The 71,680-nt window shown below is 39.9% G+C and overlaps 4 protein-coding genes and 2 non-coding genes across 7 annotated transcripts in view; 1 reads left to right on the top strand and 5 right to left on the bottom strand.

Annotated features, from left to right (window-relative positions):
* Positions 1 to 2,015, bottom strand: part of LOC111912426 (delta-1-pyrroline-5-carboxylate synthase) — a 5,006-nt gene extending 2,991 nt beyond the window's left edge. Inside the window, exons 1-7 of the mRNA XM_023908163.3 lie at positions 1,733 to 2,015; positions 1,209 to 1,280; positions 1,009 to 1,112; positions 794 to 896; positions 530 to 691; positions 164 to 441; positions 1 to 82 (exon numbers count right to left, since the gene is read on the bottom strand). The exon at positions 1 to 82 is cut by the window's left edge and continues 69 nt beyond it. Coding sequence (XP_023763931.1) covers positions 1 to 82; positions 164 to 441; positions 530 to 691; positions 794 to 896; positions 1,009 to 1,112; positions 1,209 to 1,280; positions 1,733 to 1,792 — 861 coding nt within the window. The 5' untranslated portion in view covers positions 1,793 to 2,015. The remainder of the gene's footprint in view (positions 83 to 163; positions 442 to 529; positions 692 to 793; positions 897 to 1,008; positions 1,113 to 1,208; positions 1,281 to 1,732) is intronic.
* Positions 2,016 to 2,754: 739 nt separating this feature from the next.
* TRNAV-CAC (transfer RNA valine (anticodon CAC)) lies at positions 2,755 to 2,828 on the bottom strand. The gene has a single exon. It is a non-coding gene; the product is annotated as a tRNA-Val (tRNA).
* Positions 2,829 to 17,948: 15,120 nt separating this feature from the next.
* LOC111912428 (uncharacterized) lies at positions 17,949 to 19,106 on the bottom strand. The gene has a single exon (XM_023908165.3). The coding sequence runs from the start codon at positions 18,967 to 18,969 to the stop codon at positions 18,031 to 18,033; it is 939 nt and encodes a 312-aa protein (XP_023763933.1). The 5' UTR covers positions 18,970 to 19,106; the 3' UTR covers positions 17,949 to 18,030.
* Positions 19,107 to 19,550: 444 nt separating this feature from the next.
* On the bottom strand, positions 19,551 to 19,624 carry TRNAV-CAC (transfer RNA valine (anticodon CAC)). Its single transcript has one exon. It is a non-coding gene; the product is annotated as a tRNA-Val (tRNA).
* A 3,476-nt stretch (positions 19,625 to 23,100) lies between these two features.
* LOC111912429 (folylpolyglutamate synthase) lies at positions 23,101 to 28,671 on the top strand. 2 transcript variants are annotated; one of them, XM_023908166.3, is made up of 16 exons: positions 23,101 to 23,366; positions 23,575 to 23,720; positions 23,827 to 23,892; positions 23,999 to 24,108; positions 24,239 to 24,299; positions 24,497 to 24,586; positions 24,702 to 24,758; positions 24,877 to 24,937; positions 25,020 to 25,066; positions 25,170 to 25,247; positions 25,328 to 25,492; positions 27,452 to 27,703; positions 27,777 to 27,855; positions 27,923 to 28,081; positions 28,164 to 28,309; positions 28,388 to 28,671. In XM_023908166.3, exons 1-16 carry the CDS (start codon positions 23,357 to 23,359, stop codon positions 28,445 to 28,447), a joined length of 1,587 nt encoding a protein of 528 aa, XP_023763934.1. In that variant the 5' UTR covers positions 23,101 to 23,356; the 3' UTR covers positions 28,448 to 28,671. The 2 variants fall into 2 exon arrangements, with proteins under 2 accessions (XP_023763934.1, XP_023763935.1); XM_023908167.3 differs by lacking the exons at positions 23,101 to 23,366; positions 23,575 to 23,720; positions 23,827 to 23,892 and having other exon boundaries at positions 24,091 to 24,108; positions 24,239 to 24,330.
* A 367-nt stretch (positions 28,672 to 29,038) lies between these two features.
* LOC111912430 (serine/threonine-protein phosphatase PP1 isozyme 3) lies at positions 29,039 to 31,078 on the bottom strand. The gene is made up of 4 exons (XM_023908168.3): positions 30,658 to 31,078; positions 29,898 to 30,457; positions 29,561 to 29,782; positions 29,039 to 29,333 (listed from the first exon to the last, which is right to left on the bottom strand). Exons 1-3 carry the CDS (start codon positions 30,833 to 30,835, stop codon positions 29,594 to 29,596), a joined length of 927 nt encoding a protein of 308 aa, XP_023763936.1. The 5' UTR covers positions 30,836 to 31,078; the 3' UTR covers positions 29,039 to 29,333; positions 29,561 to 29,593.
* Between the last annotated feature and the right edge of the window lie 40,602 nt (positions 31,079 to 71,680).

Raw genomic sequence — 71,680 nt, 5'->3', positions numbered from 1 at the left:
CCATGTATGAGCATCTTTATGGAAGAGTGTTCCAATTTTTTGTCCTCTTAGAACTCTAACAATATTATCTCCCGAAAACCCACTTCAAAGACATTATAATAATAAATTATATAAGGAATTAAATACTTTTTGGTTATAAATTTAAAACAAAACAAGAATAAACCTTGTTATAACAACAGGGATGCCACCATTGGAGGCATAGACAGCAGCTTTGACTTTAGCAATCATGCCACCTCTTCCCAACCTTGACTTATCACCAAATGTAATTGTGTTCTCAAGTTTCTCTTTAATGTATGTATGAATCAACTTTGACTTAGGGTCACTAGGGGGCCCACTATACAAACCATCCACATCACTTAACAACACAAGAAGATCGGCTTTTAGCTCCAAAGATAGTAGAGCTGCTAAACTATCATTATCCCAGAATATACCAGAAGAATCCTACAAGAAAATAATTTCACATACATAAAGAAAACTGTCACTGTCAGAGTTCATCAGGGTTTAGGGTTTAGGGTTTTGAACAATGTACCTCGTATGGAGCTTTTCTGGTGCTCACGGCATCGTTTTCATTAAATATAGGAATAACTTTTAAAGATAATAAAGAAATAACGGTTTCTGTAAGTTGATTTCTAAATTCTGGACTTTTAAAGTCGTTATCCGTCACAAGAAGCTGGGCTGGTGTCACATCTAGCTGTAAAAGTGTAAGTTCTTCTCAAGTTGTTGCATTGTATATAACATAAGTTAGTAATATAAGAAAATAAAATAGATAAACTGAATTTGAGTTTGAAATGACCTGGCTAAACAATGTATCATAAAGTGCCATGAGACCATTTTGTCCAACAGCTGCACATGCCTTTCCATCAATTTCAACGTGTGGTTTCTCAACCTCACCAAACCTTTAAGAAAGGAGAAATATAAACAGATCCAAAAGATTTACATATTGATAATACAATAATGTGATATATAGTAAAATAAATTAGTGAAAAATAATAAGATATATAAAAGTACATGCTGTTGACGAATTTTCTGTGTCTAAGGCGTTGTCTACCAGCTCCAACAGCACCTGATGAGACCAAAATAACCTCAAATCCTTGAGAGTTTAGTGCTTGAATCTGAAGTTAGGATTTGATAAATCACATGAGTATTTTCTAAGAGCTTTTAGAAAGAAAGTGGAAATTTTAAAGGAATATTGATTATAAGTTTATAACCTGCTCACAGAGTGACCCTAATCTTCCAAGTGCAAGTCTTCCATCATTTTGGGTGACAACAGCAGTCCCCACCTTAATTCCAAACCATAATCAGTTCATAATTTTCAAATTTCATCAAAAATATACATGAATATGTAAACACATTGATGTTAGAAGAATTACACACAATCAAAACCTGAAGCAAACGACAAAAAATAGGAAGAAGTTGAAGTTAAATCTATCAGAAAATTTCACGATTAACCCAATTTCAAGGTCTTATTTCACATCCCCATACTCATTTTCAGTAGATTCTTCATCTCAATTCAACACTAAACACGAGAACGAAAACTTCTTAACTTGAAATAAACCTATATCCGCTAATAGAAACTTACATTGCTATAGAATTCACACACACACACACACACACAAAATGAAATAAAACAGCCACAGGTAGCAAATTTGACGAACATTACGTGAAAAACTTATGTAATTTAAGAATCATGTATAAATTGATGCGAAAATGAATGTAATTAATTAATGGTGACCTTGATGACGATTCGCTTAACATCCTTAAGAAAAGCACGATTTGGATCAACTGCTTCCATAGTCAAGAGGTTAAGCTCGTATACAAGTAGCTCTTGTCGTAGGGTTTGTAGTTTCCCGCGTATAGTTACAGAGGCAGGTATTTATATATAGAGAGAGCAGAGAAGAAAACCATGAAAATGGGGGCAAACTCTGACTCTGAGTCGTGTGCTCAAATTATATGGGGAGTAGGAATACAACTGAAACGGATACAGCTGTCGGAGTTGACCCAGATGAGTCATCTCAGGAGATACCTGACGTGGACATGATATGGCATTGTGAAGGAAAAAGGAGGGATTTATTTTTGTTCTTTTTGTCGTTTATTTTTTGGTTCAACGTGCAGCGCAAGTTTATATTTTTTAGATCCGGGTTTTTTTTTTTTCTTTAAATCACTCAAAGTTATGTTTTTCTTTTTCTTTTTTTTTTTCCTTTTCCTTTTCTAATAAACAGGGTTTTTATTTATTTATTTTTATTTTTATGATGCAAAAACAGCTGAATTTTTTCGGTTAAAAGCAGTACAACTCTTTATGAATGTTGTACAAATCGAGATCGGTGCTCTTTTGCATGAGGGAGCACGCTGTTGTAGGTAGACATGGACTTGGTCGAGGAAAAAACTTTAAAGTAAAATTTTAAATTTATTTATTTTCCAGCAATTTGTTATTTTAATATTAACGATTTTGATTTTATTCTCAAATTTATTTCATTTTGTATTAAAATTAATTGGGAATTGTATGGTAGACTTTTTGATAGAAGACTTACGCAAACAATATGATGAAAGCAATTGTTGAAGCAGCTGAAAATATATATAAAATATATATATGATGAACTGTTAGCCTTAAATTTAAAAAAAAAAAAAAAAGATTTTAGTAATGTTAATGTTTTTATGGAAGAGCTTTATCTAGAAACTGAAAAGATATTTAAAAAAACACATATATAATTCGATAGTAAAACTAAATAAACAAAGAAACATATTTCGATAAAAAAATGTCTGAGCCCGGGTTCGAACCGGGGACCTCTAGTGTGTGAGACTAGCGTGATAACCGACTACACCACCCAGACAGTTTTGCTAACTCTAGCAACACGATAAACTCAACCTTACGTATGACATGTAACGCTTATTTTTACATGTATAGTAAATTCTAATGCAAAGCAATCATGGAAGTGTCTTAAAATCACTTACTTTGTTCGGTTTGGTCTTTTAGACTTTTATATAAATAAATTACATTATGATGGTTAATAAAATATTTCACTCCATTTAACATATCCGTTCGAATCAAAATTTAAAAGCCCATGGATACAGAGAATTGATATTGCAATTTAACTATTATCAAATTGTTTTCATATAACTTTTCTCCAAATAAAAATTGTTTTAGAGAATTTTTTTCGTGGCTTTAGAAAGCTCTACGGGTCATTCTTACTTTGTTTTTTTTTTTTTTTTTTTTAACCGGTAAATATAATATACTCCTAAACCCTCGACTTTAAAGAGAAAGAAATCACCTGATATCGCTAGACTATAAGCCTTTTGGTTTCAAAAGTTGCATAGATCGTCATTTTGCATCACACTGTTTTTTAAGCCGTTTACTCTAGCTAGGTTGTCATAGAGTCAAGTTCGACACTACTTTTTGACTATGTGTCGTCCTGAATCCCTAAAAACTAGCCCTCTCAGATACACATGCAAACTAATTTCATCATGCCATTTAGTCATTAGGGACAACACTAGCTTTCGATCAATTGTGTCTATCCCGCTACAATCCCCTTCAGTGTCAAGCTCTTCAGAGACTTGGTCACACAACATCGACTAGACTAATAAACTTCCTTGATCTAGTGCCCCCTTTTAAAGTCATTATTAACAAGCTAATCTCGCATGGGATTCATCTTATTGGTCTCGATGGTCACGTGATAATAGGCTTGTGACAAATCATGTGTGTGTAATTTAATCTTTCCTTTTTACAGGCACATTAATTTTGATTGGACAGGATTTCTCATAATCCATTCCTAAATTGTCTTTAATCAACATCCCCCTACCAAGAAACTCACTATTCATACTCTACCTTAATCTCTTCTCGATTAATATACACAACAAAGAAAAATCCCAACCAAGCACTTAAGGTTTTTAATCTTTAGTTATCATGACGCAATGGTTTTCATAGTATTGAATGTTAATGACTGAACTTATGACTTTTGGTTAAACACATAGACCATTTATGTAATTTTGTCTTTTATTTATCGTCTCTTTTGAAATTAAAAAGTAAGTTCATTAATGAAATTGATATTCATTTATTACTACTTTTATTGCAATTATTATATTAAAATATTATGTGTTTGCGAAAACTGTATGGGAATGGGTCTGGAAATGGTGCAACATGCCTCAAGTTCAACTTAACACGGTGGGAGAGCTGATCGAACATGCAGCAAAACAGGGCACATGTAAGAAGAAGAGGAAGGTCATAATCGGCATATGCTACGCTACACTGTGGGGGATTTGGAAGGCTAGGAACGAAAGGATATTCAAAAGACTTATCACTAACCCCATACGGGTAGCTGATAACATCCTGTAGCACCTGGTTCCTGGTATGTAAATTTTATTGAGTATTTTCCTTCTTTTTAGCCTTGGACTCGGCGATTCATAGGACCGACTTGCCGAGTAAGGACGGGACCCGGGACATGTTTAATTTGGCGACTCGGCGAGTCCATATTCTGGACTTGGCGAGTCACCGCTGTTGGATGAAACCCTAAGTTTCAGGGGTTGCACCCTATTTAAACGATGTTTTGTGCCTCATATCCGCCCCCATTGCGTCCAGAACACTCCCTCTCGAAGCTCTAACTCCTCTTTTGGTAATTTGGGTGATTTTGGTGCATTTCTTTGAAGTTTTGGAGAGAAGAAGAAGGTAGATCAAGAGGAGAGGAAGAAGATCCAGAATCTTTGTGCCATTTCAGAACTTCTAGAGGTATTGGACTCGAAACCCTCTTTGTCCCTTCATTATTATCTCATTGAGAGCTTGTGATAGCCATTTCAAGGTTTCTTCTAGTCTTGACCTTTGTGTAATAAGCTTATAGTGTTGAGGGACTTCGGATCTAGGCATGTTTGGACTCTAAGGGCTCGGATCTGTAGCCTTTATGGACCCTCATTGCTTGAAAACCTTGGATCTACCATTTTCAGTACATTTTGAACCCTAAAATCCATATTGGTGAATATCTACACGTAAAGTTGGAAACTTTACGTGTGATTCGTGTTCTAGGAGTCCAGATCTGTGAATGGCATGGACTGGAATCGAGCAGATCTGTGTATTTAGTGGGTGCATGGCAACGACTCGGCGAGTCGTTCATGTGACTCGGCGAGTCTGTTCGCGAGTCTCCGAGTTTGTCCCCTTTTCGTAGTGTCGAGTGAGCAGTGAGTCATGGGGTGTGACTCAGTGAGTCGGAAGCTGAACTCATCTATGGAGGAACTCGGCGAGTCAATGCCCTGACTCGGCGAGTTCAAGGCAATCTCCTTAGCTCAAGAACAGACTCGGCAAGTTGTTCATACAACTCGGTGAGTCGCAGCATAAGTGTTCTTCGGATGAAGATGGACTCGGCGAGCTGTTCATACAACTCGACGAGTCTTAGCATAAGTGGTCATCGGATGAAGATGAACTCGACGAGTTGTTCATACAACTCGGCGAGTAAGATAAAGGACTTGAATATTAGTTTAGAAGGAGAACTTGTCGAGTCGTCGCCTAACTCGACGAGTAGAAACGGGATTCAGGACAATCGTTTGGGTAGGGACTCGGCGAGTTGGAAAGCCAACTCGGCGAGTCGGGTCAACTGAAAGTTGACTCTGACTTTGACTTAGGGCATGATCAGGGGTAAAATGGTCATTTTACCCAAAGGACAGTTAGCAGTGTTTGATTGAGTATGTTGTGGGAATTACAGCCGGAGGATTTCCGGAGCAGCAGCAGCAGCAGTAGACAGTCAGTTCCCGATCAGATCAGCAGCTACTTCGAGGTGAGTTACCTTCCAGTAGCGGTGGGTCTACGACCATAATGCCGACCCACCAGTAGGAGTTGTTGTTAGATGATTGTCTTTGTGATATCATCTTGGTTTGCTACTACCTGATATGTTATGTGCTAGCGTGCCCTGTTTTATGTGATAGAATGAGGATCGGTTGTTAGGAGCGAAGGGTAGTGCAGACACCCCAGAATTTGTCTGACAGTATATGATGATATGTTTGCATGCTGGCTTGTTATGTTATATGCGATAGAGGTAGTAGGAGGGGACTAGTCCCCGAGGATCGGCTGTCAGGACCGACGGGTAGTCAGCACCCCAGAATGGCTTGACACGGGTAGGACGGCACCCCAGAATGGCCGCACGGGTAGTCGGCACCCCAGAATGGCCGTACCGGGTAGTCAGGCACCCCTAGAATAGCCTGGCAGTAATTGTGTTATGTGTTTGCATGGTATGTGGTAGGTTGGGGGAACTCACTAAGCTTTGTGCTTACGGTTTTCAGTTTTGGTTTCAGGTACCTCCTCAGCTAGGGGAAAGGAGCCGGCGTGGTAGCAGCATGTCACACACACACACACTCTCTTGTTTCCGCAGTTACGAGTTTATTCTGGGATTGATACTCTGATATTTGATTGATCAAATGTTGTGGTTTTCAATTTGGTTTTCGATGTGAAATGGTTTAATCAAACAATGTTTTAACTATTGATGCTTTTATGTAATGATTTATAACGAAATTTTTGGACGTGAAAATTGGGTCGCTACAAGTTGGTATCAGAGCCCTGGTTTGAGGGATTCGGACACACCTTCGGGGGTGTCTGAACTCAAATCGAGGGATTAAAAGATTTTCTAAAAGAAAATGTTTTCTAAAAACTGAGAAAAGAGTTTCGAGAAAGAACGAAGTGTGTGATGTGCGCGACCGGCCGAGCTCAAGTAAGTATTCCCCAAAGTACCCATACGAGTTTATGTTATGTTTATCAGCTTTGGTAAAACAGCATGCTAGAATAGGACTAAGGATCTAGGAGTGATGCCTTATGTGCCTGCTTTATGTGTTTCAGTTGTATGAGAATTGCATGCTAGTTATTGAGTAGACAACAAGTAGGATAGCCTGATTAGGTTATGCCTGATAGTATGAGCTTAGCACTTTATGCTAGTACAGTTCCTGTAAGCAGATAGAGTTGATTGAGATTGTTACCCTTGTCTGAATGCTGCTTGTTTCGTGCTATGTGGGACTCTGAATAATGGAAGTTAGCCATTAGGCGAATACGTCACGTCACATATGATCAGGGTTGAATAATCTTAGAGTGCCGGATTTGATCCTACTGCGCAGCTCTTGTTTGAGTCCAACCATTGTAGGGAAGAGTCGGGTACTCGAAGGATTATCTGAGCCTCGTCACATGTGATGGTACTCGAGTAATGGCTAATTGGCATTACAAGGAGGCTTGCAGCAGCTGAGGGCTGGATAGAGTAGAATCAGAGATTTCCCTAGGGCAAGCCCAGGATGAGTATAGTAGTGATCAACAGTAGTGAAAAGGATCTGGTGGAGTCGAGGCATTCCTTGAAGAAGGTACGGATAGATGTGGAAGGTAGTATGGGCCCGTACTACTGAAAGCAGAGGATCCGTACCCGAACCAAGGAAGGCCAAGATAAGATCAGGGAACTTGTAAGTAGCAGTGATCCCTCAGGAAGTATCAATATCACTAATGATTGTATTATGTATTGCAGAATGGTGGTACTTCGATCGAGGCCGGTAGATGGCGGTTCAGGAGAGGGGTCAGGTTCGGGATCAGGTTCCGAGCCGGTAGATGAGGGTCTACGCGAGTTCATCGCGTCAGAGATCACCAGAGGCATCCTTGAGTCGACCCCATCCTCTTTGGGTCGATCAAGGAAGGGATCATGGAGTTGATGGAGGATCGCCTTCGGGCATTCAGGAGTGATATGGCATCTAGCCAGTCGGGATCTCGCACACTGTCCTTCAAGGACTTCAGGGGCAGTGGTGTGCCAGATTTTCATGGGGTGAAAGACCCCATTGCTGCCAGGCGATGGATTGCAGACATCGAGTTTGCACAGTTGACTAGCTTCTGCCCCGAGGGGTCGAAGGTGAGGTATGCAGCCGGGTGCTTACGGGAACGAGCCTGGGATTGGTGGGAGTCAGTGGGTGACTCGTTGGGAGCCTCGGTTATCGAGGCTATGACCTGGTCGGACTTTGTGACCAGGTTCAGGGCAGAGTTTGCGCCGGCTGTCGAGCTTCAGCAGCTGGCCAGGGAGTTCCTAGACATGAGGCAGACGACAGAGACTGTGGCGGAGATTACCGCCAAGTTCCGGGAGAGGGCATTGCTGGTGCCCCAGTACGCAGGAGATGAGGACATGAGGAGGACCCGCTACCATGACATGCTACGGGCTGATATCCGGGAGCACGTCAGTTTTTCAGCTAGCCCCACCATAGACTCCATGATTGCCAGGGCGAGGGAGAGGGAGATAGATTTGGAGCACATCCGGAAACGGAAATCAGAGGAGGGTCAGACAGGAGGGGCTTCGGGGAAGAAGCCCAAGGGATCAGACGGGAGGCCGAAAGGCCAGTCAGGACTGAGTCGCTGCAGGAAATGCGGTAGGCCGCACTAGGGGGCGTGCAGGTTAGGATCATCGGGCTGCTACAAGTGCGGCAAGCCTGGGCACTTCAGCATGGATTGCATTGCTCCGGCAGCAGTTATTCAGACATCTGAGGTGTTGTGTTTCCACTGCAACCAGAGGGGCCACAAGAAGGCCAATTGCCCCCAATTGGCTGTTTCAACGCCGGTGAAGGCGCCAGCTCCAGCAACCCTGCGGATCATGGATGGACGGCAGGGCAAGGCAGAGGCTCCAGTGGTGAGGAGCCGAGCATTTTAGCTGACTTCCGAGGAGGCACGCGCCACACCCGATGTGGTGACGGGTATGATTCTTTCCCTCTATCTTATTTTTATGATGTTATGTTATTGATATGTGCTCTGTATGTATATGTATGCATTAGGATCGTTCCATGCGAACGGCCTTCCAGTTCAGGTGTTGTTCGACTCGAGTGCGTTCTGATCATTTGTTTCCCTTGCGCTTAGCAAGAAGTTTCATGAGTCATCGGGCGAGTTAGATTGCCCTTTGGAGGTGGAGATTGCTGATGATCGATCGGTGCGAGCATCGATGGTATTTCGAGATTGCGTGCTGCGTTTGTTTGAGGAGCGCTACTTGGTAGATTTGGTTCCCATTCCGCTGCGTGGGAACAAGGTGATTATAGGCATGGATTGGCTGAGCCCTAATGGGGCAGTGATAGATTGCGCGCAGCAGCTGGTGCGAGTCAGGACCCCAAGTGGGGGAGAGTTAGTGATTCATGGCGAGAGGCCACCTTGCAGACCCACTGTATGTTCAGCAGCGAGGGCTAGGCGCTATCTTCAACAGGGATGCGCAGGATATGTCGCGTATGTGATGGATACCCGGGAGGCGGGTAAGGCGACAGTGAGCAAGGTTCCGGTGGTTCGAGATTTTGCAGATGTTTTCCCGGAGGAACTTCCTGGGATGCCTCCGGAACGACAGGTTGAGTTTAGGATTGACCTCGTTCCTGGTGCGGCTCCGATAGCCAAGGCACCGTATCGGTTGGCTCCTCCTGAGATGCAGGAGTTGTCTACATAGCTGCAGGAGCTGTCAGACAAGGGATTCATTCGACCGAGTAGTTCACCCTGGGGAGCCCCGATTTTGTTCGTGAAGAAGAAGGACGGGTCGCATCGGATGTGTATAGATTACCGGGAGCTGAACAAGGTAACGGTGAAGAACCGTTACCTGCTCCCGAGGATTGATGACCTCTTTGACCAACTTCAGAGAGCATCTTGGTTCTCCAAGATTGATTTGCGTTCGGGTTATCATCAGATGAGGGTCAGGGAGGAGGATACACAGAAGACCGCGTTTCGGACGCGCTATGGCCACTATGAGTTTGTGGTGATGCCGTTTGGGCTCACCAATGCTCCTTCCGCGTTCATGGACCTCATGAACCGCGTATGCAGACCAATGCTGGATCGGTCTGTGATAGTCTTTATCGATGACATCTTGGTTTATTCCAAGACTCGGGAGGAATATGAGGAGCATCTGAGAGAGGTGTTGGAGACCCTAAGGAGGGAGAGCTTGTATGACAAGTTCTCCAAGTGTGAGTTTTGGTTGCGCGAGGTGCAATTTCTCGGACACCTTGTCAACCAAAACGGGATTCTGGTCGATCCGGCCAAGGTCGAGGCCGTGATGAGATGGGAGGTTCCGAAGTCTCCATCTGAGATTCGGAGTTTCCTGGGATTAGCAGGCTACTATCGGAGATTTATTCAGGACTTCTCCAAGATAGCCGTACCCCTGACGCGACTGACGAAGAAAGTTGTAGTCTTTCGGTAGGGACCTGAGCAGCAGGCTGCGTTTGAGACGTTGAGGCAGAGACTGTGCGAGGCGCCGATCTTAGCCCTATCAGAGGGCGTAGAGGATTTTGTGGTATACTGCGACGCGTCCATTTCTGGGTTGGGCGCGGTACTGATGCAGAGGGGGCATGTCATTGCCTACGCTTCGAGGCAGCTCAACCCTCACGAGGCGAACTACCCGACGCATGACTTGGAGTTGGGGGCGGTGGTTTTTTCCCTCAAGATTTGGAGGCATTACCTCTACGGGGTTCGATGTACCATCTAAACGGACCACAAGAGTTTGAGGTACCTCATGGATCAGCTGAATCTGAACATGAGGCAGCGTCGGTGGTTAGATGTGGTGAAGGATTATGATTGCGAGATCCTTTACCACCCGGGGAAGGCCAATGTGGTGGCCGATGCGCTTAGCCGCAAGGCGGCACCGATCAGGGACGTTTGCATGAGGATGACCGTGGTGACTCCCCTGTTGGAGCGAATTTGGGAGGCTCAACAGGAGGCTATCAAGGAGGAGCATCGGAAGAGTGAGCGTGTGGTGGGTCAGGTTTCCTCCTTTGATTATGATAGCCGATGACTATTGACACTACACCGTAGGGTGTGGGTACCGTATCACGGAGGCGTGCGCCATATTTTGATGGAGGAGGCGCACAAGTCCCGATTCTCTATTCATCCCGGGGCGACGAAGATGTATATGGATCTTCGTCTAGATTATTGGTGGCCCTGCATGAAGCGGGATGTGGCATGGTATGTTGAGCGCTGCTTGACCTGCAGGAAGGTCAAGGCCGAACATCAGAGGCCGCATGGCAAGATGCAGCCGTTGGATATTCCATTGTGGAAATGGGAAGATATCACGATGGACTTTATCACGAAACTTCCCAGGACCGCGCGTGGAGTGGATTCGATTTGGGTCATCGTGGATCGATTGACCAAGAGTGCTCACTTTATCCCGATTCAAGAGAGCATATCGGCCGAGAAATTGGCCGACATCTATATCAGGGAGATCGTGGCGCGGCACGGGGTGCCAGTTTCAGTTATCTCGGACAGGGATGTGTGTTTTACTTCCAGGTTTTGGAAGAAATTTCATGACGAGTTGGGCACTCGTTTGCATTTTAGCACCGCCTTTCACCCGCATACGGATGGTCAAAGCGAGCGGACCATCCAGACTTTGGAGGATATGTTGCGGGCATGCGTGTTGGATTTCGGTGGTAGCGGGGATACCTATCTTCCCCTGGCCGAGTTCTCCTACAACAATAGCTACCACGCGAGTATTGACCGTTCCCCATTTGAGATGTTGTACGGTCAGAGGTGCAGGACCCCGATATGCTGGGGTGAGGTTGGCCAGAGAGTCATGGGGAGCACCAAAGTGGTGCTCAAGACGACCGAGAGGATCCAGCAGGTCCGGAGCAGGCTTCAGACTGCTCAGAGTCGACAGAAAAGTTATGCCGACAAGCGTCGATCCGACTTGGAATTCCAAGTCGGGGATATGGTTCTCCTGAAGGTGTCGCCTTGGAAGGGCGTCATTCGATTCAGGAAGCGAGGAAAGTTAGGTCCAAGGTTCATCGGACCATTCCGAGTCATGGCCCGGGTGGGCAAGGTGGCGTATAGACTGGATCTGCCAGTCGAGCTCAGCCAAATCCACAGCACTTTCCATGTTTCCCAGCTGCGGAAGTGCCTAGTGGACGATTCAGCAGTAGTGCCTTTGGAGGATATTCAGGTTGATGACAGCCTGAATTACATTGAGCGCCCAGTTGCAATCCTCGACAGGAAGTCGAAGGATTTGAGGAACAAGAGGGTGGAGCTAGTGAAGGTGCAATGGCAACACCGCAAGGGTTTGGAATGGACTTGGGAGCCGGTAGACGAGATGATGGAACATTATCCCGAGCTGTTTCAGGATCGAGCAGCAGACTTCGAGGACGAAGTCTAAAATAAGTGGGGGAGATTTGTAGCACCTGGTTCCTGGTATGTAAATTTTATTGAGTATTTTCCTTCTTTTTAGCCTTGGACTCGGCGAGTCATAGGACTGACTCGCCGAGTAAGGACGGGACCCGGGACATGTTTAATTTGGCGACTCGGCGAGTCACCGCTGTTGGATGAAACCCTAAGTTTCAGGGGTTGCACCCTATTTAAACGATGTTTTGTGCCTCATATCCGCCCCCATTGCGTCCAGAACACTCCCTCTCAAAGCTCTAACTCCTCTTTTGGTAATTTGGGTGATTTTGGTGCATTTCTTTGAAGTTTTGGAGAGAAGAATAAGGTAGATCAAGAGGAGAGGAAGAAGATCCATAATCTTTGTGCCATTTCAGAACTTCTAGAGGTATTGGACTCGAAACCCTCTTTGTCCCTTCATTATTATCTCATTGAGAGCTTGTGATAGCCATTTAAAGGCTTCTTCTAGTCTTGACCTTTGTGTAATAAGCTTATAGTGTTGAGGGACTTCGGATCTAGGCATGTTTGGACTCTAAGGGCTCGGATCTGTAGCCTTTATGGACCCTCATTGCTTGAAAACCTTGGATCTACCATTTTAAGTACATTTTGAACCCTAAAATCCGTATTGGTGAATATCTACACGTAAAGTTGGAAACTTTACGTGTGATTCGTGTTCTAGGAGTCCAGATCTGTGAATGGCATGGACTGGAATCGAGCAGATCTGTGTATATAGTGGGTGCATGGCAACGACTCGGCGAGTCGTTCATGTGACTCGACGAGTCGTTTCGCGAGTCTCCGAGTTTGTCCCCTTTTCGTAGTGTCGAGTGAGCAGTGAGTCACGGGGTGTGACTCAGTGAGTCGGAAGCTGAACTCATCTATGGAGGAACTCGGCGAGTCAATGCCCTGACTCGGCGAGTTCAAGGCAATCTCCTTAGATCAAGAACAGACTCGGCAAGTTGTTCATACAACTCGATGAGTCGCAGCATAAGTGTTCTTTGGATGAAGATGGACTCGGCGAGCTGTTCATACAACTCGGCGAGTCTTAGCATAAGTGTTCATCGGATGAAGATGAACTCGACGAGTTGTTCATACAACTCGGCGAGTAGGATGAAGGACTTGAATATCAGTTTAGAAGGAGAACTTGTCGAGTCGTCGCCTAACTCGACGAGTAGAAACGGGATTCAGGACAATCGTTTGGGTAGGGACTCGGCGAGTTGGAAAGCCAACTCGGCGAGTCGGGTCAACTGAAAGTTGACTCTGACTTTGACTTAGGGCATGATCAGGGGTAAAATGGTCATTTTACCCAAAGGACAGTTAGCAGTGTTTGATTGAGTATGTTGTGGGAATTACAGCCGGAGGATTTCCGGAGCAGCAGCAGCAGCAGTAGACAGTCAGTTCCCGATCAGATCAGCAGCTACTTCGAGGTGAGTTACCTTCCAGTAGCGGTGGGTCTACGACCATAATGTCAGCCCACCAGTAGGAGTTGTTGTTAGATGATTGTCTTTGTGATATCATCTTGGTTTGCTACTACCTGATATGTTATGTGCTAGCGTGCCCTGTTTTATGTGATAGAACGAGGATTGGTTGTTAGGACCGAAGGGTAGTGCAGACACCCCAGAATTTTTCTGACAGTATATGATGATATGTTTGCATGTTGGCTTGTTATGTTATATGCGTTAGAGGTAGTAGGAGGGGACTAGTCCCCGAGGATCGGCTGTCAGGACCGACGGGTAGTCAGCACCCCAGAATGGCTTGACACGGGTAGGACGGCACCCCAGAATGGCCGCACGGGTACTCGACGCCCCAGAATGGCCGTACCGGGTAGTCAGGCACCCCCAGAATAGCCTGGCAGTAATTGTGTTATGTGTTTGCATGGTATGTGGTAGGTTGGGGGAACTCACTAAGCTTTGTGCTTACGGTTTTCAGTTTTGGTTTCAGGTACCTCCTCAGCTAGGGGAAAGGAGTCGGCGTGGTAGCAGCATGTCACACACACACACACACTCTCTTGTTTCCGCAGTTACGAGTTTATTCTGGGATTGATACTCTGATATTTGATTGATCGAATGTTGTGGTTTTCAACTTGGTTTTCGATGTGAAATGGTTTAATCAAACAATGTTTTAACTATTGATGCTTTTATGTAATGATTTATAACGAAATTGTTGGACGTGAAAATTGGGTCGTTACAAGTTGGTATCAGAGCCCTGGTTTGAGGGATTCGGACACACCTTCGGGGGTGTCTGAACTCAAATCGAGGGATTAAAAGATTTTCTAAAAGAAAATGTTTTCTAAAAACTGAGAAAAGAGTTTCGAGAAAGAACGAAGTGTGTGATATGCGCGACCGACCGAGCTCAAGTAAGTATTCCCCAAAGTACCCATACGAGTTTATGTTATGTTTATCAGCTTTGGTAAAACAGCATGCTAGAATAGGACTAAGGATCTAGGAGTGATGCCTTATGTGTCTGCTTTATGTGTTTCAGTTGTATGAGAATTGCATGTTAGTTATTGAGTAGACAGCAAGTAGGATAGCCTGATTAGGTTATGCCTGATAGTATGAGCTTAGCACTTTATGCTAGTACAGTTCCTGTAAGCAGATAGAGTTGATTGAGATTGTTACCCTTGTCTGAATGCTGCTTGCTTCGTGCTATGTGGGACTCTGAATAATGGAAGTTAGCCATTAGGCGAATACGTCAGTCACATATGATCAGGGTTGAATAATCTTAGAGTGCCGGATTTGATCCTACTGCGCAGCTCTTGTTTGAGTCCAACCGTTGTAGGATTGAATAATCTTATGTAATGATACAAGAATTATGTAAACCTAAATGTACCGCTCCTTGCTAGTCGGGGGTTTCTTTATTTTATTATAATATATTTGCCGGTTCCAAAAAAAAACGTCATAAAATGACATGTTGAAAAAAATTAATTCAAAATAACATTTGGCAAATTGAATGAGAGTATGACAATTGGCAAAAAAAAAAACCTTCATTTATTATAGAGAATTATGTATCTACTTAGAGTTTGTTACTAACAAATGGAAGATTTTATTAGAAACTACTCAACTAGCAAGCAGAAAATTACATAACAATTAATACAATTCAAGGGGTTTTGTAACCATGAAATCCAAGGAAGTTAAAAAAATTTGTTCCTTGAGCTAAACCAACTAAAAGTCATCATCAATGTGACACCTAAATAACCTCTCCAACCAAGAACCCACCTTCCACCGAGAGCTCCCACTCCAACCTGTTACTAAATATATTAGTAAACTTATAAACTATTAGGTGTAAGACCCGTGTACTACATGAGTTTATTAAAAATAAAAATTTAATATCAATATTTAAACATTAAATATTTTATAAAATAACACTTTTACATAAACATAATGTAATCTTTTGGAACATTTATAAAAGAAATCAAATATTTTTTTTAGCATTTATGAGACTTTATTATAGAATTAAATCAACTAATAGAATGATTCTCTTTCCTTATAAAACTCGTTAGATTTTTGAGGAATTTTATTTTAAAAAATGGAAAATTTCAAAAAATGACAAGTGGAAAATAATAATTCTAAAACTCCCACAAAATTACATGTAGCAAAACTCTTGAGAATTTGACAAGTGGCAAAAAAAACCTTCATTTATTAGAGAAGACTAGGTGTGAGCCCCATGTATTACACGAGTGTATTTAAAACAATTAAATATGTATAAACATTTGAGAAATTTGAATTTATAAGAAAATAAAAAATATTGAATTACTAAAATTAAAGTGTTTTTTTTTTCTCTTTTAAATTTAAACAAATCAATTAGATAAAATAATCAAAGCAAATTAATGAGATTTTATTTTAAAATTTTGAAATTATAAGGAAAGTCCATTAATGAAATTGATATACACTTATTATTAAATTTAAATACCATATGGAATTTAATAAAATAGGAAAACCACAAAATTACATATGGAATAAAAATTAATTCAAAATAACCACAAAATGACATGTGCCAAAATGAATGAGAGTGTGACAAGTGGCAAAAAAAACCTTCATTTATTAGAGAAGACTAGGTGTAAGACCCGTGTATTACACAGGTTTATTAAAAATAAAAATTTAATATCAATATTTAAACATTAAATATTTTATAAAGTAATACTTTTATATAAGATTTTGTAATCTTTTGGAACATTTATAAAAGAAATCAAAATTTTTTTGAAGCATTTATGAGACTTTATTATCAAATTAATAGAATGATTCCCTTTCCTTATAAAACTCTTTAGAATTTTATAGATTTTTATTTAAAAAAAATACAAATTCCCAAAAAATGACAAATTGAAAATAATAAATCTAAAACTCCTACAAAATGACATGTGTTAAAATGAATGAGAAACAAACAAGTGGCAAAAAAACCTTTATTTATTATAGTAGATTATTAAATACACTCATTTATGGTAGTAACAACTGCTCTTTTGTTGCCAAATTAGGCTATCAAATTATTTGTTTTTGCTTGATAGGGTACTAAAAAATTCATTCCAATTTATGTAACAAATTAACTATTTTGTTGTCATTTTGATTTTGTCACTAAACTTAATTTTATTTGTCATTCAAGTCTCTTTCTCTCTCTCTCTCTCTCTCTCTCTCTCTCTCTCTCTCTGTGTGTATATGGTAGAGAGACGTATTATCTAGTTTGATTATTGGATGTTATTCTTAGGAGTAGACTTGACAAAACATGACACGATATGAAAACCCGACACGAACCCGACACGAAAATAGCGGGTTAGGGTTATAGATTTTGACACGTTTATGTAAACGGGTTGACACGACACGACACGATAATTAAACGGGTATGGTTAGGGTCAAGACTTTCAACTCGAATATGACCCGTTTAATTATATATTATTTATTATAAATTTCATATTTTTATAAATATATTATACTCCATTCGTCCCAATTTTATTGTCCACCTTACTATTTTAGTTTGTCCCAAAATTATTGTCCACTACCAAAAGTAGAAATATATTTTTACCATATTACCCCTAACATTTTATAAAGTAAACATCAATAATTACAAATACACATTTCCCATTGTTTTTAGAAAAGGGCAAGAGGGTCATTTTACTCAAAAATACAAAACTACTGATTGCTTTTCTTAATCTGCGTGTTTTTTGTCTGTGGACAATAATTTTGGGATGGAGGGAGTATGTTATAAACTTATAGTGAGCCAAACTCAAGAATTAGAAATAATATTCAAATTTTCAAAGTTATTTAAATTTATTCATCCTCACCAATTATCCCTTTTTTCCCCAACTTCAACTCTTTTCATTTTGCCTTCTAAACTTACTAAATTTTTTTTCATTCCATCTCCTAACTCCAATGTTTCACTTTTTTATTTGTGCATCATAACTCCTACTTTACAACCTTTAAAATGTTTCAAGCAGACATGACACAACATATTTACAAGATCTAGACCTTAACCCGAAACCCGACACGAAACCGACACAAAAATAAACGGGTTGACACGACACAATAATTAAACGAGTCGGGTTAGGGTCAAGCCATTTCAACCCGTTTAATGTCTTAACACGACACGACACGTTTACCAGATCTACTCACGACCTTAACAATGTCTATTTTGATGTGTACTGTCAGTTATCAGGTCGGAAACCCTCCAATGATTAATCCTACGTACACTCGAGATCCTTAACTAATCTGGTGTGATGATAACTATTGGTATCATCATTACTCCTCAAAATTATGACATATCATGGCTAAACAAACAAGAAACAAGTTTATTAAACTATAAAAGAAGCAGTTGAATTATTTCATCATAAATCAGTGATATTTGATGATAAAGTATGGAAATAAATAAAAAGTACAGATATACAATTGATCATTCATTAATGTAATTAAAATTACAATGAAAACCCTCTTCCGACATACTTAAGCCATCGCAAAAGCTGATCACTTTCTTGAGTTAAAATTTATAGGAACACCAATAAGAGAAGTCATAAGAACATTAGCAGCAATTTTCCCCACATTCGAAAGAGTACTCGACTTATTCCCTTGCTGCTGTTGTTGCTGCTGCTGCTGATTGATCATCACCGGTTGATTATTATAACCACCGAACTGTTGATTCTGATAACCACCAAACGCCTGCTGTTGTTGCTGCTGTTGCAGTTGCTGGTGGTGGTGGTGGTGTTGGTTGATCATCACAGCTTGATTATTATTATTATTCACTCCTTGATATCCACCAAACGCCGTCGTAGATACACCTTGTTGATGCAGCTGCTGCTGGTGGTGATACTGTTGGTGGTTCATCATCTGCACAGGCTTACCATTATTCGTTCCATAATAATCAACAAACGCCGTCGTCGACGCAGGTACTCCTTGCTGGAACTGGTTCACCATCACCACCGGTTGATTTTGATGATGACCACCAAACGCCGTCGTAGGTTGGGCCCACTGCACGCCTCCTTGCTGCTGCTGACACGGATCCACCTTCAACTTCGGGACTCCGGTGGCCACCGGGATCTGGGTACAGAGCGTGTGAACGTCAAACTCACACGTCTGACAGGTGTAGCTAAGCCCGTCGGTGAAGCCTTTGCAAACGTCGCAGAAGTGTGAGGTTCCTGGGCGGTTTACGAGGACGATCTGGTGGTGAGGGTGGACGTGGGATTGGAGACGGTGGGCGGCGGTGGCGCAATGTTCATGGAGGTCAAAATTACAGGCGGAGCATCGGTATCTTACGCCGTATCCACGCGTCTTGCAGCCGTCGCAGGTGAATTCAAACGCCATGAACAGTTTGTGAACAGGGTGTTGATGGGTAAAGTGGTGGATCTGAAGTTGATCGGGTTGACGTTGAGGTGCGATTGCCGACGTCGATCTCTGCAATGGCGCCATATCTTTGTTCTCGACTGCAAGATAGAATGCTAATTATGGAAATGATGTATGGAAAATTTGTTTTTTACTTACAAAAACATACAAATCTTAATGCATGTGGTACAAATAGTAGAAGAATATATGGTGTGGACTTATTAATGTAATGATTAGTTTAATTGCATGAGGGAGTATACAATTGTAGATTTGTAGTAGTCTAGTAGACATGGATTTGGTCAAGGAAAAACCAAAAAGGAAAATTGGAGATTTAAATGATTTTATTATTTATGGTTTAGATTATATCCTTAAATTTATTTATATATTTATTGGATATTGAATGGTGGACTTTTTGATAGACGACTTGTGTAAGCATTCGGTGAAAGCAACTCCTCAACTTGTGTTGTATGGTAAATCAAGGTCAACCAGAAAAATTAAAAAGAAAAAAAAAACAATAATAGAACAAAATATACGAACATTTAATCTAGTCATGCTAATAATGTCGTTTTTAGGTGAGATTAATTTTTTTAGAATATACACGAAAATGAAATCAGAATATATCTGGTCGACAAAATGGGTATTTAAACTAAAAAATAGTTAAAAACAATTGTCTGAGCCCGGGTTCGAACCGGGGACCTCTAGTGTGTGAGACTAGCGTGATAACCGACTACACCACCCAGACGATTTGTTTTTCATTTTGTGTAATACAATATTATTTACAGATTACTAGTTAGAAATATAATTAAAAGTGAAAATCAGTTAGTTTGTTGGGCTATAAGTTTTATATATTTGGTAAATACAATAATTTTCTTACATTAAACTATATGTATGATCGTTTAAAAGGCTTTTCAGTGATCACTCTCTAATGTTTTTCTTCCATCAAAATCCAATAGATAAGAAAAACAAGGTGTTATTTTGGTTTTTGAGTTATGTATTGAACTAACATTTGGCTATTTTTTTAACGAAAGAAAATGTTTATTAAGATACCAAAGCTAGCAAGAAACTAGCAAATAAAAAACAAAGTTAAGACAGGATTGGATTATTCATCCAAGTCCAATTAATCCTAATATTAATATAACGAAAATAAAATCACCTAAAAGAATGTTCAACAATGCTATCAAAAATAAATTGCTTCCTATACTTACTTATTAGGCCTAAAAATTACCATATTCATGTATGTCCAAAGAACCAAAATCACCGTCAAACACACTGACTCCACAATCACTCTTTTCATCCTACCTACTAGCCTAGCATCCACCCAATCTACCAAATCTACTAGGGAGCCAAAGTCCGTAAACTTAACATCCAACCAAAAGATACATGCTGCCAAATTTGTTGAGCTACAGGGCACTGAAAAAACAAATGAGAGATATTTTCTGAAACACATTGGCAAACAAGACACAACACTGAGTCAAATTCCACTTCTCTATCAATCATATTGGTTCGGAGAGGTAATCTGTCTAACATAAACCACCACATAAACACATTCACTTTAATATGAACATATTTATTCCATCTTGTAATAGCACCTCCTACCGGAAGATGAACGCCATCTATATGTCTTCTAATGGACTTAACAGAAAAATACCAGTAGAATCAAGCTCCCAATACCATCTATTTGGATGAGAACCCAACACAACATGACTATTCAAATCCATTAAGCTGTAAAATTGCAAAGTTTTAACCCCTCCCCTAATTGCACGACACCAAGTACGGTTCCATCCATTCGGAGACCAAAGATCACCAACAAGAGCATTCTTCACATTAGACACAATATAAAGTCTAGGGAATTGGTTTTTAAAAATCAACCCACCACACCATGCATCTTCCCAAAACTTAGCAAGAGATTCATCTCGAATCACAATAGACATCAAGTTTTTATCAACCACATTTCTCTCATGCAATTGATTAATATAGCCAATAATTTTGTGCCAAACTCCCCTACCACCATAAGACCGATGACCACCCCAAAAACCTCCATCAGGGCCACGTAAGCACTTAATGAGCCGAACCCAAAGGGAATCAATCCTCATGAATGAATCTCCACCTCAATTTTGTACAAAAGAGCAAGATTAAAAGCATCTAAACTCCCAATATCTAAGCCACCATTATTTTTTGAATTAAGAGCAAACTCCCATTTCACCCAATGAATATGCATCCGGTCATCATCCATACCCAAAAAAAAAGAGCTCTATAGGACTCGAAAATCTAACCAATCGTTGTAGGAAGTTCAAAAAGCGAAAAATAATAAATACACAAACTTCCCAAAACTGACCTAGTTAAGGTCAGTCTGCCACTAATTGAGACTAATTTCATTTTACAAGAAGATAACCTTTTTCGAATCCGCTCTCTAATTAAATCCCAAACTTTAACTCGTACCATAGAATCACCCATCGGGATAAAACAGCGAGAGTTATATAAAAAATACAAAACAATACAAAACAAAATAGCAAGAGTTGGGTCATTCCAAAAAAAAAGAGTTGGATTTTGAAGCTATCAAACCAAGTTTAGTTTTAATTTCTTCTTTAATCATCAAAAAAAAAAAAAAAAAAAAAAAAAAAAAAAAAAAAAAAAAAAAAAAACTAGGAAAAAACTATGATCGTCTCCTTGGGTGACCACTCCAAATAAAGTAGAGTTTCAATGATTCTAGGACATCCATAGAAAAGAAACATTATTTTTAGTTGAATTTAAGGGTAAATTCGCATGCCATGAAAGCCGGTTTGCAATAGTAAAAGATGAAAGTAAATCACAATCTAGCCGTAAAGTAATACTCAAATCATTAAACCTAAAGACCAAGTCATAAATTTATGATCGATCGTCGAACTATTAGACATTGTTGACTCACATAGCACGCGATTCAACATGATTCTTTTTTATCAAGTGCATTTATCTTGATGAGAACAAGGTTCTTCTAAGTAGTATAATCGTTAGCCACCAATATCGCCCCATTAACGATAAGTGCTCTAGACGAAACCTAGGCAATTTGTCATCACCATTTTTTACTATAGTAATCCAAAATTCACCTCTATGGCTGCAATTTGGATCGAAAGAACATATAATATTTTCCTATGGAACTGTATAAGAACTTCGCAAAGTCGTAGAATATAACATACATTTTGTTATATTTATGGTTTTGACCACACAAACTTACAATGAAGTTTTATCCATCAAATATCATCACCATCATCATTTAAAAAGTGAGCTTTATTGAAAAACATATAAACTTCCAATTGCAAAACCGCTTTTTATTATTATTATTATTATTATTATTATTTTACCTGCTTTTCCAACAAACCCAATCCACCGTTTTCTCGTCAATTTCAACACCCCTAGAAAATATATTTCTCAAAATTTTCAATCAGTTTATGATGGTCTATGAGGCTGGAAACTATGACATATATTAAATACCAAGACTACCCAAAAATGATTTCAATAGGATATCATCGATAACGTCTTAACTTTTCAATTTAAAAGTTTGATTGTAAATTTATCGATGCCTTCTTTCCAACCTTCTTTACAAGAAATGTTAGACCCAACAATGAGATATAAATAAGTAAAAGTTTTGCATCGTAGAGTTTGCAACAACTATCAGCATTTTCTCAACTTCAATCGACTCAACGGTTGATAACTTGCTTTTGTTGTCACACCCCGGCTAAAGCGGCAAAACATGATGGACTGTACGACTTAGTTCATGGATCACAAACAAATTGAATATTAAACAAAATGTTTCATGTCTATTGACCAAAATGTCATTGATTGTAAAAAAAATATGTGCGAGTTAAGGTCACATGAATTTTATGTATATTGATCTTTCAAAAAAAATGTGAACTTTGTAACGTCCATATGCAATATTTTGGACTAGTCTCAAAACGGTTTTTTATATATATTTCTACATGACTTGTCTCCATAGATATAACAAACAACCTATAGGTTTTTTAGTTTTTTAGGCTAATTGTCAAGCTCAAATTCTTTTCTTTATGTTTTATAATTATGGTTTTTTATTCTACTAAATTTTTGACCATATATTTGCTTTTATATTAAGATATATTGAATATTATTACCAATTTTCTCAAAAACTTTAGGGTTAATTATGCTACTTTTTGTAGCATTATGGATCCAAAGTGACAATTTTATATTTTGGTAGTGGACAAATAAAGTGCGTTCCTTCCTCTCTTCCACACCAAGCCAATCTTCCACCACCCTAACCGCAATCTAGCCACCCACCAACCAGTCTTACCCCTTCATCTCATCGTCGTCTTGTTTCTGTTATCACTCTGGTCTTCTCCTCTTCCACCTCCATTGATTTCCCTATCTTCACTTCCATTAATTCCTCTCTTCGCATATATTATCAGCAGAATCACATCACTCTGTTCTTAATCCAGGTTTCCGAAGCTCAGCCAGTGCCCAATCAAACATGGCACAAGGTAATTGATCTATCTCGTTCTTACGCACTTCATTTGTTCGATATTCAATCGCTATAGCCTTCAATTTGAATACATGTATTCAGTTGACGAATTAGCAAATCAAGTCGAGTTTTCGATCCCACACTTTGTCAATTTCAAAATTTTAGATTTAAAATTATATGATTTTTTGAGTTGTTAGTAAAAGTTTTACTATTTGGTGTCGGTGAAGATGGTGAATGTGGATCCAATGAAGCTAGTAGTGTCTCAGCTTATGATGAAGCAATGGACGCTTTATCGTCTCTGATTACTCAGAAAAGTCGTGCTGATACGAGCAACAGCGGCCATAGATTTGAGCTACTCTTCGATTACGTCAAGGTGGATATTAGTTGCTACTAACACATAACTTCGTTTTGGAATATGAAATTACTGTTTAATTGCTTATTAGCACTCCTGATTTAAGGCAATCTGATTTCTCTTACAGATTCTGGATTTGGAGGAGTCGATTTCAAAGATGAAGATCATCCATGTAGCAGGCACAAAAGGAAAGGTAATCTTTGATCATTAACCATTTAACTTTGAAAATTTCTCCAATTCAAAGTAGATGTAATGTCGATTTTATCAATAATGCTGGTGTATATTTGGAATTTCTGTAGGGATCAACATGCACATTTACTGAAGCAATACTACGCAATTGTGGGTTTAGAACAGGGCTTTTCACATCTCCTCACCTTATTGATGTTAGAGAAAGATTTCGACTGGATGGGTGAGTTTTTCAAGTTTTTCAAGTTTTTCAACTCCATAATAGTCATCACACAGATATGAGCTTATAATTTATAAGCTTTTTTTTTTCTTCTATATCTCTTTAAACTATAATTTTTGGTCATATGCTTCAGAGTGGACATATCTGAAGAGAAGTTTTTGGCATACTTCTGGTGGTGTTGGGATAGACTGAAGGCATGATTTCTGATTCATAAACATTCTGAATGTAATTATTTATATCTTATATTAACTACTCATTCTGCTTCTTCAGACCTTTATAAATGGTTCCAGTTACTTTATTGTACCCTTCTCTTCTCAAATTATTAATTTCTGTCAAACCCCAAAGACCATAATGAACTTATTTCTTAATTTATTCTGTTTTATATTTGCAGGAAAAATGCAATGATGATATGGATATACCAATGCCAAATCTATTTCGTTTTCTTGCTTTACTTGGTTTCAAGATTTTTGCAGCAGAACAAGTAAGTACCTTTTTTTTTTCTTTTTTTTTTAATCAACTCCCTTCCCTTTCTAGAACAAAAGAAAAACTTCAAAAAATAATAATTTCATACTCAAAAACTTGCATTTGAATGCCAGGTGGATGTTGCCATTATGGAGGTTGGACTAGGTGGAAAGTTTGATGCAACAAATGTGGTATGTGCTCTTTTAGATGCTAACTTTAAACTTTAAATAGTGAAAAGGGATTTGTTATAAATAGATACATGTAAAAAAAATCTAATCTAAATATGTTACATGATTTTTTACTTTTCAGGTTCAAAACCCCATTGTATGTGGTATTTCATCTCTAGGGTATGACCACACTGAAATTCTAGGTTAGTTTTAGACATTTTTTAATTTTATTCCTCAATTTAAATACTACATACATATTAAATGTGTGTTATTAAATTTGAGTAGGAGATACTCTTGCACTAATAGCAGGGGAAAAAGCTGGCATCTTTAAGGTACTTCCCAAATTCTCATTCATTTGTCAGCTAACTGGCCACTGTGTACCTGATTTACATCTGACATGATGCTGACAGTTTAATTTGTACTTATTTTATGCAGAAAGGTGTTCCTGCTTTTACTGTTCCACAACCAGATGAAGCTATGGAAGTACTTATAGAAAAGGCTTCACAGCTGGATGTAATTTCATATTATCTTTATTTCATATTTAAAACTTGAAAATATCGATTTAATATGAAAGTTGATTGGTATTACAATAGGTGCCACTTGAAGTAGCAAATCCATTGGATGCTAAGTTGTTGAATGGATTAGATCTTGGGCTTGTAGGCGATCACCAGTATTTGAATGCTGGACTTGCCATCAAGTTATGTTCCACATGGCTCCAAAGAACCGGTCATCTGGAATTCGATTCCATTGACCAGACTGTAAGTCTGATTTTTTTTTTTTTTTTTTTTTTTTTTTTTTTTCCGGTTAATCTATTATATTTTATGTTTTTTTAGGATTAAACTTTATTTTTTTCCTGAAAAAAACATTGTATTTTTTCATTTTTTCTGAAAAAGCCATTATTATTATTATTATTATTTTTTTTCGAAAAAAACCCAAAACCTTGTAACTGTTTCCGAAAAAACCCTCAACTTTTTTAGTTTTTTTCTGAAAATAAACCTCACATTTTACAAGTTTTTTCGGAAAAAAATGACTAAAAGGGCCAAATCGAAAAAAATGGTTAATCTCATAAAAGACCTTATATTTTGTGGGTTTTTTTTTTGGATTAAACCACAAATTTAGTTTTTTTGCTTGAAACAGACCTTTTATGCTTTCATTTTTTCTGATCTGGCCCTTTTTGTCATTTTTTTTTCCAAAAAAATGGGTTAATCTCAAAAAAGACCTTATATTTTGTGTTTTTTTCAGATTACACCTCAAATTTATTTTTGAGAAAATGACAAAAATAGCCATTTACACAAATGGCATTACAAAAATAGCCAAAAAAAATCGAAATTACAAAAATAGCCAACGATTTCGCAGATGGAGATGCCCCATCTCCGCAATGAGCTTCTCATCTACTTTCGCAGGTGGTTTTAATTTTTTTTTTTAAATATTTTTGCTGTATATATAGGGGTAATTTCGCAGATGGAATAGGTCCATCTGCGATTTACTCTCACTCTATCTGCGAAATCGTGGTATTTTTTGTATTTTTTTTTTTTTTTTTAAGTTTGACTATGAAATGAATTGGTTTGACTACGAAATCATGTTGCTATATAAAAAGTTTTGTAGAAAAAATATCATTTTGGTTGTTATTTGTTTAGGAACTCTCTCTACAATTTGCTCAAAAAATGATTGAATATTTGGTTTGTCTTTTTGTAGAGAGAGTTCCTAAACAAATAACAACCAAAATGATATTTTTTCTACAAAACTTTTTATATAGCAACATGATTTCGTAGTTAAACCAATTCATTTCATAGTCAAACTTAAAAAAAAAATACAAAAAATACCACGATTTCGCAGATAGAGTGAGAGTAAATCGCAGATGGACCTATTCCATCTGCGAAATTACCCCTATATATACAGCAAAAATATTAAAAAAAAAAATTAAAACCACCTGCGAAAGTACAAGCACCTAAAACACAGCTGTGCTTTAGGTGCTTGTACTTTCGCAGATGAGAAGCTCATTTCGCAGATGGGGCATCTCCATCTGCGAAATCGTTGGCTATTTTTGTAATTTCGATTTTTTTTGGCTATTTTTGTAATGTCATTAGTGTAAATGGCTATTTTTGTAAATTTCTCTTTATTTTTTGCCTGAAAAAAATTTTGTAAAATGTGAGGGTTTTTTCAAGAAAAACTAAAAAAGTTGAGGGTTTATTTGGAAGCATTTAGAAGGTTGAACGTTTTTTTTTGGAAAAAAAATACAAAGTTGAGGGCTTTTTCAGAAAAAGTGAAAAAATGCAAGGTCTTTTCAGGTAAAAAATAAATTTGAGGTTTAATCCGGAAAAAACGCAAAATCTATGTGTTTTTTTAGATTACCCTAAAAAAAACTGTAAAATGTGAGGGTTTTTTCGAGAAAACTAAAAAAGTTGACGGTTTTTTTCGGAAAGAAAAATACGAAGTTGAGGGCTTTTTTGGAAAAAATGAAAAAAAATGCAAGGTCTTTTTCAGGCAAAAAATGAATTTGAGGTTTAATGTGGAAAAAAACACAAAATATAAGGTCTTTTATGAGGTTAACCGGGCTAAAAAAAACAAATGAAAAAATGCAAGGTATTTTTCCAAAAAAAAAAAAAAAGATTTGAGGTTTAATTCGGAAAAAAACACAAAATATAAGGTTTTTTTTTAATGAAATTCACCCTTTTTATTTCAAAAAGAAAATCAATTATTTATGTTTGGATATACAGAGTTCACTCCCTGAGCAGTTCATCAAAGGGCTGACAACTGCAGCCCTACAAGGAAGGGCCCAGATCATGCGGGACCCATCACTTGACATTGAGAATCCGGGATCAATTGTGTTTTATTTGGATGGGGCCCACAGCCCTGAAAGCATGGAAGCTTGTGGAAATTGGTTTTCTCTTGCAATCAAAGAACCTAATTTGTTGAAAAATAATAATGCTGAAATTGTCCCTATCAATCCTAGTGAAAACTCAGCACAGGTTAAGTGACAAATGACAATATTTTATTTGTTGATTTGTTAAAAAATATTTAACTTATATTTAAAAAATGCAGATATTATTGTTCAATTGTATGTCAGTGAGGGACCCACATTTGCTACTTCCTCGGCTATTGAAAACATGTGTTGGGCATGGTAATAATTTTAATTTTCATTATTTGTAGAGGAAAAAAAAGAGAGTAAAGTAGGTTACTATTTTCAGGTATCAACTTCAATAAGGCGCTATTTGTGCCAAATATGTCACTTTACACCAAAGTGGGGTCCACCACCTCTTCATTCCCACAAACCGAATCTCTAGTGGATGTGTCATGGCAGTTAACACTTCAAAGAGTATGGGAGAACATTGTATCTAGTGAAAGAGGTATTTTATCATTCACAAAGTTGATTGTTTTGAAAATTACTTAAATGCCACTGTGCTCTTATTAATGATATGATATTCTCAGGGAATAGTAGTGTTACAGATAATGCGGAGTATAGTGAAATGAGTGTTGTTAAAAGCTGTGAAAATAGTGTGGTGTTTGCATCTCTTCCATTGGCTATTAAGTGGTTAAGAGACACTGCTAAACACAATAAATCTGTTCGACTCAAGGTAATAAGACCTTTTTTCTTTTTTTCTTTTTTAAATAAAAAAAAGATTGATTGAATATGTGTATTGTGGTTGCATCAGGTTCTTGTAACTGGTTCATTGCATTTGGTGGGTGACGTCATTAAATTACTCAAGAAATGAGTTTTCACAAGCTTTTGTTGTAATTCTAACAAACTTAGAAATTATTCAAGTGAAAAAACATACACAGCAAAAGGACGATTTTGAAAGTTATTATGTATGTCATGTATAAGATGGGGTTTTTATTATTGGTAGTTTCCTGTTCTTGTTGGTTTTGACTTTGAATTGCTGTTGTAAGTTGTAAGATTAAATTTGAATTGTTACTGTAACATTTGATTTTGAATTAATTGAAATCCACTAGGACTTTGGTTGGCAAAAAAACGATTCTTTCAATTTTTTTTTTATGAGAAATTCAAGTTAAAAAAGTAGATTCGATACTAATATTTGAATTCAAAATTTCAAATCCTGTCAGAAAAAACAATTTTTGGACATGCTTTTTTTACAAGAATCATTGAGTTTGTAACCAACTCATAATGAAGTTCGAAAATGGTCATTTTGGTATTAGCTTTTCAATTTAGTTTCAAAACTATTATTTCATATTTAACAATTTATTTGTAAAATGTTTTCCACCATATGGTTTCATTCATAACATGTTAAGATCCTTGGTGTACCCAAAAGATTGAACAAAATCAAGATGACATAATAAACCAAGAATACCCAAATTGCCCTCTCTGGATTAGTTAATGAAACAGCTACAAGTTTGTTTTAATGGCAATTTTCCAAAATGATTGAGAAGCATTCACAATGTCTACTAAAGCTAAATATAGACAGACACATTCAATAGAGTAAGTAAGTAGTAGCTTTTAAAACACAAATTTTCTCCTCTTCTCCCTCATTCTTCATCATTTCTTTCAAGTTTCAACACAAATGCAATCGTTGATTGAATCTTCATAAAACTAAGAGCAACACCCACTTTTCTTTTCCTCTTCTTCTCCAAAACCAACATTATCTGCCAAAAAAATATATCATTTCCACAACTTTATTTACACTAACAATAGAATGAAAATGAAATTATTCTTTCATTAAGAAAGTAGTTAAGTCAATGTCATTACTATCAAAAAGACATTAATACTATAACCACTACAAACAATATCAAGAATCATTACAAAGACCTAATGACATATATCATTGTAACAAGTAAATTAACAATATAAAAGATATAAGATTTGAGCTAACCTTGGGAAATACACTAGGCAGTTGAAGACAATTTTACATCTTTGTAGACATCAAGAACTTGTTTTTCTTTTCAGCTGGCTTAAGGATTTGAAATGAACACATCAAATTCTCATCCACACTCATCATTGCACCCGCATTATCAAACTCCCCACAATAATTTGGAGCCGAAAATATTGTAACAAGTTGCCTCTCAGCAAAAAATTCATACCCATCTTCCACAACCTAATACACCATAACACTTTTACTCAACAAATTAAACAAATAAATGTGTATAAATTGATGTTTCTTGAGTTTAACCTAAAACTAAAAGTCAAAAGAAATGAGCTACAAAAAAAACCTGATGAGCACGACAAACAAGATCAAGATCATGTTTTGTCAAAAACTCTGACACCCTATCGGGACCAAAAGTGTAAGAAACCCCACGATCATTCATCCCCCATCCTTTCACATCTTTACTAGGATCCGACCACAACAAATCACATAGCAATCCAGTGTCGGGAATGGCAGTTGGTCGCTGTAAGTTTCTGATTTGATCCAAATCGGAAAGATCAGGGGAGAGTCCACCATGCATACACAAGATCTTATCATCGACAAGTGCAGCGACAGGGAGACAGTTGAAGCATTCTGTGAAAGCTTTCCATAGCTTCACATTGAATCGGCGCTTACATTCATCGTAAAACCCATAAATCCGGTTTATTGAAGCGCATTCATGGTTTCCTCGAAGAAGAAAGAAGTTTTCAGGGTACCGGATTTTGTAAGCAAGCAAGAGACATATTGTTTCCAGACTTTGTTTGCCTCGATCGACATAATCGCCGAGAAAAAGGTAATTGGATTGGGGAGGAAAGCCTCCGTATTCGAAGAGTCGCAATAGGTCGCTGTATTGTCCATGAATGTCGCCTGAAATCAGAAACAAAAGGGGGTTAATAATGGGTTAGAAATAAAATCCCCATTTAGCGGAAAACCCTCAATCGAACACTCGATCAGATAACGCGTAAAGCAAAGTCAAATCATCAAAAACAAAATTAAGAAACGGAAACAACAAAGATCGGTCGAATGATTAAACGCTTGAGCATTAAAGAAATGGATTCAGAAAATACCACAAATCTTGATAGGGGCTTCGAGTTCAAGAAGATTAGGTTGTTTCATAAAGATTTCACGAGAGGCAACACAAAGCTGCTTGATTTCAGCCTCTGAGAGCTGCACCAACTTCCCTGGTTTAGTCGATCGAACTTCAATTAACCGTTCGATTATCCTATCGAGGGCTACCGGGTCCATTATCAAAAGTTTGTTTAAGAATCGAAACCCTAGAAATTTTCTTTGAAATGCTGAGAGACTGCGTGAATCGAAACGGGTCAACTAGAAATTGAATTTGTTTAATCTAAGAATGACGAAGAAATGGGTAGATAATCGTGTTGTGAGAGAGAGGAGGAAGAAGAAGACGACGACTATCGCTCCATTTTACGAAACAAGTTGAGGAAGGGTGAGACTCAAATGTGACGGCTTCGCCAACAAAAGTGTGCCATGATGTGACTGGTTATATAAATATAAGAGGGTAGTAGTTGATTATTTCGTGCAAATTAAGATCCTTTAAAATAAATGTCAATATTTCAAAGACGACCCTAAACTTTGAAAAAATTACACATGCCTCTCTTTTATATGGGGATAAATTCTTAGGCCATAGGTATATCCATCACACAAGTGTTCACTCACCTCATCACGACGCCCACATCACAATTTGGCATACTAACTACCCCACATCACTAAAGGGTTTCTAATCCAATGCTATAAGGTGTTGCCCTCTTTTTTGATGTTAAGGGTTCAAGTCTCGTCATGGGCATATATGGATTCAAAGAGTAGTTTATGAGGATATTATATTTGTCGTTAAAAAAAACTACTCCACATCATTATTGTAAGGTCAAACCTTAGAATCTGATGAGGTAAAACCAGGTCACACTGACTTCCATCAGTGCAAACGTCTCATCAACGCCAACGTGAAGACTTAACCGACATAGCCAGTGTCAGTGTGATGATGTTTTGTAGATGTATACGTATATGGTTAGTTAGCATATCTGATATCTTCGGGATATTGGATATACTCTGTATTTACATAGATTAGGTTAAATCCCTAATTTGTAGGGATTTTCACCGACTAGTTATTACTATAAAATCATGTATTTAGAGCTCATGTAATTTACCAATTCACGAATCCTAGCTTTGTACTTGTTCTCTTGGTGAGAACATTCTTAGTGAAAAACATTTGTGATAAACCCTTTGTTCTTTGTCTTTTCTGTTAATCGATCTTGATTAGGGATCGCACAACTGGTATTACAATAAGTCATTGATATCGATTAACAATGTCTTCTTCTTTTCCATCTAGTTACTCTAAAAACACTTCTGGTCATAAAATCCCACAGTTTGATGAGAAAAACTTCACCATGTGGAAGTCAAAATCCATGATGATCCTTGAAACCATGAACTATTCCATGATGGATATCATCAAATACGATCCCTATGTTCCTATGCATCAGCCCATGAAGGATAACATTAAGGAAGGTGATGAAGTCGAAAAACCTGCTCATGAGTTCAATCAAGACAACGAGCGTCTGGTTGCTCTTGACGTCAAAGCTCGTGTTGCCATAGGAAACGCTCTTCTCTATGACATCTATCATTTTGTTTAAAATTGCAAATCTACCAAAGAGATGATGGATACATTGACAATCTTCGTAATTAAGAAGAAACGAAGCTCTTGCGCAAGGAAATTATGCGAGACACTCACATGAACAAATATGTGGCCCTCTACTCAAAGAAGTCACTCCCTAATAGTGACAACAAATTTTATGATGAATCCGAAGGTGAAATTTTAATAGTAAAACGTTACATTAGCCAAAGTGACAAGAAACCATCTGGATCTAGAAGGTTTCCACCAAAGTTTGACTCATCGGCGTCTAAAGGCTATGTCGCTGGTAAGAAGACAATTGTTGAGAAGAAGGAAGGACCAAAGTGTTCCAACTCTGGAGGCATTGATCGCTTCACCAGGGAGTACAAGTCCAAGAAGGTGGACGCAAATGCAGATTATGAAGTGAAGTATAAGAAGTTGTTGGCCCCTCTAATGTAACAACGTAAATTTTCAAAACAATTTTTCATTTTTGGAACATATTTTCAATCATCAAAACAACATCAAAAAAATTGTATCCAATGTCATCATAACAACAAATCCCAAAATCTCAAAAGATCTCAAATACATAAATCCTTTCAGTGTGTACGGATCATGCCGACGCCTTCCCAGCGGTCTTTGCTAGTACCTGAAACACACAACACAACAACTGTAAGCATAAATGCTTAGTGAGTTCCCCAAAATACTGTTGGATTAGTGTCTAAGGCTGTAACCATATTTGGTAAGTACTTGACCCGGTTGTGCATGGTCCTTTTGGGTTGCCTTCACCATAGCAACTTGACAGGATGATTTGTTAAAAGAGAAGAAATATTATTGTTAATATATTATGAGAATAATATATTAAAGCATTAATAATGTTATTTGATTAATATAAGTCATATATTAATTAAGAATTAATTTGGTGACTTAAAGAGGTTAATTGAATAAAGGGGCATAAACTGTCAAATGTGTGATAATTGTGTTTTGGGCTATGTGTCCTTATGGATATGAGGGTGGACGGAATTTAGGGTTTGGGAACCTTAAAATCGTCCAAGCCTAATATCTAGGAGGATCTTGGATTGCTTAGGGCCTAAGTTATTCAATTAGGGTTAAAGGTGAAACCCTAGTAGCTCATAGTATAAATAGACCCCTAGGGTGAGGGAAATTGCCACTCATGCAAGGCAAGAAACCCTAGGGCCGATTTCTCACCCTCCTCCTTCTCTCTCAAGATCATCTTCTTTCTAGTTGGTGTTTGTAGGCCATTAGAGGAGTGACAATTGTGACTCTAAGCTCCAAGAAGAATAAGTATCAAGCAAGTAATCCAAGGTATTGTTCTAGATCCAATTTCATATGATTAGACTCAATTGTTTACATTAGATCTAGTATTGTAAGTCTTGGATTCAATGCATGTTCAATTAGAGAAACCTAGATCCAAGCAATTAGGGTTTGCATGTGCACATAGGAAAGTTCTTATGGCTCAAACCCATCAGTGGTATCAGAGCTTTGATTGATTTCTATTGAATTGATGCATTGGTTGATTGCTTGTTGCTTGAAAAATTCGATTTTTGTGATTCTGCCTGATGAACTCGGTGAGTTCCACTGTGGACTCAACGAGTAGCTCCAACTCGGCGAGTCCATAGTGGGAACTCGGCGAGTTCGAGCGTCAGAAAGAGGGAGTTTCGGGATTTCTTGTTGTTTTACTTGAGGAAACTTGCCTTAACTGCTTTGGGTCATTAAAATCCGATTTTAAACATATATATGAGTATATTCTTGACCAAACAAAAGATAATTACCAATTAGTTGAATAATAATTTCCTTATATGATAACAATTGATTATTTGAATTGAATTGGTGGATTGTCTTGCAAGTAATATTTAATAAGATCAAATTGAGATAATCTAATTAGTTGATTTATATTATTTGCTATTTGATCCTTATGTTTTGAAAAGTTTAAAACTTGTCCTCAAGTTTTGAAATTTAAGTTTTGTAATTAAAAGTCTAATTTGAATAATTTAAATTTCAAACCCTAGAATTTTACAAGTTTAAAATTCAACCTATACTAATATAATATTACAAGTTTAATATATTTATATGTATTGTTAAAGGTGCTAGGCTTACCGTTAGTAGGCCTCATTCACGAAGTCAATCTATAAGGTGGGTATAAGGTTGCCGCCTATAAAATGGCGCTTAATGGGTGTACACGCACACCCACCGCTTGCTTGACTGGTGGAGGGTCGTTAGCCGAACGGGTAGGATAGGGAAAACATCTTCTCATTAATAAGTATAATGAATCTATTTAAAGTAACTAAACTATTTTATAAAATTCCTAGTCTTAGTTACTTTAGGAAAAGTGAATTGATGCAATCCCATGAAATTACACTTTGCAGCCTTGTTTAGATGTTAGTGGAGCGTTTGTGGTTAACCGGCACACTAATTGGTTCTAAGCAAAGGTGGCAAAGGGTGATTCATTGTTTGTCATAGTTCGGTTGAGCGTGTGTGGTTTACTGGCACATCGAATAGGTGATTGTAACAATTAAGGCACCATGTAGATTTGCATGGTTATTCACACCCGCTTTGTGATCCTCGGTATCCCAGTCACAAACTAGAGGGGCATATCAAGATTTAAACATGCCATTGAAAAGTTCAATGAATCTCAAAATCTAGGAATTCTCAATACATTTAAAACTTAAAGATTATGTTTTTCGTGGTGAAGAATTAGTGAATCTTCATTCACTTACCTCCAAATTATTTGCATGTTGGTTTACGGTATCCCTTTTCTAATGTGTAAATAATGTTGTTGGGTCCTACCCTAAATTTCCATTTTGGGTGTTAATTAGGGACTTAACTCTAATCAACTTTGTTCATTTCTATTTGTAGATATCTAACGCAAACAACGCTGCTGCTAGCTCAGTCACACTAATGAGCCTTTGTCAAAAAGTGACTTTCGATGGATCGAACTTTAGCGAATGGATAAGATACATTCGCACGATCGCTCGTTACGAGGACAAGGAGTATGTTCTCGATGAGAAGCTCGAAAAGATCAATCCAGAAACTGCCACTCCCGAAGAAATGGTTGTGTTTGAGACACATGAGCGTGATGCAACGAAAGTCCATTGCATCATGATAGCCACAATGAACTCCGAATTCCAAAAGTCCTATGAGGACATGTATCCTTATGAGATGCATCTAGACTTGATGGAGAGATATCACCAAAGCGCGAGGCAAGAGCGCTACAAGATCATAACGAATATGATCACTGCTAAAATGGGAAGTGGAGAGTCTCTAACCGTGCACTTGCAGAAGATGCAAAGGTATGTCGATCGTCTTCGCAAGTTGAATGTCAACTTTGGGGAAGATTTGGCTATCGACATTGTTCTTCACTCCTTGCCCTCATGCTACAATCAAGTTAGGATGACCTACCACATGAACAAGGAAGAGGTCACCCTAAGCAAACTCCAAGGTATCCTAAGGACTGCTGAGAGCAACCTAAAGGACAAGTCTGTTGCACCAACTACCAATCCGTCTGCTGCTCCTGTTTTGGCTATTGGGCAGGGAAGGGGCAAGAAGAGGAAGGCTTCTTCGAAGAACCACCGCAAGGGAAAGTCCCAAGATGGTTCCTCTTCTAGTGGGACCAAGGTTGATCCTGCTAAGCCCAACCCTAACCCAAAGGAGGTAGAGTGCCATCATTGCCACAAAATAGGGCATTGGAAGAGAAGCTACCCGGAATATCTGCAAGCCATCAAGGATGGAAAGATCAAGCCATCTTTTGCAGGTATATACACAATTAAATCTAATGATTCATCCCATGCTATTTCTTGGGTTCTTGACATAGGGTGTGGTTACCACATTTGTTCTGATTTGCAGGAACTAGGAAGAAATAGGGATGTGGAGCTTGAAAGAATAAATCTAATCATGGGGAACAGAAGATCGTCGCCTGTTATGAAGATTGGAGTGTATTCTTTAGTGCTTAGTAATGGATTGAATTTAGATTTAAATAATTGTTGCTACTCGCCAGATATGGCAAGAAACATCATTTATTTTCATGGTTTGTTTAAACAAGGATTTAGATATTCGTTTAATAATGAGAATGGTTCGATTTATGCTTATCTAAATGGTGTTTTATATTTTGAAGCAATGCCTTGTAATGGAATTTATGAAACTGTTATGGTTGTAGATAATCTAGGAAATGATGTGTTGTGTATGGATTCTTCCAATAGTATGGATAGAGCATCCTTGTGGCATTGTCGTCTTGGACATGTCAATAAGAAGCGCATAGCCAAACTCCAAAAGGATGGAGTGTTGGAGTCATTCGACCTTAGGGAAGATGACACGTGCGAATCTTGTTTACTTGGAAAGATGACCAAGTCACCCTTCACTGGCACTTGTGAGAGGGGTGAGGGTTTATTGGATCTCATACCCACCGACGTGTGTGGGCCCTTTAGATCTACCACAAAGGATGGGAACCGCTTCTACGTGACTTTCAGCGATGATTATAGTAGATATGGGTATATCTACTTAATCAAGCACAAGTCAGAAACGTTTGAAAAGTTCAAAGAATTCAAACATGAAGTGGAGAATCAATTGGGCAGGAAAATCAAGATGCTTCGATCCTGTAACATCCCAGAATATCAGGAGTAGAGTCGAAGGGCTAAAAGTGTAAATGGGAAAGGGAAACTCGGCGAGTCCACGAGTGGACTCGGCGAGTAGGGTCGCGACTCTGGTCGCGTGTTAAGTGGCCAACTCGGCGAGTCGCAAAATGGACTCGGCGAGTAGGCGCTGAGTGGAGAAAACCCTAATTTCGGAGGATGAGCCCTATATAAAGGACATTATACCCTCTCCCCAGCCTCTTTACCCTCTCTTGAAGTCCAGAAAACCCTAAGACGCGTTTGTGAGGGATTTGAGTGCATTTGAACCTTGGAGAAGAGATTTTGGAGGAGATCTTGGAGAGTTAGGAGGCTTGGAGCAAGGGGCTTTGCTAAGATTCCGATTTCTCTTATGTTGGGGCTTCCTTTTGAGGTATTACTTTGTTTCTTGGGATGTTATTCATCTAGAATCGTCATTTTGAAGTGTGTGGAAAGATTGGTTTGTGGTATTTCGAGTTTGAAGTTTAGATCTGAGGTTGCCACCTCAGATATGGAATGGAGAAGGTCTAAAGTGCATTAAAGTCCCTGTTCTTGAGTGTTTGGTGAAGCCATCTTGTCCCAAACCCTATCCCTAGAGTGTAAAATGCCTAGATCTCTTTGGATTCACATAAAGTTTGCCACTTTATGTGATGGGAGGGTTGTAGAAGGGTAGATCTACGTTTTGGATCAACTGCATGGCTTGGAAAGCCTCTGTATGGATTCAGATCTAGAGGTACTCGGCGAGTCACACGGGTGTACTCGGCGAGTTGCTTGAAGATAGGCTGGAACTCGGCGAGTTGGAAGAACAACTCGGCGAGTTGGTTGAAGATAGCCTTGGACTCGGCGAGTCTGGTTGTGAGGTCCTAACCTTCCTTCTGGTTGAGCTGTGAATCGGTGAGTCAAGGGATGACTCGGTGAGTCGAGTGTGAAAGGACTTAGAGTTGTTGGACTCGGCGAGTCTCGGGGTGGCTCGACGAGTAGAGTCAATCAGAGGTTGACTTTGACCAAGGGTTGACCAGTTGATTTACAGGAGCATTTTGGTAATTGTTGGCTTTTTTTTTGAGTTCAGAGTTTTGGTGTTAGCAAGTGTTGGAGATCGTATCAGTGGTCGGAGCAGCTTGGGTTTATCTGTTCAGTCGGCAGTTGCGAGGTGAGTTATCCTCACTATATCAACAGGGTCTACGGCACCAAGGCCGGCCCTTTATCGGATTGTGATCCGGGTATCGTTGTTATGTTATTGTTTTGCTATGTTGCATCCTGGTAGTTAGGATGGTATATGTTAGAGACTTGGTTAGGGTCGAATTCTTGGTATGTAGGTTGATGCTATGCTAGTGACCGGTTAGGTCGGTATCCTGGTTAGGATGATGTTATGCTATGTGATATGTTATATCAGTTTGATTGGATGTGATATGTTATATGATTGAATGTTTATGTGCACATGGTTGTTGGACTGGGGTTGGGTTGAGGCGGGACCTGCTTTGTGCTGTAGGCCAACATACCCAGGGCGGACCGGTTATCTCGAAGGCCCAACGAGCGGTACAGATAGGCTGTTGGCCCCAAGAGGGCGGACCAGACGTGCTGAGGCTCGGAGAGTGGACCAGGCCGACTGAAGGCCCAGTGCGGGCGGACCAGTCATACTGTAGACTCAGAGAGTGGACCAGGTGGATTGAAGGCCCGGTGCAGGCGGACCAATCACACTGTAGACTCGATGTATGTGGTTAGACTCGGAGGGTGGACTGAAGGCCGGTGCGGCGGACCAGTCACACAGTAGACCTGAAGTGCATGGCTGTTCTGTGTTCTGTTATGATATGGCATGTTATGCGTGTATGGTATATGTGGTTGGTATTTTGGGGATATCTCACTAAGCTTGCGGGCTTACAGTTGTGTTTAATGTTTTTCAGGTTCTTCAGGAGACCGTGGCAAGGCAAAGTCGTGATCGTACCGCTCCTCATGATTGTGTTTTGTGATGTGATTCTGGGAATATTCTGAAATAATTGTATTGAAAACCTTTTTGCAATAATTTTATGAAATTGGGTTGTTTTTGAAAAGTTTAAATTGGTTGGAATTTTATGGTCCTTACAAGTTGGTATCAGAGCCTTGGTTTGAGTGAATTGGAGGAACATTCGTGTGAATCCAGTCTCAAATCGAGGAGGGTTTTCAAAAGAGAATTTAAAATGGTTTTCAAAATGAGTAAAGGAGGACGCGGAGGTACAGTCGGAGCCATTAAGTAACCCCCAAAATACCATACATGATATTTGTTTTGAGCTTTGATAGAACAACATGCTAGTACTAGGCTAGGGATCTTCAGGATTTCATGATAATGTTTCCTGATTTATGATGCCTGTTAGCCTAGGGTTTCCTTTGTGGAAGATTTCCAGTGTTCCTCTAGGAGTGAGGGTTGAGTGCTTGTTATGCATGTTTTTCGCTAGGGTGTTGTGGTAGTACTTAATACAAATATGGGTAGGTGTGGAAGGTAGTATGGGCCCGTACTACTGAAAGCACAGGACCCATACGCGTATCAGGGAAACCATGACCCCTAGGGTTGGATTGGGAGTAGGTTCCCGGGATAGCGGGAAGTATCTGAGATCTTGTGGTGTTTTTCAGTATGGAGATTCCGAGGCATGCTGGGAGTGGATCCGGGTCAGGATCGGGAGCAGGAGAGGGAGTTTAGGGCGGGTCAGTACCGCCCAAGGATATTGGTCAGATGAGCACGTGCGGGTTGGATGCTAGGATTCGTGAGATCCTGCATGATGAGGTTGTTACGTTGTTCCGGGCCGAGTTGCCAGAACTGTTTGGGTCGATCAAGACCGCCATGGTTGAGTATTTTGATGGGCGCTATGCGGCCCTCACAGAGACGGATGCCGCCGCGGCTACAGTGGCTGTAACTGCGGCAGGGGGAGGAGCTGGTCGGGGTTTTCAGTATCAGGACTTCGATAATACGAAGCCTCCCACCTTCGACGGGGTTCAGGACCTGATTGTTGCTATGAGATGGTTGTCGGATGTGGAGGGGTGTTTCTTCACGTGTCCGTGCCCTGCTGATCAGAGGGTGAGGTGTGCTCTGAACCTGTTAAGGCTCGGGGCGAAGGATTGGTGGAGATTGACCACGGGGTCGTATTCGGATACGTAGAGAGCTGCGGTTTCATGGGATCAGTTCCGGGAGATGTTCAGTACTCGTTATGTTTCGCGGGTTGAGAGAGAGAGAGAGGTTGGCTCAGGAGTTCCTGGAGCTGAAGCAGGATTCGGAGTCGGTGACGGAGATCAACAGGATGTTCACTGAGAGGGAGATGTTTTGCCCTGAGTTTGCTTCGGAGCAGGCTCAGATGACCCGATATCTGAGTATGCTCAAGAGGGATATCAGGCAGTTTGTGTCTACGCAGAGGTGTAAGACCTTGTTAGAGTTGCAGGAGGCCGCCAGGTGGCGTGAGTTGGAGATTGAGTTACAGTTGCGAGAGCAGAGGCAAGCTCCGTTGCAGTCGCAGCCGGCACCGAAACGGTCCAAGACCGTTGATTCTAGATTTGGAGATCAGAGCAGCCACACTTGTGGGAAGTGTGGGAAGGGTCACTCTGGGGTTTGTAGGTCCGGTGGTGCATGCCGCAAATGTGGAAAGGAGGGGCACTATGCAAGGGATTGTTGGCAGGCAACCCCGGGTCGGGATTTGAGGATTTGTTATCATTGTCATCAGGTTGGACACTTGAGGGTCAACTGTCTATAGGTTGCTGCAGGATCGGTGCAGGCTCCAGCACCGGCCACATTGAGGATCACGGTCGGAGGCCAGGGTGGAGCGGAGCCCCCAAGGGCTCGGGGTCGTGCTTTTCAGCTTACAACAGAGGAGGTCAGGGTAGTGCCAGATGCAGCTGTGGGTATGTTTCTTTCTTGATGTATTGTTATCTTATGATTATTGTGGAGTATTGTATATCTGCTAGTCTTGTTGTGTGATTTCTGGTATTGTATTCGTTTTTCCTTGCGGGTTATGGTATGGTTAAGGGTCTGGTGTTTGGAATTTCTTTGGTTATCGTTCATGAGGGTTATTAGTGGGAATTTGGCTTTTAGTCCGAATGTCGGGTATCATCTACAGTCTGAGGAGTGGTTGCGGAAGGTCGGGCTTCTTTCGAGCCGAGATGATTTATGTTGATATGTGATTTTGTGAAGGTTGCTCGTTCTAGTGGGAACCAGATCGCGTGTAAGGGATTGTGTTGTGTAGGGTTGATAAGGGAGGTCGGTGATGGCGACCGGTGGTTGATAATCAGTGCTCTAGGTGGGAGAGAATTGGAAATTCTCCGGAAGATCGATGGTCATGAGAGGTTGTTAGCTGCTTGGGATTCAACAGTGGTTCTGTCAGCCAAGAGTATAGGCTGGTATGAGTAAGTGACAGGTATGCGGGGCGGGATTCAGACCAATGGTGATTGTTTGTGGAAGGCCTGGGATCAGGACGGGATTGAGTATGTAGGGTGGAGATAGAGTTCGGAACCCTTAGAGGGCTAGAACAATATGCATGGGAGAGTTTTTCTCGGAGGGATAATTCAGGATGTTGGATGCTGGTTGAGCGGTCCGGATAGACTGAAGGCCGGTGGGCGTACCAGTCAGGCCGAAGGCTCGGGGAACGGTCCAGACAGGCTGAAGGCGCTGGAGGGCGGTCCAGACCTGCTGAAGGTTCCGAGAGTGGTCCAGATGGGTTGAAGGCCTGGAAAGGCGGTCCAGTCATGCTGAAGACTCTGCTTGTGTTGAGAGATCAGTATGAGGATATGGATTGAGTATGTCGCGACGTGTTAGCGTCAGAAGGTCTGACCCCGGGTATTGATCATGGTGAGTGGAAGGTAGAGCATGGACTTGAGAGTCCTTGCGAGTGAATCCAGAGCATGTGTGGTGCATGGGATAGCGGTTATTCTATAAGAGAATGGTGTAGTATTGGGTGAGCGTCGTGACACTTGTGGTAGTGTCAAGGCAGCCAAGTGGATTCCCTTGGTAAGGAAAGGGAAAGGAATGTAGCTCCGAGAGGGAGTGTAAGTTCACGGAAGGGAAAGCAGTAGTGTAGAGTTATGATTGGGGTGTTCCAATCATGGTTGATGAGCAGTGTGTCTGCGACTGCAGTATGGAATCGCACTTGGGTTGGATGTTTGTTGAGGTCACGGAAGAAATTTCCGCGGGTGTAGAGCCAAAAGGGTCGGAAGGAATGCAGGAATGGTATCTTGGATTTCCAGTTTGATTTCGATCAAGGATTTATGTATGTGGTGGAAATTCATCATGGGGATGTTTGGAGGTGTTGTCAGTGTATCGGGTTTTCCCAACCCGAAGATGCTAGAGCCAGTTCAGCACGGGTTTGAGATTGCGGTAAAGAAACTCATGGGAGTTGCTCTGAGTCTGAAGGATGTGTCATCCTGTTAGCATGGAATGGATTAAGTTGGGATCAGACCGGGAATTCCAGCGGTTCATGGTTATTTCTAGCTCGTTGAGTCGAGTGATTGTTGTGAGTTGGAGCGGGTGAAGTATCAAGGAATGATACTCAATTGATAAGTTGTTAAGTGTGGTTGTCAGAGGGCGAGGCCAGTGGCAAGCTTGAAGCGGTGGTCAGAACACCGCGGGAAGGAAAATTGGGTTTTTGGGTTTCGGTGGTTGTGCTTTGAGGAACCTCGTCTGGTTAATGCCGGGTGGTGCAGTGCGAGAGTAGTTCTGGAGTTGTGTTGCCGCAGGCTTCGAGGACGAAGCCTAATTTAAGTAGGGGAGAATTGTAACATCCCAGAATATCAGGAGTAGAGTCGAAGGGCTAAAAGTGTAAATGGGAAAGGGAAACTCGGTGAGTCCACGAGTGGACTTGACGAGTAGGGTCGCGACTCTGGTCGCGTGTTAAGTGGCCAAGCGACTCGCCGAGTAGGCGCTTCGCAGGATGGACTCGACGAGTAGGCGCTGAGTGGAGAAAACCCTAATTTTAGAGGATGAGCTCTATATAAAGGACCTTATACCCTCTCCCCAGCCTCTTTACCCTCTCTTGAAGTCCAGAAAACCCTAAGACGCGTTTGTGAGGGATTTGAATGCATTTGAACCTTGGAGAAGAGATTTTGGAGGAGATCTTGGAGAGTTAGGAGGCTTGGAGCAAGGGGCTTTGCTAAGATTCCGATTTCTCTTCTGTTGGGGTTTCCTTTTGAGGTATTACTTCGTTTCTTGGGCTGTTATTCATCTAGAATCGTCATTTTGAAGTGTGTGGAAAGATTGGTTTGTGGTATTTCGAGTTTGAAGGTTATATCTGAGGTTGCTACCTCAGATCTGGAATGGAGAAGGTCTAAAGTGCATTAAAGTCCCTATTCTTGAGTGTTTGGTGAAGCCATCTTGTTCCAAACCCTAGCCCTAGAGTGTAAAATGCCTAGATCTCTTTGGATTCACGTAAAGTTTGCCACTTTATGTGATGGGAGGGCTATAGAAGGGTAGATCTACGTTTTGGATCAACTGCATGGCTTGGAAAGCCTCTGTATGGATTCAGATCTAGAGGTACTCGGCGAGTTGCTTGAAGATAGGCTGGAACTCGGCGAGTTGGAAGAACAACTCGGCGAGTTGGTTGAAGATAGCCTTGGACTCGGCGAGTCTGGTCGTGAGGTCCTAACCTTCCTTCTGATTGAGCTGTGAATCGGTGAGTCAAGGGATGACTAGGTGAGTCGAGTGTGGAAGGACTTAGAGTTGTTGGACTCGGCGAGTCTCGGGGTGACTCGGCGAGTTGAGTCGTGGATTGGGGAAGTTCTGTGCATGGGGACTCGGAGAGTCATCGGGTGGACTCGGTGAGTAGAGTCAGTCAGGAGGTTGACTTTGACCAAGGGTTGACCAGTTGATTTACAGGAGCATTTTGGTAATTGTTGGCTTTTGTTTTGAGTTCAGAGTTTTGGTGTTGGCCAGTGTTGGAGATCGTATCAGTGGTCGGAGCAGCTTGGGTTTATCTGTTCAGTCGACAGTTGCGAGGTGAGTTATCCTCACTATATCAACAGGGTCTACGACACCAATGTCGGCCCTTTATCGGATTGTGATCCGGGTATCGTTGTTATGTTATTGCTTTGCTATGTTGCATCCTGGTAGTTAGGATGGTATATGTTAGAGACCTGGTTAGGGTCGAATTCCTGGTATGTAGGTTGATGCTATGCTAGTGACCGGTTAGGTCGGTATCCTGGTTAGGATGATGTTATGCTATGTGATCTGTTAGATCAGTTTGATTGAATGTGATATGTTATATGATTGAATGTTTATGTGCACATGGTTGTTGGACTGGGGTTGGGTTGAGGTGGGATCTACTTTGTGCTGTAGGCCAACATACCCAGGGCGTACCGGTTATCCCGAAGGCCCAGCGAGCGGTCCAGATAGGCTGTACGCCCCAAGAGGGCGGACCAGTCATACTGTAGACTCAGAGAGTGGACCAGGTGGATTGAAGGCCCGGTGCAGGCGGACCAATCACACTGTAGACTCGATGTATGTGGTTAGACTCAGAGGGTGGACCAGGTGGACTGAAGGCCGGTGCGGCGGACCAGTCACACAGTAGACCCGAAGTGGTTGGTATTTTGGGGATCTCTCACTAAGCTTTTGGGCTTATAGTTGTGGTTTAATGTTTTTCAGGTTCTTCAGGAGACCATGGCAAGGCAAAGGCGTGATCGTACCACTCCTGATGATTGTGTTTTGTGATGTGATTCTGGGAATATTCTGAAATAATTGTATTGAAAACCTTTTTGCAATAATTTTATGAAATCGGGTTGTTTTTGAAAAGTTTAAATTGGTTGGAATTTTTTGTCGTTACAGATCCGATCGAGGAGGAGAGTACCTAAGTCTTGAATTCCACGACTATCTCAAGGAATGCAGAATAGTTTCGCGATTGACGCCACCTAGGACACCGCAGTTGATTGGTGTAGCAGAAAGGCGTAATCGAACCCTGTTAGACATGGTTCGTTCAATGATGAGTCGTGTTTCACTACTTATCCCATTCTGGGGGTATGCCTTAGAGACTGCCGCCCATATCCTTAACCGAGTCCCTACAAAGATGGTTGCCAAAACACCTCACGAGATGTGGACAGGGAAAGCTCCCTCGTTGGCACGTATCAAGGTTTGGGGCTGTGAGGTTTTCCTAAGACGAGAGACTCACGACAAGCTCGAACCTCGTAGTGAGCGATGTATTTTCGTCGGGTACCCGCAGAAATCCTTTGGATATCTCTTCTATAGACCGAGTGACAATGTTGTCTTTGTTGCGAGGAGAGGGGTTTTCCGAGAGCGAGAACTCATAAGCCAAGGAGACAGTGGGAGGCAAATCGATCTTGAAGAGATTTAAGAGTAGAGCGTTGAAGGAACCTCTAACGCTGGCGCTCAACCCGAGGAGGAAACTCCGGTTGAAGCAATTGACGAGTCCTTACCTCTTAGACATTCCGAAAGAGTTAGAGTTCAACCCCAGTTTTATGGTTTTCATATTACTACCGAAGGGGATACGTATATTAGTGATGGTACACTAATAAATCTAGATGAACCTAATAGCTATAAGGAAGCCATGGCAGGCCTAGAGTCTGTAAAATGGAAAGAGGCGATGGACAATGAGATTCAGTCAATGTATGACAACCAAGTTTAGAATTTGGTTGACAATATGCTCGGACGTAAGACGGTTGGGTGCAAATGGATCTTCAAGAAGAAGACCGACGTGAATGGGAATGTGCACACGTATAAGGCACGACTAGTGGCAAAGGGCTTTACTCAAACTCCCGGAGTTGACTATGATGGGACCTTCTCACCAGTTGCTAAGATAAAATCTATTAGGGTGATGCTAGCCATTGCTGCATTTCATGATTATGAGATATGGCAGATGGATGTCAAGATCGCTTTTCTTAATGGGAAGTTGGCTGAGGATGTTTACATGGATCAGCCAGAGGGTTTCGTCGATCCAAAGCATCCTAATAGAGTGTGCAAGCTTGAGAAGTCCATTTATGGACTTAAGCAAGCGTCTCGCAGATGGAATCTTTGCTTCGATGAGAAAGTCAAAGAGTTTGGATTTGTACGAAGTGAAGATGAATCATGTGTATATGTCAAGGCCAGTGGGAGTATAGTTAGCTTCCTCGTTTTGTATGTCGATGACATACTGCTCATAGGAAACGACGTCCTGACTTTGCAGGAGGTTAAGTCCTGGCTCGGGAAGTGCTTCGCTATGAAGGACCTCGGAGAGGCTTCCTATATTTTGGGAATAAGGATAGTGAGAGAACGAAGTAAGAGACAAATAGGACTTAGTCACAATACTTACTTAGATAAGGTACTAAAACGTTTTAGTATGGAAAACTCGAAGAAAGGAGAACTACCGATACAAAGTAATGCCAAGTTGAGTAAGACTCAAAGTCCGAGTACTAAAGCTGAGATAGCTGAGATGAGCCGAGTACCTTACGCTTCCGCAGTGGGCTCAATCATGTACGCTATGACTTGCACTCGCCCTGACGTGGCCTTTGCTTTGAGCATGGTCAGTAGATATCAAGGGAACCCTGGCAGAGCTCATTGGATTGTGGTCAAGAATATACTTAAGTACCTTCGGAAGACCAAAGATTGGTTCTTAGCCCTCGGAGGGAGTGATGATTTAAAGGTGCGAGGGTATAGTGACGCCAGCTTCCAGACCGACAGGGACAACTACCGTTCGCAGTTGGGCTTGGTATTTACCCTGAATGGAGGAGCAGTGACTTGGAAAAGTTCCAAACAAGAAACCGTAGCTGATTCAACGTGCGGATCAGAGTACATTGCAGCGAGTGAAGCGTCAAAGGAGGCGATGTGGTTGAAGAACTTCATTGGTGATCTTGGAGTTGTGTCTTCCATAAAGGAGCCTATGGAAATTTTCTGTGATAATGAGGGAGCGGTTGCCTTGACCAAGGAACCGAGGGATCATGGTAGATCTCGGCATATCGACAGAAAATATCACTTTATTAGACATCGAGTAGAAGAAGGACACCTCGTAGTGAAGAGGGTATCGTCAGAGGATAACCTAGCAGATCCGCTTACGAAGGGACTGAGTAGGGTTAAGCATTTGCAACACGCTAGGAGCATTGGGCTGAAAGATGATATTAGTTTAGATTAGATAGTTTTGAAACATGTAATAGATAAATGTAATTGAGATTTGATGATTAAATAAAAGAGTATTATTTATAAGTAAAGATACTGTCCTATGTTAATTGTTTAACTATTGTTTCACTTTGCATGTTTTGACTTCCTGAATAATTAAGTTATTAAGAATGATCGAATTGTTCGAATGGTCCACAATCGTTCATATGTTGGAAGTAGGTATGAATGAAGATTGTCATGAATTGGTGTGTAGATTGTCTAAAAGGGTATTAGACATAGCAAAGGTTTGCTACAACGTTCATGAGTGCTTATGAACAAGTTTTGAGCATTGGAATAACCCCGCACTTGCTGGAATCACTTTATGGAATGTGACACAAGTGATCGCAAGACGATAATATCATATGGTCTTAAAACCAAGATATATGGTTTATTGTTTATTAATTGGTTGTGCATTAACAATGCGAGACCGCATCAGTAAATTGATGTCATAAAACGCATTGTTGTGTATAGTTGATTAGTAAATAGTAAATGCATATAAGTCGAAGTTTATTTGTTACTTTTATCCTAAGAGAATAAAAGCGATATCACGGCGGCTCGATGATTTGATTTGACTTATGTGCCGGGCCCGGTCAGGACTGAATTGATGTGTTCAATTAAGTTCTATGTCAAATGAATATGAGATCGAGAAACCAACTGCTGGACAATAAGTTCCATAAGATTGTCCGCATAATATCTAAACAGAGGACTGTACGATCCCTTATCTAAAGGAAAGGAGATTGATAAGATCAGAGTTGACAGCGTCTTTGAGAGCTACGATTGCTAATCAGTTTGTGTTTGCATATATAGTTACTAGACTTATCCAAGTGGAATACTGTTGGATTAGTGTCTAAGGATGTAACCATATTTGGTAAGTACTTGACCCGGTTGTGCATGGTCCTTTTGGGTTGCCTTCACCATAGCAACATGACAGGATGATTTGTTAAGAGAGAAGAAATATTATTGTTAATATATTATGAGAATAATATATTAAAGGGTAAATGGCACAAAAACACTCTTTTTACACAGAAATTCGATTTTGACACCGTGTTTTTTTTAAATGAAAAAAAAACATATTTATACAGTTTAAATGTATTAAATAAATATTTATACGATTTCAAATAAAAAACTGTCAACATTGAACAAAATTGGAAAAAAATGATGTTTGATTTGGAACAAAAAAACGTAGTGTCAAAGTTGAAAGAAAAAATTACACTTAGTGTAAAAATCGAAAAAAATGAAAACTTAGTGTTTTTTGTGAGAAAAAAGATTCAATTTTGACACGTCAGCATATCATGTCAGCATGCCACGTCATCAAAACTGACACGTCATCATGCCACGTCAGCATGCAACCTAATTAACCGGTCAAGTGGTCAGAATTGTAACAAATTGGAAAACACAATGTCAAAATTGACACAAAAAAACATGGTGTCAAAATCGAATTTCTGTATAAAAAGAATGTTTTTTGTGTCATTTACCCTATATTAAAGGATTAATAATGTTATTTGATTAATATAAGTCATATATTAATTAAGAATTAATTTGGTGACTTAAAGAGGTTAATTGAATAAAGGGGCATAAACTGTCAAATGTGTGATAGTTGTGTTTTGGGCTATGTATCCTTATGGATATGAGGGTGGACGAAATTTAGGGTTTGGGAACCTTAAAATCGTCCAAGCCTAATATCTAAGAGGATCTTGGGTTGCTTAGGGCCTAAGTTATTCAATTAGGGTTAAAGGTGAAACCCTAGTAGCTCATAGTATAAATAAACCCCTAGGGTGAGGGAAATCACCACTCATGCAAGGCAAGAAACCCTAGGGCTGATTTCTCACCCTTCTCCCTCTCTCTCAAGATCATCTTCTTGCTAGTTGGTGTTTGTAAGACATTAGAGGAGTGACAATTGTGACTCTAAGCTCCAAGAAGAAGAAGTATCAAGCAAGTAATCCAAGGTATTGTTCTAGATCCAATTTCATATGATTAGATTCAATTGTTTACATTAGATCTAGTATTGTAAGTCTTGGATTCAATGCATGTTCAATTAGAGAAACCTAGATCCAAGCAATTAGGGTTTGCATGTGCACATAGGAAAGTTCTTATGGCTCAAACCCATCAAATACCACATAAAACACATACGCCTTTCCAGGCCATAACTCTGTGGGACCTTCCGGTCCAAGTGTCTCAGGGGACTTCCGTCCCGAATCCCGGTAGACCTTGCGGTCCGTAACCTCCTGATCTTCCGGTCCATGTCCTCTTGACCTTCCGGTCCATATAACACATAACATACATAACACATACATATCACATACCCACATATAGCACATACATCTCATAGCATATAAGACCTTCCGGTCACACATAGGTACCCTTCTAGGTATAGTATAGTGAGAAGACTCACCTCAGGTATCTCGGATAATCTCTCACACGAGAACACTGATCTAGCCCCCGCCTAATCACATAAACAATACTAATAAATAATGGCTCTCAAAGGCTAGATTAAATCCATTCCTATAATCCCACAGAAGGATAAAAGACTTTTTTACCCCTCCCTGACTCAAAAGTCCAAATGTTGACCAAAACCCTAAAAGTCAACGAAAGTCAACCCTCCGGGTTACGCTGCGCGTACCAAATCTGTACGCTGAGCGTACCCGACGACTTCACAGAATCGGGGAACGCGACCCCTTACGCTGTGCATACTGGGATTACGCCTCGCGTAACTCCCAGTTTCAGAATCCTTTTGATTTCGGGTCTTAAACTGTTAAGACACACGTCCAACTTTCAAATCTGACTATCCCTAAGCCTCTTAATCTATAAAGTCGGTGACTTTAAGCCTTTGCATGGATGTAAAAGTCACCAACACCCATATCATTCCATTTCCAACACTTAAAAGCCCATAACTCAAGCATGACTCCATAATAACGACCAAGTTGGGATTTTTATGGATCTACAACACATATAACACTGAAATGGGACAGATCTAGGTCCATGGAGTCCCTTATGCTCATAAAGTCTCCACCTTTGGGACTTTAACCCTAAAAATGGAGCATGCAACACCAAACCAAAATAAAGAGGAAAGTTCTGAGCTTTTTACCACTAAGTGAAGCTCCTCCCTCTGAAGAACTCAAATCCAAGCTTGAAATTCAATCCCTAGCCTCCACAAGCACCTCCCCTTCTTCTTCACTAACACACACATGCACTTTTAGCTCAAAACACTCACATACAAGCTTTAGGACGAAGGAAATGCTCTCTTAGGGTTTCACTCTCAGATATGGTGGCTGAGGATAAGGCCTTAGCATTCCTTTTATAGTGCACAAGCCACAATTAGGGTTTGCATCTGGGCCCGCTACGCCCAACGTAACCCTGGGTATGCCCAGCGTACCTAGGCGAGTCCGCGTCTGTGACAACCCGTAATTTATTCCGTCACTTTAACCCAGTTCCGTCAATAAAACCGTTACGTCCCAATTTTTCCGTTAACTTTGTTTTAATTTAATTTATTTGCGACTTCTATTTAAATTTCATAAGTGTTGGGATATATTTTAATTCATTAAAATATTTTCTATTTTCATTTAGAAAATATTTAGTTTCGTCTAAGTCGTAATTGCGGTAAATTAATCGGGTGCGACCAAAAGCCTAGTCTAGCGTCAGTATCGGGTAGAATTCCACCGTGTCCCAAACTTTGAGCATATATAAAGTTGAGAGAGCGCCTCATTTGAAGCCTTTCCACTCACTCTCTACCCTCTCTCTCTAAAACTCGAAATCAAGCCAAAAATCATCCAAAACAAGCTCCAAATCATCAAGGTAACTATTCTAACCCCTAGTATAGCACCTTTGGCCTTCAAATTCGTGAAAAATATGAGGAATGGGACCATGAACATTTTTTTACGGTCCTAGAACCTTCTTAGGCCATGACCACATATAATGAGGGGTTTTGAGCCTTAAAACCCTTCCAAACCTCATTGGAGCTTAGATATGACTTAAGGGCTTACCAAATTGGACTTAGAACACCTTGAACTCATCATTTGGGACATAAGCATGATTTTACGGCCCAAGCACATGCTTAGACCGTAAACACCTATTCTTGGGGAGTAAACTCAATTTAAGGTGTTAGTTTGCCCCTAAACACCCCCAACAAGCTTCCATGAGAGTTTAGAACCCTATAATCCTTCAAGAAATGCACCAAAACTTACTTAAATGGGACAAGCTTGAGTTTACGGGCCAAGAAAATTCTTGGACCGTAAACTCATCTCCTTAGACCTTAAACTCATCCAATGGGTGTTTAAATGCTTTTAACACCTTGTTTGGTTTAGAAATGGGTCTAGAACTTAGTATGCTTGACTTTCAACCACCAAAACATCAAAGGAATGTGTGTGGGGGAGTTTAAGGCCGTAAACTCCTAGTTTATTACCGTAAACTCCAATAAATGGTCCCTATGTGAGTTAAACCCATTCCAAAGCCTCAAAACCTAGTCTAGCATTAATTCCTAAGTGATATAAGGCCATTCATCATCATAGGACACCCCACCATGAGTTTACGGCCGTAAAATCATGGGGAATGGGTCATTAGGGCCGTAAACCCTCCTATGAGTTTACTCTTAGCCAAGCCTTATGTGCCCTTAGATGTCACCCGGATCCTTCCAAACACTTGTAATGGAGTGTTTTTGCAACTAGAAGTGTTTGTCCCTATCTAATAAATGATTTAAGTCCTAATTAGATACAAATGTGTATCTTTTCATAATACATAGGAACCTCGTGCGTTTGCAAACCCAGAATTGACGTTTAGGATCCAAGCAGACACATTCCTCGTCCGGTGAGTTCATACCCCTACCCTTTTTCAATGGTTTTTCAATGTTTTCAGGGGGAATACAAGCAAAATAGAAATGTTTTCAAAACCTTAAATTGATGTATTTCAATAATTATCTGGCAAACTTATAGATATCTTTACCCCTTATGTATTATGCTGAGCGTAAGGGATGTTTTATCAATTATAACTACATAGATATCAGTAAAGGAAACAATCAAACTAATCAAATTATTATGGGAATAACTTGGGATCTTCAGTACTCGTTTTATGAATTCGGATTTCAAGTAATGTTAATAGATAAACTATGTCTGATTCAGTTTATCTCTGTTTCATTTAGAATGTATTGCCAGATAATTTCATTGTATATAACTGTATTCACTGTATTATGTTTCATAACATTTAGTATGTTTGATATCGTCTGAGAACACTGTGAATAATTTAGTACTAGCTTGTGAGATTCGTCATTACCCTTTGGGTTATCAGTAAATCCTCCCCGGAAGTGTAACCAGAGTCTCCTGGAGGGAGAGCGTGGAATTTTTGAATAGATCTATTCGGGACTGACAATCCCACACCTTAACTGCTAGCAACAGTTAGGCGAGCACGCTTGGGGTGACAAATTCTGGATATCGTCCGACGTCTGACAAGCGTCAAGGAGGTCTCGTTGTCATATCAGCATGGTTACCCGGCTCACAATACGTATTAATATAAGTTTATTCACGGTTTTTTATTTGATTTTATATCTATCTTTTATCTAGTACGGGATGATAATCCCTTGATTTTCTATCTATATCTAGTACGGGATGATAATCCCATGGTTTTGAATCTATATCTAGTACGGGATGATAATCCCATGGTTTTAAATCTATATCTAGTACGGGATGATAATCCCATGGTTTTGAATCTTTATCTAGTACGGGATAATAATCCCATGATTTTCAATCTATATCTAGTACGGGAAGGTAGTCCCATGGTTTTCAATCTTTATCTATCTATAGTTTCATGTATAACAAACTATCTTATATCTAGTACGGGAAGGTAGTCCCATGGTTTTCAATCTATATCTATTTATAGTTTCTTGTATATCAACTATCTTATATCTAGTTCGGGATAGTAATCCCATGATTTTCAATATATAGTTTTATGTATTAAAGTATACACTGCAATATTCAACCAAACTAAACTATTAGGAAAATATGGGATTTTCCTGGGGTAACATACAACATTTAATCGAATTGGTAACAAATGATAACTAAACTGTTTTACATAAGAAAATATGGGATTTTCTTGGATAACAACCTTTTCAGAAAACTAAAGGAAACTTATACATTTTTTAGAAAACAAACATCTTATGAACTCACCAGCTTTATGCTGATTTTCAAACTGCTTGTATTCTCAGGTTCACATTAGACAGGTACCCGATGATCCCTTTTGGTGAAGACGGAGTGCGTAGAAGACACGTCTTACTTTTGTTCATATATACTATCTATCACACTTGTACAATTTACTTTTGAACAAATGTAAACTTTTATATGTAATGTAATGGTTGTTTACTTTGCTTACTATGTTCATTGGATTTGATACTCAACGTGGAGTCTGCCCCGGAAATGTTTCCGCCTTTGGTTTTCGGAGTGTGACAGATCCAACTGAAGCGCATGAGTACGCGCAGCGTACTCTCCAGTACGCCCAACGTACTCATTTGCAACATTTTCCACTCAAGGGCTAAATTTGACAACTTGACAAAAGATAAGGGTTAAATAGCTGTACCTGAATTTCGGTATGTTACAATTCTCCCCCACTAGAACCAAACTTCGCCCTCGAAGTCTCATGCTGAAAAACAACTCCGGATGTTGCTCCCGCATCTCCGACTCCGGCTCCTAAGTCAGCTCGGACCCTCTCCGATGTTGCCACTAGACATGAACCAGGGGTACCTCTTTGTTCCTCATAACCTTGATCTTCCGATCCAAGATCGTGATCAGTTTCTCAACATAATTCAGGCTTGCATCCACCTGAATATCCTCCAGCAGCACCACCGCCGACTCGTCGGCTATACACTTCCTCAGCTGAGACACGTGGAAGGTATCATGTATCTGACTCAACTCCGCAGGTATCTCCAACCGATATGCTACCCTGCCCACCCTCGCGGTCACCCTAAACGGCCCAATATATTGGGGCCCTAGCTTGCCCCTCTTCCTGAATTAAATCACTCATTTCCAAGGAGACACTTTCAGGAGTACGAAGTCTCCCACCTGGAACTCGAGCTCGGATCATCGCCCATCCGCATAACTCTTTTGGCGACTCTGAGCTGTCAACAACCTCTGTCTAACATGTTGTATTTGCTCTGTCGTCTGAAGCACTATCTTAGTGTTGCCTATCACTTGCTGCCCTACCTCTCCTCAACAGATGGGAGTTCGACACCTCCTCCCATACAACAATTCGAAGGGAGGCATACCAATGCTCGAATGGTGACTGTTGTTATAGGAAAACTCAGCCAACGGCAAATACGTTTCCCAACTCCCTCCGAAGTCCAACACACATGCCCGAAGCATGTCCGCGAGCGTCTGAATCGTCCGTTCACTCTGTCCGTCCGTCTGTGGGTGGTAAGCGGTACTGAAATGCAACCTCGTGCCCAACTCCTCGTGGAACTTCTTCCAGAACCTGGAAGTGAAATGTACATCCCGATCTGACACAATCGAGATCGGCACTCCATGCCACGATACCACCTCCCTCACATACATCTTTGTCATCCTCTTTGCAGAAGAGCTCTCATTGATAGCAAGAAAGTGAGCGCTCTTCGTCAGCCGGTTGACGATCACCCAAATTACATCGAAACCCCTCGCGGTCCTCAGCAATTTGGTGATGAAATCCATAGAAATTTGTTCCCACTTCCATTGGGGAACCTCAAGTGGCTGCAACTTGCCATGCAGACACTGGTGCTCGGACTTAACCATGCGACAGGTCAAGCACCTCTCAACAAACAATGCTACATCCCTCTTCATACAGGCCACCAATAATCTTTCTTCAGATCCAAATACATCTTAGTGGCCTCTGGATGGATCGAGAAACTCTATCGATGCGCCTCCTCCATCAAAGTGGTGTGTGCCCCGCCTGCATACGGCACCCAAATCCGACCCTGAAAGGTCATAAGCCCGCAGCTATCAGTAACGAACTCAGGTACCTGCCCAATCACCTGCTCTCTCTTGCGGTTCTCCGGTCTCACGGCCTCTGCCTGGGCCTCCCGAATGGTGTCCAACACCGGAGTCATCACTGTCAGTCGCATACAAATGTCTCGAATCGGGGAACTCTCCGCCCTACAGCTCAGGGCATCAGCTACAACATTAGCTTTGCCCGAGTGGTACAGGATCTCACAATTGTAATCCTTTACCACGTCCAACCATCTCCTCTGGCGCATATTCAGATTGGGTTGATCCATCAAATACTTCAAGCTCTTGTAGTCCGTATATACGGTACACTGAACCCCATACAAATAGTGATGCCAGATCTTGAGGGAGAACACCACTGCCCCCAACTCTAGATCATGGGTGGGATACCTCATCTCATGAGGCTTCAGCTGCCTCGATGCATAGGCTATCACATGCTCCCTCTGCATGAGTACTGCACCCAACCCCGATATCGATGCGTCACAATACACCACAAAATCCTCCATCCCTTCCGGGAGAGCTAACACCGGGGCTTCGCATAATCTTTGGCGAAGTGTCTCAAACAAGGTCTACTGCTCCGGACCCCATGAAAAAGCAACACCCTTCCGGGTCAACCTAGTGAGAGGCACGACGATCTAGGAGAAATCCCTAATAAATCTCCGATAATAGCCGACCAATCCTAGAAAACTCCTGATCTCGGTGGGTGATCTCGGCACCTCCCATCTCATAACTGCCTCAATATTGGCCGAATCGATCAATATCCTATTCTGGTTAACGAGGTGTCCCAAGAACTAGACCTCTCGTAACCAGAAATCACACTTGGAGAATTTGGCGAAAAGCCTCTCTGACCTCAATACCCTGAGAATCTCTCTCAGATGCTCCTCGTGCTGCTCTCTAGATCTCGAATACACCAAAATATCAACAATGAACACGATCACCGACCGATCCAGCATCGGCCTGCACACCCTGTTAATGAGATCCATGAGCGCTATTGGTGCATTGGTGAGCCCAAAAGGCATCACCACGAACTCGTAATGCCCATAACGAGTTCTGAATGCCGTCTTCTGGATATCTTCATCCCGCACTCTCATCTGATGATATCCCGACCTCAAGTCTATCTTGGAGAACCAAGACGCTCCTTGCAACTGATCGAACAGATTGTCGATCCTCGATAATGGATAACGGTTCTTGACCATCAACTTGTTCAATGCCCGGTAATCAATGCACATCCGGTGTGAACCATCCTTTTTCTTGACAAAAAGGATCGGCGCTCCCCAAGGTGAGCTACTCGGTCTAATAAACCCCTTCCCCAGCAGCTCCTGAAGCAGCGAGGATAACTCCTGCATCTCCGGTCGCGCAAGGCGATAAGGTGCCTTGGCGATAGGTGCTGCCCCCGAAACCAAATCCATGCGGAACTCTACCTGCCTCTCGGGAGGCACACCCGACAACTCCTCGGGAAAAACATCCGGGAACTCGCGCACTATCGGAACCTCGTCAATTGAACTTTGTGACAACCCAAAAATTTCCATTAGTTTTAACGTCGAAATTAATTACGTCAAAAATTAGCCAAATTTATCCGAAAAATATTTTTGACTGGAATTAAACCCGTTGGAATATTTTAAATTATATTCGTCAAGCGAACCAAAATTAAGGTGGTATAATTTTAAAATGTTGCCGTGTTTAACGGTAGTCGTTAAAAACCCCGTTCGCGGTTGGTGTCAGGTGAACCCAACCAGGCCATAAGCTCCACCCTATATAAGGGTTGAGTGGGTTTCATTCCCACCTTTTTCCCACCTTAGACACACACTCTCTCTACTTTCTCTCTCTACAAAACGGGTTTTGGTAAAAAATTGCCCCTTCGAGCTTCAAATCGGTGCGTAAACCTTCCTAGCTTGTTGTTTAACTCATTTAGCTTGCAAAATCGAGGCTTAAACATCCAAAAACCCTAGGAACAAGAGTTTACGGTCTTGGGAGCATCCCAAAACCGTAAACCCCTTGGAAGAGGGTTTTGATGCCCAAAAACCCTTCCAAACCACTTCTAATGCTTAGCAATGACTTAGGGGCTTGCATGAAAGGACTTAGAACACCAAAATCATAAAAAATGAGGAGTAAACATGATTTTACGGTCTAAGAACATCCCTAGACCATAAAACCATCTTCAAGGACCATAAACACTTATTTAAGTGTTAAACTACCCCTCAAACACCTTTAAAAGCTTCCGTGAGTGCCTAGAGCCTTGTAATCCTTCGTTTGATGCACTAAAAACATGATTCATGGACTAACATGAGTTTACTGCCGTAAAATCATGTTTTTAAGGTAGTAAACTCCCCAAGAACATCTTCATAGACCATAAACACCTTTCCAAGGTGTTTAAGTGCCTTTAACACCTTCCTATGCTCATATAAGTGACTAGAACCTTACATGCATGAGTTAGAACCACCAAACAACCAAAGAAATAGGAAAAGATGAGTTTACGACTGTAAACTCATGTGTTTACGGCTGTAAACTCCTCAAGGAGTGGTCATGAACCGTAAACACCCTAAAATGGTCCATTTGGAGCCTAAACCACTTCCTATGCCCTAGAATTGAACCTAGCCTAATTCCACAAGTGTTATAAGACCTTAATGCATCAAAGAACACACCACCCATGAGTTTACAGCCGTAAACTCATGGGGATAAGGTCTTAGGGCCGTAAACTCTATAAAGAGTTTACTCTTGAAGAGTAAACTCCCTAACTAGGCCATACACTCCCTTAGATGTTACACGGGACACTCCTAGCACTTGACCAAAGTGTTTTCCGCTCATTAGGATGCGTATACGTGTTTAATTAGTATTATATTTGCTAATTGTATGTAAACATATGTTATCATATGTTAATAGGTCACTAAGCGTGTTCAAGTCTTTACTTGACACCGAGCACCCAACCGGCACCTCCGCCCGATCCACTTACAACAGGTGAGTTCATACCCCTGAATTAACCTTTTAAATGTTTTTACATGCTTTTATGGGGGAGGGGAATACAAGTTAAAACATGCTTGTTATCATATCAATCATATGTGATTGATAACCCGCATGCACAAGGATTATTACACTGTCAACTGTTTTACCAAGTATGGTACTATAAATGGTTTTTCAAACGTCTTTACTTGTTTAAATCTTTTCTCAAATTGACTCTCGCGCTGTATGTTTTACTACAAAACCAGTTACAACAATATTATAAACAAAGGTTTTTCTTTACTTATATTTGTTTTATCAAAATTACATTCAAAACTGTTTATGAAAGGTTTTCAAAGGATTTCTAAAGGTCTCCAAACTTATTTTACAAAAGGATATCAAGTCACGATTTTCTTAAGTGTAAAGGTTTTCCAAAGTTTTCGTCAAAGTTTTCTTCCATGCTTCTATGGTTCTACTTCGTTAAACGCTTCTACTTCGTTAAATGCTTCTACTTCGTTAAACGCTTCTACTTCGTTACACGCTTCTACTTCGTTAGATGCTTCTACTTCGTTAAACGCTTCTACTTCGTTAAACACTTCTACTTCGTTAAATGTTTCTACTTAGTTAAATGTATGCCTGTACTTGTATAGTTATATAAATAATGTTTAAAGGACTTAGGAAGGCTAGTTCGCCCTATTTCCTTTTCCTCGTTTGGATGTGGTCTGGTGGGATCGGATATCCGTCCGAAGGTCGTTTAATCATTAATTATATATCATGTATACATGTATAGACATAAAGGTTTACATCGGCAAGTTCATGTTCTGTGGGTAGCAAGGGCATCCTCCTACTCGTCACTCGTAGATCAGGGACACTAGTAACTATTATAGGAATAGTTAGAAAGCTCTATTCACTCTTTCTAGTACGAGAATTCCACAGGAGTCAGTTCACACGCGAGTCTATATCACTTCTCTAGCGCCTCTAATAGAATTTAGATTACGAGATGCATCTTCAAGACACGGATCTCCCCGTCGTCGAGTTGGTAACCAGAGTCTCCTGTAGGGAGAGCGAGCATTGTGTGTATAGATCTATACTGGACTGACACTCCCGCACCCTGACTGCTAGCTGCAGTCCACGGCCTACCAAGCCAAGGGGTGAAAAATTTCATATTTATTCCGATGCTTGCAGGGCGTCAAGTACTCTAGTGTCAATCAATATGGTTACGAATATCTCAATGTTTACCTTATAATTCATGGCCTTAAGGTAACGAGAATTAACACTGTATTCTGGAAACAACACTCTTAGGATTACTCTTTGTTTTAGACCTTGCTAGCTGTATCTTTCATTTGATATTGTCTGGGGTCTGTGTTTATTTATTTTAGACCTTGCTAGCTGTATCTTTCATTTGATACTGTCTGGGGTCTGTGTTTCTTTGTGTTAGACCTTGCTAGCCGTATCGTACATTTGATACCATTTGGGGTCTGTGTTTCCTTTTGTTAGACCGAGCCAGGCGTATCATTCATTCGATACTCTCCTGGAGTCTATGATTTCTTTGCCTTAGTCAGCAGTATTTTCTTCTGAGGCATATGTTATTTTCCCCTAGTACTTTTACTAGTGATATTCTCCTACTTTCTTTAAAGTCAAATACCGTATTTTGGTAATGATAGCATTTCAGGGAAAATTTCTCTTTAAAACATAACATTGTCGAGTCTTGGTAGAAAACTGCTTTGAATTAGAAAATATAGGATTTTCTGGAAAGGACGCTAATACACCGTAGATTCTAAACTACTACTTTTTATAAAGTTATTTTGAATAAAATGCTTACTTACACAAATGACACTAAATACTTATGAACTCACCAACATTTATAAAAATGCTGATACTCGCTTTCAAAATAACTTGTATTCTCAGGTCAGCGATAGACAGGTACATCCCAGGAGCTTTTTTGGAGAGAGCCTAGTACCAAGCTGCACCTATATTATTACTTGTATTACTTTGATGTTGCTATGAAATGTAACTTATGTAAAACTATTACTATTAATGCAATGGTTGTTGTACTTTGATTACTATACTGCATATGTTGTGATACTTGACATGACGTCATCCACCCCAGAACGTTTCCTCTGTTCCGGTTTTGGGGTGTGACAAACTTGGCCTCCCAGCGGCCACCCGTGTGTCCATCACATAGGCTACAAACCCGCTGCTGCCCTGCTGTAAACTGTAACGCCCGTAGATCAGGGTTAGTCAATTTAGAGACAATAAGCGTCAAAAATGACTTTTTGATAGAAGATTATTTAGGATGAATAATCCTAAATAAGTTGTAGTATATGTTACAAGGTTTCCGTGCATACAAAGAACGCCAAAATCCGAGTTATAACAAAGAAGTTATGACCTGTCGAAGTTTCGCGACAGAACCGACACGACACAACGCGACGTAAAAAGTGAATTTACGTTAGATCAATATTTAGCCTTAGCAATCTAAACGAGAATCGAAGATCCCGTTGTTGGTATCGAAGCGATAAAAAGTTAGGCGAAAACGGACGTCAGACGAAGAAGTTATGAATTTATAACGAAATTTTCTGTCCCGACCTATTAAAAATAAATAATAAAAATAAAAGTCAAAATTAGCCGATGGAGTCTAAACGAAAGTTGTAGAGCGTAGTCTCACCTACGTGTGGATATAAAGAACGTCGAAAACGGAGTTCATATGAAGAAGATATTAATTTTCGAAGTTTATTAATGAATTAATAATTAAATTTAATTATTAAATCCCGGTATTATCCGAAGGCGAGTCATCGGACTCATCCGAAGTACGCCCCGCGTACGAGTGTACGCCCCGTGTACAGCGAAGCATGACGACCTTCGCACTCGAGTTCTTCGGATGACGCATGCAGTGACGAATTCGGACGCGTACGCCCCGCGTACTCCGAGGCTCCAGCCTCTTATAAATAGGATGCGAGGGCAGCCGGTTCTTTTGTTCATTTTCCCTCTTCTCTCTCCCGTTTTGCATCGATTTGCATGCTAGAAATACCCGAAAGCCCCGGTATTATTCTCGAGCCCCGAAGCAAGTCCCGAGATCCCGAAGATCCCGAGAAGTGCGGTTCCCGAGCCGAAGCTCTGCCCGCGAGAAGTTCGATTTTTGTGGAGATCTTCCAGATCTACCGAAGAATACTACTTCTGCAAGTCGTAGTGTTGTCCGATCATCTTCTGATCAAGTGAGTGTATACTACCTTTCATAAACACGATAATAATACAAGTATGGTTTGAGTGTATTAAGTATATTGTTGTTTATATGTGTGAGTGTGTAGTTACTTTCTTCTAACACATAAATATGAAGTATTTGTTATGAAATACGTGTTATGTGTTTATATGTTATTTGTCTATTTGAGATGGGCATGGAAATTGGAGTTTTATACAGGTGTTAAATGATTTAAACTGTGTAAGTATTTATATCTACAAAATTGTTGGGTAGAACATAGATAGATGGAATAGTTGGTGACTATGGAGTTAGCGCCTATTGTATAAACCTTGGCGATGATGTGACTTCGTGCCTATTTGATGAACCTTGGCGACTATGGAGTTAGCACACGTTGAGTAAACTTTGGTGACTATGGAGTTAGCGCTTGTTGAGTAAACCTTGGCGACTATGGAGTTAGCGCTTGTTAAGTGAACCTTGGTGACTATGGAGTTAACGCCAGATAACTATGGATTTAGTACTTGATAAATAAGCTTTGGCAGCAATGGAATTTGTGCCAAATACCTTACGAGTAAATGAATGAAGGATAGTTGGTTCTTAGGGTAAAACCTTAAGAAGATAATGGGGATGGGTAATTGGGTTGATTGTTTGCTGATTAAATATAATAATTATATTATTGTGGGTTAACAACCCTATATGCTCACCAGGCTCCCAAGCCTGACCCACTCAGTTTTCTTTTCATTACAGGTAATGGCACAAGGGTATAAGTTGGTGGACTTGACGAGAGATTTTGGATTATAGATCAGTAGTTAAATAACTATTGTAAGATCTATTTTATATTGTTTATGCTTTTGGTCTGTAACGAACATGACATCCCGATGTTTTATTATTTAATGAAAATACATTCTTTTCGAGAAATGTTTTGATAAATGGTTATCATATTTTATTTTGGTAACAAATTCCGTAACCATTTTCTTTAAACGATCACTCTGATTTATAAAACAAAGCATAAACAAATCGGTCTTTTCTGGCCGTGAAATTTGGGGATGTCACAGTTGGTATCAGAGCATTAGTTTAAGCGAACTATGAATATGGATTTATTTCTAGACTTAAACTTAGAATGCAAAGCAATGATTGTGAGTTGAGTGTGTCCATTATATTTTAGGTAGTACACCTAAATTGTCACATGCACTATTTTATTTTAGGAAAATTGCCTAAAATGCTATTATGTGCTAATTGTTATATGTTTGCCATATATGACGTTAATTGTTCGGATCTATGGTCTGTTGCCGACCGGATCTGGAAACCTTATGTGTTTAGGATTCTAAGCGTGCGTCTACGATATTAGAACTAGCATGTAAACATTTCAGAGTGATAAGGATGATTTGAATATCTATCGTGACTAAGGATCTAATTTCACCTTATTCGGTGTATAGATCAAAAATGGTGAGAACGAGGAGTGGAGTTGGAAATGCTGATGAAAACAGGAATCAAATACCAGTAATTGAACAAATACCTGTTGTAGCAGCAGCACCTGAACCAATGACAATGGCCGGAGTTCAAGTGATGATCCAGGCAATGTTGAATAATCAGATGGAAGAAACCAGACGTCTGATCAGGCAGAATCGCGAGGAATTGTCAATTCAAGTTGAAGAGCCCGAAGTAAATGGAGGTCAGTCTGAAGGAGGAAACTACAGTGGGACCGTTAGTCAAGCCAACCCACCAATAGTTTGCCAAAACAACCAGGATAGAGGAAATGATGGACGTGGATGCAAGTATAAGGATTTCATGGCATCCAAACCACCATGTCTTTCTGGGAGCCCGACACCGGTACAAGTCATGGACTGGATCTCCGAAATGGAGACAATGTTTGAAAGTTGTGAGTGTAGCAACAGACAGAAGACCGCTCTTGCAATCCCTCTGTTAAAATTTGGAGTATTGAGCTGGTGGAAGTTACTGGCTGGTTCGATGCCTAAGGGGGAAGCTAGCAAGATGTCTTGGGAAGAATTCGTGGTGCAACTAAAATTGCAATACTGCTCTGAGCAAGATCTTCTGGAAATCAACAATGAGTTCCAGAATCTGAAGAAAGGAAAATTGAGCGTTACTGAATACGCTACGAGCTTTACGGAGAAAATGAAGCTTATTCCACACCTAATTCCAACTGAACTTTCCAAGGTCAACAAGTTTGCCAATGGATTACCAGCGGACTTTGGTCCGATAGTCAAACAAGCAACCACTCTGAAAGCCGCCATCTGGGCAGCCAAGAATGTTGAGACCCAAATAAAAGAAAAGGGTCTGGAAAGAGCTGAAGTTGGAGAGAAAAGGAAGCGTGAAGGTTCTTCAATAATCGACAAAGAAAGTAAATTCTCGAAATCTGGGGGAAGAGATGAAGCTAAGTGGTGTGAGAAGTGTAAGAAGAAACACTTCGGGAAATGTAGCGAGGAGATGACTTGTTACAAATGTGGGAAGACAGGGCACTACGCCAATAAGTGCGCACCCCTCAAGAAGGTGTGCTATAGGTGTAACGAAGAAGGTCATATTTCTAAAGACTGCCCACAGAAAAACACACCTCCGCAGCCAAGGGCATTCAACATGTTCCTCAACGAAGCAGAAAAGGATGGGAGGATTTAAAGATGAAGACTTCATATTAATATATAAAGTCTGTATCAGGAAGCATAGCCTGTTAGAGGCATAGTATAGGGTGAACTTGAACTTTTGTGTAATAGTTTCAAGAATTAATATAAACCCTGGTTTTGTTATCTGATGTGTTGAATGATTATATGATTTATGTATGGTGACTTGGTTAACTGCGAGACAATACTTGGGACGAGTATGAGTAGGTGTGAATGGTAGTAGAGATTTATAATACCGGAAGCACATGACTCACGCTTGGATCAGGGGAAGTCACAAGGTTATCAAGAAGCTAGTAATTGATTCCGTTTTATTCAAGTATGTCATTACCATTGTTTCGGTAATGTCTAGTAAGATAGTTGTTATTCTGACCCTAGGGGTCATATCAATTGAGTCCGACTACGATGAGAGGTCATCGGGACACGACCCATCAAGTTTATTACTTAGAATGGAGAGATAACTTATGGAGTCAGTATACGAATCCTATTTCGTTGATGATTCCGGGATGTAATCATCCTAAGGGGGAGATAATTGTAACGCCCGTAGATCAGGGCTAGTCAATTTAGAGACAATAAGCGTCAAAAATGACTTTTTGATAGAAGATTATTTAGGATGAATAATCCTAACTAAGTTTTAGTATATGTTACAAGGTTTCCGTGCATATAAAGAACACCAAAATCCGAGTTATAACAAAGAAGTTATGACCTGTCGAAGTTTCGCGACAGAACCGGCACGACACAGCGCGACGTAAAAAGTGAATTTACGTTAGAGCAATATTTAGCCTTAGAAATTTAAACGAGAATCGAAGATCTCGTTGTTGGTATCGAAGCGATAAAAAGTTAGGCGAAAACGGACGTCAGACGAAGAAGTTATGAATTTATAACGAAATTTTCTGTCCCGACCTATTAAAAATAAATAATAAAAATAAAAGTCAAAATTAGCTGACGGAGTCTAAACGAAAGTCGTAGAGCGTAGTCTCACCTACGCGTGGATATAAAGAACGTCGAAAACGGAGTTCGTATGAAGAAGATATGAATTTCCAAAGGCGAGTCATCAGACTCATCCGAAGTACGCCCCGCGTACGAGTGTACGCCCCACGTACAGCGAAGCATGACGACCTTCGCACTCGAGTTCTTCGGATGACGCATGCAGTGACGAATTCGGACGCGTACGCCCCGCGTACACCTGTACGCCCCGCATACTCCGAGGCTCCAGCCTCTTATAAATAGGATGCGAGGGCAGCCGGTTCTTTTGTTCATTTTCCCTCTTCTCTCTCCCGTTTTGCATCGATTTGCGTGCCAGAAATACCCCGAAGCCCCGGTATTATTCTCGAGCCCCGAAGCAAGTCCCAAGATCCCGAAGATCCCGAGAAGTGCGGTTCCCGAGCCGAAGCTCTGCCCGCGAGAAGTTCGATTTTTGTGGAGATCTTCCAGATCTACCGAAGAATACTACTTCTGCAAGTCGTAGTGCTGTCCGATCATCTTCTGATCAAGTGAGTGTATACTACCTTTCATAAACACGATAATAATACAAGTATGGTTTGAGTGTTTTAATTATATGTTGTTTATATGTGTGAGTGTGTAGTTACTTTCTTCTAACACATAAATATGAAGTATTTGTTATGAAATACGTGCTATGTGTTTATATGTTATTTGTCTATTTGAGATGGGCATGGAAATTGGAGTTTTATACAGGTGTTAAATGATTTAAACTGTGTAAGTATTTATATCTACAAAATTGTTGGGTAGAACATAGGTAGATGGAATAGTTGGTGACTATGGAGTTAGCGCCTATTGTATAAACCTTGGCGACGATGTGACTTCGTGCCTATTTGATGAACCTTGGCGACTATGGAGTTAGCGCTTGTTAAGTGAACCTTGGTGACTATGGAGTTAGCGCCAGATAACTATGGATTTAGTACTTGATAAATAAGCTTTGGCAGTAATGGAATTCGTGCCAAATTCCTTACGAGTAAATGAATGAAGGATAGTTGGTTCTTAGGGTAAAACCTTAAGAAGATAATGGGGATGGGTAATTGGGTTGATTGTTTGCTGATTAAATATAATAATTATATTATTGTGGGTTGAAAACCCTATATGCTCACCAGGCTCCCAAGCCTGACTCACTCAGTTTTCTTTTCATTATAGGTAATGGCACAAGGGTATATGTTGGTGGACTTGACGAGAGATTTTGGATTATAGATCAGTAGTTAAATAACTATTGTAAGATCTATTTTATATTGTTTATGCTTTTGGTCTATAACAAACATGACATCCCAAGGTTTTATTATTTAATGAAAATACATTCTTTTCGAGAAATGTTTTGATAAATGGTTATCATATTTTATTTTGGGAACAAATTCCGCAACCGTTTTCTTTAAACGATCACTCTGATTTATAAAACAAAGCATAAACAAATCGGTCTTTTCTGGCCGTGAAATTTGGGGATGTCACATAAACTCTGTCTCGCTCTGGCAGCCGAACAAAACGCTGACCCACATCGGGTACCCTCGCCGTACACCATAAGTACTGTTGGGTTTTGAGCATTCTAACACTCCTATGGTGTACATGCAACCCTATAAACCTTGGATCTATGTTTTCTCTATTATACATGCAAATAAGAACTTTCCAAGGCTTTAATCCTAACTAGCATATTATGATGTTCTTAATCTACAAAGTACTAGTTAGAAGACATACCTTTTATGTAGCTTGATGTCTTCAAGCTTTAAGAGCTTAGCCCCAATAGTGTGGAAGCCTCAAGTGGAATCACAAATCACCAAGACACCTTGGAAGACTTTAGAGAATATGAATACTTGGTTCTCTCTTAGTGAAATCGGCTAGCCCTCTTAGTGTATCACCACTAGTGCCAATTTCACCAACCAAAGACATCTTTATATAGTATGGAGGATTAGGGTTAAACCCTAATACCCATGACCTTTCATTTCCTAGGATCCATGGGTTAAACACTCCATGGACTATCCATGAAAGCTTAGCCCAACCTAAATGAACTTGGCCCATTCCATATATATAAGAGTCCATATTTAATTAGTTCCTTTTGATCACTTAATTAATTATAAATTAATTCTTGATCAATACTAATTAAATAATATGATTCCATATTAATATATTAGAACTTATAATATATTAATATTAATCATAAACATACTATTCTCAAAAGATTATCCATATAAATTGTGTCGGTGAAGTGCAACCCAAATGGACCATGCCGGGTCGGGTCAAGTACATACCAAATATAGTTATGGACTTAGACATTAATCCAATAGTCTCCCACTTGGATAAGTCTAAAACTATTATTGCGTATGACTTCAAACCTAACTGGCAATCGTAGCTCTTAAAGCTGCTGTCGAACTCTAATCTTGTCAACAAACTTGTCCATTAGATAAGGGATCATATATTCCTCCATTCTAGATATCATATGGACTGAGACATGGATTATAATCATTCTCTCTGTCCATTTGTTGTTTCCCGATTTGCGGTTTATGACGACTGACTAATTGAACAAATCAAATCAGTCCTGGCCCGGCCGAGCACTTCCATTTGTCATCATCAAATCATCGAGGGGCCCACAGATATCGCTTTTATCCCGAAGGTAAAAGGAACGGATAAACTTCGACTCATATGGCTTGTTCTACTACTTGTTGAATCATACACAAAGGCACGTTTTATAGCACCGAGTTACCGTATGCGTTTTCGTGCAATCAATGTACTATCAACTCATAGTAACAACTCATATCTCTAGGTTTGAAGAATATAAGATATTATCGTCTCATGATCACTCGTGATAAAATCCATGAAGTGATTCCAATGAGCGCGGGTTGAATCCAATACTTAGAACTTATGAGCACTCATGAGTGTTGTAGCCCTTTGTCCAACACCTTACACCTCTACAAGCCAACCCATGACAGTCTTAATTCATATCTACTTCCAACATATGACCGACTGTGGATGGTTTGAATAACTTAGTCATTCCGGAAGAATAACCCAGTTTATTCGGGAAGTCAAAACATGCAAAATGAAACACAATAATAATTGAATCCAATATGGTATCAACTCTTTGAACATAAATAAAACACCTTTTATTTATCACCATATGATTACACATTATTCATTGTATACTGTTTCAGCTATCAACTTTATTCTTGAATTTAAAACAATAGTTATCCCATGCTCCAAGCATGTACACTATGTTTTCTTAAACACTAGTCATGCCATACACCAAGTATGCATACTATGTTTGTCTATGATCTTTACTTTGTGAACTAGATCAATTGAACATAACTTCAATGATTCTCTTTTCACACTCCCAAATCCTTACCGCAAATGCAAGAATTCCAAATTCATGCCATTTACTGAAATTTGTTAGATTCTAAACTTATATGCATTGATCCTCTTGTAATGATTATGCACAAAGTCATAAAGACTTGACAAAGTTTCCTTAGTCTTACACAGAGCATTCCAAAGGAGATCATCTCCTTGGAAACATCCTTCTTGCATTAAGTTTCCTTAGTCTTACACAGATTGAATAATTTCTAACTTTGAAACATTTCCAGATTCCATTTTGACTATCACTTCTGAACAAGAGTTGCCTCCTTACAGATTATGTCAATATGGTCCTTCCAGAATTATCACTATACTTCCAATTGTCCTTGAGTAAACAATCTTTGGTAAACCTTAGATTGTCCTCGACAATTGTTTAATCCTTTTAGTCATATCCAGTTCTAAACCTTTTCCCTTCTTAATGCCCCAGGCATTTGGAAAATTTTAGAACGGATGATTATAGCACATGTAATCGATCCTATATCCGAAGCATATGGGACACGATTCATGATGTCTCACATAAAGACTAAACCAGTCTTTTGCTATAACATTTCCATTTCTATTTGCCAAGTTCTCATAATTCAGATTATGAAAAGGGATGCCGTAATCGTAATCGAATTTTAGAACGCAAATAATGGACCCATATACAGAATTTCCTTATGTTGAGCCATTCCAACATGAAATTCATATATATATCCTTGACTAAATGATTAAAACCTCACGATCTAAGCTTATAGATTTGAGATGAAGTATAATTTCCTCTCCCTTAATTATAGCAAAACAACTCTTTCCCAATTGAAACTTTTGTTTTCTATAATTAACATTGCTAACTTGCAATACTTATCATAATTATCATGCTCCCACTAACATGATGATTATTAGCATAACACTTATGCTCCTACTAGCTTTGACATGTACTCAGAAATCAGCTGACATTCTTACCAAAGTTCAGATTTCTGACACTAGATTGTTTTGATAAAACTTTATCAAAATCATACACCTTCCCTTAGATAACACACTTGTGTGTCTAAACAATTATGAAGAGGGATGCCGTAATCATAATGGTTAGACCTTTTGCCACTTCTCACAAGTCCAGGTTAGTGTGCCGGTAAACCACACACGCTCCACTAACGACTTTGAGAATGCAAATATCACAATTGCTATCTAGCTAAAATCTACTTAGTGAAAGTGTTTCCTCACCATCATTTTCATGAATCGGAGAGAATCCTTATGACACTTAGATTTAATGGTGTATGTGTTCTTATCCAGGTGAATTGTCAAAATCATAGTCACAAGACAAGGATAATGACAAATCCAAACTCATATGGACTGAACTCAATCTTAATTTCTTGCCACCTGGCAGCTCAAGGGCCTGCCATTGCTTCCAAGTTGTTGTGCAACAAATTGAGAACTCTAAGAACTCATATGCAAAGCCAACTTTAACTGGAATGGGCACAGAATATGTCAACACGATAGGTTATAAACCTCAAGTCGTGTGCTAGTGAAGAACTTCAGGTTTATTCTTGATTAGTTCTTGAGACTTTCAAGACCTTTAAGACTCCCACTGTCCTCTTGACATATAAGACGCCCTTGTCAAACATCCAAGAGATAGTGCGGATTCTAATCAAGACAAACACTTCACACAATTGGCCTTAGTTGGTCTTTGTTTTATCCAAAACATCACAACTTACCAATTTCAAATGTACAAGAGTTTTAAACCTTCTTTAAGACATGTCACTCAAGTTACAATCTTAGAGTATAACTCTAAGAATTGTTTTTGGAACGAAGTATGAATCATCTTCTTGATTTAACCACTTCAACAATTCAAGTTCCTCTTCTTAGCTATAAGAAGGCTCTTAGAGGATGAATTGTGATAAGGTCTCTAAATCATTAAGATGATCACAAAACTGATACGAAAGTACTCTCTCTCATCTTTTCAGATTTGAGAAACTTTTATCCTTCTACCTAATTTGATTCTTCTTATTCGCTCTGCCATACATTGAAACTTTTCCAATGTCTCAGAATTACACTTTAGCCTGTAAGTATAACCATATTTACTAAGCTTTAGTAAATTATGACGAATAATCTTATCGATCTTTTGTGGTGGACTTAATCAGTGCACAAGAATGTGTACTCGATCCCTTAGTCCGTTACTTGACTCACACATCCATGTGAACAAGTAGTTAGTCTTAATTTTCTAATACTTGAAAGTTCTCATCCATCATGCTATACAACTTGCATGATTCCAAGTTCCGGTCCAATTGAAACTTGGGTGATGAGAATCTTTCCTTATTTGGTAAATTTAGACATTACCACAAATGAAAGAATCAATTTCATACTTCCACTCTTGCTATTAATGGAATCTTATAAGCAACAAAAATTTCCACAGATGCCATTGTAAGGATATTTTAAAATAAATAAAATCAAAAATTTTCCTTTTATTTTAAAAACTTTGCGGAAGAACTTGTCCTTACAATCCATATGAAAACTTGTTGTTATCTATTCCTAAGCAATATCTCATAACTCCTAATAAGTAGCTCAAGAATCCGATCTTCAAACTATGCGATAGAAATCCATCTACGCCATCAGATTCAGCATATTCTTTCTTTAAGTTTCTTCACTTTTCTTTGATTCTTAAAACATCACCATGTGACCCAGTCACATCATGTATCAGGAATCTCAAAATAGAAACTTAGCAGAGTTAGATAGTGGAATTTACCTGAAGTAGAGTCAAACTTATTGACTTTAACATCCTTAGGTAAATTTGGCAGCTTCGCAACCAATGCCCCTTCCTTTGGCAATATAAACATATGTAGCCTTTGATAATGGTACACGGGACTATCATAGACTTAGCTTTTCTCTTTACCATTTGGTCAACCGAGTTGACTATGGCCGATCCCTTTCCATTGGGAAGAGAATTCTTTCCTGGATTTCCTGTGTCACTATTGTCAATGTCCATCAAGTTTTAAGGAAGTTGATCTTAACAAATAGATAAGATCATTAAGGGTCTTGTCATAGTCTGTTTCATAGGTTTCCTAAAGGAACTCACTATGTGACTTAGAAAGTGATTGAACCACCAACTTTCTCAGGACTTTGACACCCAACTCTCCCGGCTTGTCAATATGTGACTACATCTCCAAGATGTGATCACACCTAGACCTTGCCTTGCCAATAGGGCTTGAGTAACCTTAAATTTTTCAAGAACTTGTAGGTTGGGGAGAATAATTGGAGGAGGCGAAAGAAGTATGATTTCCATGGGACATCATCTTCATTTAGGAAAGCTTGTTTCAAGAGATTTGGAAAGATCATATATGTCTAAACCAGACATCTTTTGGGAGATATTCAAGATAGTTGATTTTAAAGTCCTTAATATGACACCCAATATGAAATATTAAGGCTAGGACCCAACAAACTATTTTATAACTCAGAAGAGGGATGCCGTAATCCAAGCTATAAAATATTTGAAGGTAGGTGAATGACGATTCACCAATTTCCACCAAGATAAACGAAATGTATTATTAGGTTTTAATTGGTTTTGAAACTCCTAGATCTTTGAGATTCATTGAACTGTTCAAAGGCATGTTTCAATCTCGAGTGTGCCCTTCAGGTTTTGTGACTGGGATGCCGAGGATCACAAAACAAGGTGTGAAGTAACCATGCAAATTACTTGGTACCCTTAAGTGTTTACCCCTCAATTGATGTGCCGGTTAACCA

Source organism: Lactuca sativa, chromosome 9 (genome assembly GCF_002870075.4).
Source record: "Lactuca sativa cultivar Salinas chromosome 9, Lsat_Salinas_v11, whole genome shotgun sequence".
In the NCBI taxonomy this organism is placed as follows: Eukaryota; Viridiplantae; Streptophyta; class Magnoliopsida; order Asterales; family Asteraceae; genus Lactuca; species Lactuca sativa.
This window is presented reverse-complemented; position numbering and strand designations above follow the sequence as displayed.

What these genes read in the sequence shown, in the direction of transcription:
- LOC111912429 (XM_023908166.3), top strand. An exon ending in GGTGTTGGGATAGACTGAAG is followed by an intron (nt 24,300 to 24,496) that starts GCATGATTTCTG and finishes TTATATTTGCAG; the next exon opens with GAAAAATGCAATGATGATAT. An exon ending in ATAAATCTGTTCGACTCAAG is followed by an intron (nt 28,310 to 28,387) that starts GTAATAAGACCT and finishes TGGTTGCATCAG; the next exon opens with GTTCTTGTAACTGGTTCATT.
- LOC111912430 (XM_023908168.3), bottom strand. Translation starts at nt 30,835, where the DNA reads ATGGACCCGGTAGCCCTCGATAGGATAATCGAACGGTTAATTGAAGTT. An exon ending in AGCCCCTATCAAGATTTGTG is followed by an intron (nt 30,458 to 30,657) that starts GTATTTTCTGAA and finishes TTCTGATTTCAG; the next exon opens with GCGACATTCATGGACAATAC. An exon ending in TTGTTTGTCGTGCTCATCAG is followed by an intron (nt 29,783 to 29,897) that starts GTTTTTTTTGTA and finishes ATGGTGTATTAG; the next exon opens with GTTGTGGAAGATGGGTATGA.
- LOC111912428 (XM_023908165.3), bottom strand. Translation starts at nt 18,969, where the DNA reads ATGGCGCCATTGCAGAGATCGACGTCGGCAATCGCACCTCAACGTCAA.